Consider the following 72089-nt stretch of genomic DNA (forward strand, 5'->3'; position numbering starts at 1 on the left):
TAGCACTAAAATTTTTAAAGGAGATGCAAAAACATGAACCAAACGAGAATGCCACAAATAAAAAAGCTGAAGAAGAAGAAGACAAACAAAACGAAGATAAATCCACACTACAAGGTGCAACTATTGACTCCTTGAATTGATTCAAGACATAGAGTCCACCTTGTCTACGACCTATCTCAATAACCTTTTGAGATATGGGTCGCGTACAAAACATTCAAATGGAGTGAAATACATATTATATCCAAAATCACAAATTTTCCCAAATAAATAATATTCGTAGCAAGACCAGGTATGTAGTAAACATAAGATAAAGACACATATGGTGTGACAGTGGTATCAATACCAGATAATAGAACTGACTCACAGTTAGCGGTTGTAACATATGATTAATTAATATATTTAATAATTTTCTTATAAATAAGATAATCTCATACATTTTTTTAATATTTTATGTTATCAATAATAAATTTCATATTATTTTGTAAAATAAAAAGTATTTTAATTTTGGTGGGGAAAAATATTAAATATCCATCTACTTTGAATATAGGACAGTAGCATCTTTATATGACCGCAAAAATTAGGTGTCATTTTTTAAGATCCATACTATGAGAACCTAGAAAATCACATTAAAAGAGTGACTATGTTTAAAATAATGAGATCCTATTATTATTATTATTATTATTATTATTATAATAAACCGCTTATATATAAATAAAAATTTCATAAAAGGATTTCATTATTTAGAAAACACTATCTCTCTAAAACTCTGTCCTCTAAATTCTCTCTGACTTCTCTCTAAAATATCTTACCATTCTCTCATCCTTTTTTAAATTAGAGACCGCCAGAGTGATCACTGCGGCGAGATCTCCAAATCTGTCTGATCAGAACCTTGAATTGAGTAAGTTATAATTCTGCTATTTTCTCGTTCTTTTCTTGAAAACCCTACATGTGTTGTAATCTGTATCGCATGTGAGGTTTGCATATCTTGTAAAAATTCTTTGTCGATAAGTGGCTCTAATGATGTTCTCTAATCATGTTTATGATAATTTTTAGGTTGATTTGTGAGCATCGACAATAGAAAATGGATTTTAGGTTTTTGGCAGTAGATTGTGCGAGTTAATCAAGTAAGAGAAGCTGATAATTGAATTTAATTAGAGGATACAATGAATGTAATTGTGTGTAATTAAAATTGATTATTTGAAGTGTGATGGAATGTGAATTGTTTGATGTTTGGTATAAGTGAAATTGTGATTGCATTGTGTGAATTGAGGTTGAATTGGAAAATGAACACTTGAATCATGGCTCTAATTGGTATCATCTCACTTTGCTTGAAAACCATTTTGAAAACTAGACAACACTGCCATGGAGGTGCCAATTTGGGTCATGAAATCAAGTGAAACATCTCCCAACGAAAAACCAGAATTTGTGTTGTTTTCTGGTGTAAGGCTGAGCCTCAGAATTCAAGGCTGAGCCTTGAAAAATGCGAGAGGATCAGCGTTGAGCGCCAGCCGAGCGGTGCCCTAGCGTTGGGACCCCTGCAGGTTTGGAACGAAATTTTAATGCTGAGGCTGAGCGTTGGAATCTTAGGTTGAGCATTGGCTGCCAGATTTCATGTGTTTGCTGTTTTGATGTGTTTCATTGCATTAATTGATCTGAAATGGATTATTTTGACTGTCTTGGTATACTTTGAGTGAGATTGGGTGAATATGGACCTATTGTATGTGAATTATGGAGGAATTTCATGGAGAAATTCTAAGTGTGGATGAGGTAGGGTATGCAAAGACATAAGGACTCAGTTTTAGTTGGTATCCTAACGCTCCAATAACCATTAAGGCTCATATAGAGTATAATGAGTTATGTCGTGAGGAGTAGCAGGAGGGCTTAGCCACTGGACTCGATCAAGTCTTTGGCGCGAAGGAGACTTACCTGGTGTGATGATTGGGTGATAACCCCTTGAGGCCAAACTCTGCAGAGTTTGGGAATCATACACCGGTGCAAGGCACCAAGAGGTCCGATATTAATTACATATATCCAGATAATTGAGTCTAGAGTTGAACGACGTGTGAGTATTAGAATGTTCCTGTGTGAATGTGTGATAATTGATTGTTATTATGCTCTTACTCTAATGTAACCTTCTTTAAATCATTATTAGCTTACCCTACGTGTTTTATGTTTGTCTACCCTTTGTTTTATTCTTTGCAATGATCACTTAAATGTGTGAGCAGAGGAGACTACAGGTGGAGAGTTTTCGCGTGGTGTTGATAGTAGGACTGAGCAGTAGTATCCAGAGGTCCTGTAGATAGGTGTGTTTTGTAGTAAGTGGTTAGAATTTACCTTTCCTTTCTTCTAGAGGTTTTGTACATATAGTATTGTCATTACTCAGTTTTGGATGACTGTATAAGATTATACTTAACTTCCATGCTATCTACTTTGGGTTATCACTATATAATGCTTTATTTAGTAGTTTAAAAGCTATTAAATGAGATGTTACATTTTGGTATCAAAGCAGTAGTTCCTTTAGGGTTTGTGAGTGTGAGCTTGCTTAGTCTCCGTTGTGTGTTTTAAGTAGATGTTCCAACTGTTATGATAGTACTCGTGGATTGAACTGATGGTTTCTTTCTCGGTGTGAACAGAGCTATGGCACCAAGGCCTCCACCTCCTCCACCAACTGCGGATAATCCCAATCTTGTTAGTGCTTTGGAAGCTATGGTTGTAGCTATGCAACAACAGAATGCAAACATGGTGAATCAACATAATCTAGCTATGCAACAAATGGAATCTGCAAGATTGGCAGCTGAAACCACTCAACAAAGGCATCTAGAAGCCTTATAACAACTTGGAGAATCTCGATTCCCAACTGGTTCTTCACGAGTCCCTCCTCCTAGATCTCAAAAGTGGAGTTTAGAAGATTTTCTCCAGCATCACCCTCCCATATTCAGTGGCAAAGTTAGTCCAGATGAGGCGGATCAATTGCTAAAAGACTTGGAGAGAATTTTTTATGCAAATAGGTGCCCTGCAGAAAATAGACTGGCCTATACGGAGTATCTTTTGGCTGGAGAGGCAGTGCATTGGTGGCCCAATATGAAGATGATGTTAGAAGACAATAGAGAGGACATCACATAGGATTTATCCAAGAAGAAGTTTTGTGCATAATTTTCCCTGACAATGTGAGATATGCAAAGGAGGTAGAATTCTTGCAACTCTTGCAAGGAAACATGTCAGTGTCAAAGTATGCGAAGAAGTTTAAACATTTAGCCCGGTTTCACACTTTGCGCATGGATGAAGAATGGCAGTGCATAAAATTTGAGAATGGATTGAGGGGAGATCTTAAGCTTATGATAACTCCTCTCTCCATTAAGGAATTTCCGGCACTAGTAGAGAAAGCCCGAGTTATAGAGAAGTTGAAGGTTGAAGTTGAGTCTCAACAGTCATCTCCACAAGGAGTAGGAGGGCCATCTAGGCTCAAGGTCAGAAGCGAAGAAAGGAAGAAGCCATACTTTAGGCCACCACATCAGGGGCTTAGGAGATTCTCAACACAGCCACCACCTCAACCGTTCAAATCACATTATTTTTAATGTGGGGGACCACATCTGAGAAGTGTTTGCCCACAACTTGCTAGAGGGAGGACGTGCCACGGTTTCGACAAAGAGGGACACTTTGTCAGGGATTGTCCATCATCCAGAGGCCCAGTCTCAAGGCCTACAGTCCAGTCACAGACTCCTCAGAGGCGAGGGAATGAGAGACCCCAGGCTGCGGGTAGAGTATATTCTTTGACCGGACAAAGCCACAAGTTCAGGTAATCTTATTGTTGGCTCATGTGTGATTGCTGGTATGATTCTGTGTGTTCTATACAATTCTGGAGCAACACATTCATTTGTGTCAAAATCTAGAGTTCAAGAGTTGGGTTTGTCAGTTAAGGAGCTACAGTATGATCTGACTGCATTCACTCCAGCATCGGATTTAGTCAAGACATCTACCTTATATGCTAGATGCTCCATTGTGATTGAGGGACGTCGGTTCAAGGTAAACCTGGTGTGTTTACCCTTGAAAGACTTGGATGTAATCTTAGGAATGGATTAGTTATCTACCAACCACATTCTTATAAATTGCAATGAGAGAAAGTTGTTGTTTCTTAATCCTGAGGATGAGAAGTTGTTGTCTTCACAGCAAATTACCAGAGAAGCTAAAGAAGGGTCTCAATGTTTTCTTATTCTGACTCAGCTATCAATTGAGGAAAGAGATGTGTATGCCAAGATCCCGATTGTAGAGGAGTTTGTTGATGTTTTTCCCGAGGATGTACCGGGATTGCCTCCGAAGAGGGAAGTAGAGTTTTCTATTGATTTGGTGCCTGGAGCAGGACCAGTATCAATATCTCCCTATCGTATGGCTCCAGCAGAGTTAGCATAATTAAAGAAGCAGATAGAGGAATTGTTAAAAAAGCAGTTCATCAAACCGAGTGTATCATCTTGAGGAGCACCAGTGCTGCTAGTGAAGAAGAAGGACAGCAGTTCCCGACTATGTGTGGACTATAGGCAACTAAACAAATTAACCATCAAGAATAAATATCCATTGCCAATGATAGATAACTTAATGGATCAGTTGCACGGGGCTGTTGTTTTCTCTAAAATAGATTTGAGATCGGGTTATCATCAAATTCTGGTCAAGTTTGATGATGTGCAGAAGATGACCTTCAGATCTAGATACGGGCATTATGAATATGTAGTTATGCCTTTTGGTGTAACGAACGCCCTTGCTCTGTTTATGGATTTCATGAACAGAATTTTCAGGCCTTTTCTTGACAAGTTTGTGGTGGTCTTCATTGATGATATCTTCATCTATTCTAAGACTCAAGAAGATCATATAAAACATTTGAGGACAATTTTGAGTATTTTGAGAGAAAAGAAGTTATATGTCAAACTGTCTAAATGTGAGTTTTGGATGAAAGAGGTTCAATTCTTAGGGCATGTAATATCAATGCTTTGTATTGTTGTGAACCCTTCTAAAGTAGAAGTCGTATTACAGTGGGAATGCCCGAAATCTGTCATGGAGATAAGAAGCTTTGTGGGGTTGGCAGGTTACTACAGGAGATTTATTGAAGGATTCTCTAAAATAGTAGCCTCGTTAACACAACTAACCCGCAAGGATCAACCGTTTGCTTGGACAAACCGTTGTGAGGAGAGTTTTCAAATGATGAAGCAAAAGTTGACAAGCGCCTCAATGCTAATAATTCCAGACACCAATAAATCCTTTGAAGTATTTTGTGATGCTTCTCTTCAAGGATTGGGATGCGTGCTAATGCAAGAGAAGAAAGTAGTGGCCTATGCTTCTAAGCAGTTGAAGGTTCATGAGAAAAATTATCCTACTCATGACTTAGAGTTAGCAGGAGTGGTGTTTGCTTTAAAGACTTGGTGACACTTCCTGTACGGTGCAAAGTTCCAAGTCTTTAGTGACCACAAGAGTTTGAAGTATCTATTCGACCAGAAAGAGTTGAATATGCAGCAACAACGATGGATGGAATTCTTAAAAGACTATGACTTTGAATTGCTTTATCATCCAGGGAAAGCCAATGTGGTGGCTGATGCGTTAAGCATGAAAAGAATGCATACTTCTACTATGATGATAAAGGAGGGTGAGTTGATGGAGAAATTTAGAGACATGCAGTTACATGTGTCATTGGGGAAGGAAGTCGTTAGATGTAGACACTTGACTATAACTAGTGATTTTCTTGAGTTAGTAAAAGAAAAACAGTTGTCAGATTCTAAAATACAGAAAACAGGGAATTTGCTCGGGTCTGAAAAAACTAAAGACTTTGTGATGGGAGTAGATGGGGTACTAAGATTTAAGAACCAAGTTTGCATACCAGAGAACCCAGAGTTGAAGCGTATCATTCTTGAAGAAGGGCACAAGAACCGCCTTAGCATGCACCCCGGCATGAGTAAGATGTACCATGACTTGAAAGAATCCTTTTGGTGGTCAAGAATGAAGCATGATGTAGCTCGGTTCATATCTTCCTGCTTGACTTGTCAGAAAGCGAAGGTGAAACATAAAAAACCAGGGGGAATGTTGCATCAGTTGGAAATACCAGTTTGGAAGTGGGACAACATTGTTATGGATTTTGTCACCCACCTGCCACGATCCGTTCAGAATCACGATGCTATTTGGGTGATAGTAGATCGGCTGACTAAAAGTGCCCACTTTCTAGCAGTTAACTTGAGGATGCCAATGGATAAATTGACATAGTTGTATATAAGAGAAATAGTGAGGTTGCATGGTGTACCTTCGAGTATAATGTCAAATAGAGACTATAGATTTACTTCTAGATTTGGCAGACTTTGCAAAATGTCTTGGGCAGTAGACTAACAATGAGTTCTGCTTACCACTCTCAAACTGATAGGCAATCTGAGAGGACAATACAATCACTAGAGGATCTACTGAGGACTTGCGTGCTAGACCATATGGGAGGATGGGATGAAGTATTGCCTCTAGTAGAATTTACATACAACAATAGCTACCATGCAAGTATCGGTATGGCGCCTTATAAGGCTTTTTATGGTAGGAGATGCAGAACTCCGTTATGCTGGTATCAGGAAGGTGAGGCAGTGTTGTTGGGACCGGAATTATTGAGGCAAACCTCAGAAAAAGTATCCAAAATAAGAGACAGGATGAAAGCCTCCTTGAGTAGACAAAAGTCATATGCGGATCGAAGAAGAAGACCTTTAGTGTTTTCAGCAGGGGACCATGTTTTCTTGAGAGTAACTCCAACCACTGGTGTGGGAAAGGCTATTCGTTCGAGGAAACTCTCTCCTAAATTCATTCGCCCCTATCAAGTACTGAAGAGAATTGGACCAGTGGCGTATGAGATCACCTTACCCCCTCAACTAGCTAATCTTAATTCTGTATTCCATGTTTCTCAACTGAGAAAGTACGTGCCTGATGCATCACATGTGTTGGAAATGAAAGATTTGCCAATCAGAGAAGATCTCACCGTGGATGTGCAACCTATTGCAATATAGGATCATCAGAGGAAACAACTTAAGGGGAGAACCAACAGTTTAGTCAAGGTTGTGTGGAATAGGAGAACAGGTGACTATACCTGGGAATTAGAAGAGGATATGAGACAATCTTATCCACATATGTTCTCTAGTAAGTCAATTTTCGAGGTCAAAATTTTTTTATGTTTGGGAGAATGTGAGAACCTAGAAAATCACATTAAAAGAGTGACTATGTTTAAAATAATGAGATCCTATTATTATTATTATTATTATTATTATTATTTTAATAATAAACTGCTTAAATATAAATAGAAATTTCATAAAAAGATTTCATTATTTAGAAAACACTATCTCTCCAAAACTCCGCCCTCTAAATTCTCTCAGACTTCTCTCTAAAATATCTTACCATTCTCTCATCCTTTTTGAAATCAGAGACCATCAGAGTGATCACTGCGGCGAGATCTCCAAGTTTGTCCGATCAGAACCTTGAATTGAGTAAGTTATAATTCTGGTCTTTTCTCGGTCTGTTCTTGAAAACCCTGCATGTGTTGTAATCTGTATCGCATGTGAGGTTTGCGTATCTTGTAAAAATTCGTTGTCGATTAGTGGCTCTAATGATGCTCTCTGATCATGTTTTTGATAATTTTAGGTTGATTTGTGAGCATCGGCAATAGAAAAGGGGTTTTAGGTTTTTGGCAGTAGATACAAATTTAATTGAGATAGAGACTTACAAAATTTTAAGAATCATATGATTACAATATGAAATTTCATATAATTATACTATGAAATATTATACGTGTTAAAATTTTTTAGAGGTTATGAAAATAAGATATATGATAAATATAATAGATATCTTGATGAAGGCTTATCTTGTTCCTTTTTAAGATTATAGAATATGGTGTGAGTTGATTAAGAAAGCTAAGTGAAATCCCCACTGGACATTAAGATAGCAAGCTATCTAGATGTGAAGGTTCCTTTCACAAAGCTCAAGCGAAGAAGATGATGGATTGATTCAAAACAAAAAGAAAATGGAAAGCACATAAACCATAGAAAACCAAGAACAATTAAAGGAAGAAGAAAACATAAAATGGATAGGAAAGAAATGGTAAAAATGTGAGAAACACGCCACTAAAAGGCTAGGCTAGAAGCCATGGCAACCTTGAAGATGAGTGGATGTGTGCCGCCACTTGCTATGCAAGATAAGGCTTAAAAGTATTCACTCCCAAGGGAGGAAACTCTCACAAATGGTTGAGACACAAGAGTGTTTTTACTTCAAAATGTTCAACCCTTTTACATGTCTAGGAGCACCCCTTATATAGAAGAGTTTAGGGGCCTCTAAGCAAATAAAAGATACCTAAGGATGTCTCTACAAAAACCTAACCCTAGCTTCTAGAAACTAGGTCAAATAAGGTTACAAAAATGAGAGACAAAAGAGCCAAGTATGGTGTGTGCAAGACTAATTTCGTTCTAGCACAAAAGGAGACAAAGAATGTGTCTCATATGTCTCCAAAAAGTGGTCAAAGTGTGCTAAAAACAAAGGAGACCAAAGGTACATAGGTACACTTGCTTCATGCCTTTTACTTTATGCTTTATGCCTTTGTTTTACTCTCTCCTCCACATCATTTATGCTCCCCAATCACCATGCGCCACCTAGCATTGCTTTCTTACTCCTAATTAACCTACAAAGCAAATAAACATAGATTAGCATGTTGGCTTAAGTCAAGTCAACTATAGTCAACAAGTCAAACCTAGTCAAAGGTCAACAAGTCAACTAAAGTTGATTCAACTAAGTCAATTTAGGGAATCAAAAATAACAAACACAAATGAAAGAGATGAAGGATTAGTGAACTTCCTTTCTAAACATGCTTAGTCTTCTTAAGCATGTGCGTCCATCCTTGGTTGGGGTTAATCCTTCATCATCCTCCTCTCCTTGGAGAGAATTTGACCACAAATTCTTTAAGCCTTTGTAGATGGAGCTTGACTTGATTTGGGGGAGGATTTGCGCCTCCCTTTTATGAGCTCTTGTTCCATCCTTTCTAAGGGTATTACCCCTAACCTTGGTTAGGCCATTTTTGTTTTCTAGACTACTCTTTCTCTCTTGCTTGTGCTTTGGGCCTTCCTTTTTTAGCTTGGGAAGAGAAGGAAGGGTGATGCACATCTTGCTTTTGAAGAATTTTTTTGTAGGCAAGTAACACCTTAGTGAAAGCTTGCCCCTTTTGTTTTTCTTCTTTATCTTTTCTTATTATATTTTTATCCTTATTAACTTCTTGAGGTGATAGAGGTAGTAAAGTTGTCTTTTTCCCATTTTTGAAGAAAATGTATTGGTTGGTATGGCCATCATGTAAAGTTTGTTTATCAAATTGCCATGGCCTACCTAGTAAGATATGTGTGACTTCCATGGGAACAACATCACATAGCACCTCATCTTTGTAGCTTCCTATAGAGAAATTAATTAGGACTTGTTTATTGACATCTATTTCTCCCTCTTTACTTATCCAAGCAAGCTTGTAGGGTTTAGCATGAGGAATGGTCTCTAAGCTAAGCTTTTCCACCAACCTTGTGCTAGCTACATTGGTACTACTTCCTCCATCAATAATTAGAGAGCAAACCCATTTGTTAATTTTGCATCTAGATTGAAAAATGTTTTCTCTTTGAGTTGGCTCAAGCTCACTTTGATCTTGACCTATCATGCGCCTTAATAACATAGGGTCTTTCTCAAAAATTTTTGTTTTACTAGAGGAAGAAGATTCTTTTGAAAGAGAATGGGGAGATGAGTGTTCACTTTCAACATCATTACTCTTCTTTAAGATCATGGTCCTCTTGGTTGGGCAATTTAAAGCAATGTGATTATAACCCAAACATTTAAAACATTTAATGGAACTTGATCTTGAAGAAGTGGAATGGTGAATGTGATCACTTGGAGACTTACTTTTACTTGGTGGTTCTTGATGAGAGTTAGAAGGGAACTTATCATGTTTCTTTTTATCATTTCCCTTCCATGAGTGACTAAAGTAGTGGTTGGGTGAGTAACTCTTCTTTGCCCTTCTTTTTCTTTTCAATTGAATTTCAATCCCAAGGACAAGTGTGAAAACATTTTCAAGAGTGGAGTACTCATACAACTCTACTTGGTATTTTATGTCTCTCCTAAGACCACTCACAAATCTTTTTATTTTCTCTTTGTTAGTTTCTTTTATTTCAACCTTACGCATTTGAGATTCTAATTCTTTAAAGTATTCACTCACACTCATAGGACCTTGGTGAAGCCTTTGGAGCTTCATAATAAGTTCCTTCCTATAGGAGGGAGGAACAAATCTAGCGCGCATAAGAGTTTTAATGTCCATCCAAGAAGCCGCGGATGGCCCTTGGTCATAATTCTTACAAACTTTATGCCACCAAGTATTGGCATACTCCAAAAATCCTAAAACTACTAGATCAACTTGTGATTGATCCTTTACATGATTTTCAATGAAAATTTGATCAACTTTAGCTTCCCAATCAAGGAAGATTGTGGGATCACTTCCACCATAGAACTTAGGAATCTTTGGAGTTTGCTTCTCTTGTGATGGGTTGCGCCTAGAATGCCCTCTTTTCCTAGGATCTCTTTCTTTATCCCTAGCTTCAAGCCTTTGAATGTGCTCTTGGATTCTTAGGTCACTTTGCTCCTTGTCCTTTCTCAATTGTTCAAAGGCCTCCTTTCTAGACAACTCCAAATCCCGAAACAATCTCATCAATGTATTATTTTTGTTTGGTGTAGGTGCATTTGATGAACTTGCCATGATTCCTACAACAAAAACACTCAAATCCGAGACAAAATAAATGGATTAGGGGTTAGACAACATCAAAATCGAGACCAAATCCAACCCAAAATGCAACCCAAGTGTTTAGATCACACTCCCAAAGTAACAAGGCAAGGCTAGCACTCAAAATCCACCAAAGGAGTGAAGCAAACACTTTTAAAAACTTGTTCAAAACCTTCAAATGCAAGACAAGTGATTCAGCCACAATACCCCAAGAGTTTCAAGAAAAGAAAACTACTAAGACAAAACAAAAAACACCTAGTGACAAGCAAGAAAAGCACAAAAACAAGGAAAACTAAACTCTAAGGAAAGAAAAATATTGGTGACAAAACTTTGAACAACACTAACACAAGAAAAGCAAATTTTTAAGACTCTATGGAAAGTACTTGACAAGCATCTTCAAGTCTTAAATCATGCATGCACCAAGAAAGATCATAACCAAGTTAAAGCATGGAACTAATTAGCCAATATCACCCAATTCTCAAGTATGAAAACTAGTAGCATAACACCTAGTGAAAAACACACTTTTAGTACACCAAGGAGCAAGGTTGTTCTCGGTTTTTAGGCAAAAATTGGTGCAAATTTTTCTTCTTTCACAACTAGTTTCATAAAATGGTGAGAAAGAGTTTTAGGTGGCTTGGACACTTAGTTCCTCAAGTTTTAGGCCAAAATCAATTTCATGGGGCATACATCAAGCAAGACATAAAGTGAAAGCAAGATTCAAATACTTGGAAAAACAAGAAGAAGAAAACTTCAAGCTAACATATGACATATGACTCAAGCAAAAGTTAGGCACATTTAAAGACTCAAACATGTAGCTATCATGCATTTAAACTTTTGGAAATGAAGGTCAGTGATTAAGCACACAAAGGCATGTTATCCAACAACATTTAGGAGTAAGAAGAGTAACAAAAACAGTAGCCAAAACTGCCCAACATAACCTGAAAAACGTTGATTCGCGGTGATCTCGGCAGCTCTGACCTTTGCTCACTATTTCAATCATAACTCTCTCCACAAAAGTCCAAATGCATTGGTTCTTTTTTTGTTAAAAACTAGACTAACAGAGCTTTCTTTAGACATCAAGAACGTAATTTTTGGACCACTGAGTAGGTGCAGTTTAATCTTTTAAAATCGTGAACAGTTTCTGCCAGCATTGTTTTTATGTGGACCATTCAAAGATAGCTACACAAGACAAGGTTAGAACATGAAAACACCATATTCAAGGACAACCAAAGCTCTAGATACCAAATGATGAAGGCTTATCTTGTTCCTTTTTAAGATTATAGAATATGGTGTGAGTTGATTAAGAAAGCTAAGTGAAATCCCCACTGGACATTAAGATAGCAAGCTATCTAGATGTGAAGGTTCCTTTCACAAAGCTCAAGAGAAGAAGATGATGGATTGATTCAAAACAAAAAGAAAATGGAAAGCACATAAACCATAGAAAACCAAGAACAATTAAAGGAAGAAGAAAACATAAAATGGATAGGAAAGAAATGGTAAAAATGTGAGAAACACGCCACTACAAGGCTAGACTAGAAGCCATGGCAACCTTGAAGATGAGTGGATGTGTGCCGCCACTTGCTATGCAAGATAAGGCTTAAAAGTATTCACTCCCAAGGGAGGAAACTCTCACAAATGGTTGAGACACAAGAGTGTTTTTACTTCAAAATGTTCAACCCTTTTACATGTCTAGGAGCACCCCTTATATAGAAGAGTTTAGGGGCCTCTAAGCAAATAAAAGATACCTAAGGATGTCTCTACAAAAACCTAACCCTAGCTTCTAGAAACTAGGTCAAATAAGGTTACAAAAATGAGAGACAAAAGAGCCAAGTATGGTGTGTGCAAGACTAATTTCGTTCTAGCACAAAAGGAGACAAAGAATGTGTCTCATATGTCTCCAAAAAGTGGTCAAAGTGTGCTAAAAACAAAGGAGACCAAAGGTACATAGGTACACTTGCTTCATGCCTTTTACTTTATGCTTTATGCCTTTGCTTTACTCTCTCCTCCACATCATTTATGCTCCCCAATCATCATGCGCCACCTAGCATTGCTTTCTTACTCCTAATTAACCTACAAAGCAAATAAACATAGATTAGCATGTTGGCTTAAGTCAAGTCAACTATAGTCAACAAGTCAAACCTAGTCAAAGGTCAACAAGTCAACTAAAGTTGATTCAACTAAGTCAACTTAGGGAATCAAAAATAACAAACACAAATGAAAGGGATGAAGGATTAGTGAACTTTCTTTCTAAACATGCTTAGTCTTCTTAAGCATGTGCGTCCATCCTTGGTTGGGGTCAATCCTTCATCATATCTTATATGAAAGAACTTTATTTTATTCAATATACACTCTCTCTTTATATATATATATATATATATATATATATATATATATATATAACATATTGTAATAGAATATAAAAAATAAAATATTTACAATATTTCAATCTTGATTTTCTAATTCTAAAATAATAACTAATTTCTAAAATTGAAAGATATTTTTAAAACTAGAAATATTTCCTAAAACTAATTTAAATAAAAAGATATTAAGTACTGAACAATGAGTCATGTAATAAATCCTAAAAGAGATCAAACAAACCATGTATGAGGTCGCCTTATAGAAGTCTACTATTGAATCCAATGAGTGAATTTGAAACTAGTCTGGACAAAGTTGAAGTTGAATAACCCGATGTTATCTTCAAATCATGTGAAAGTGTTATCAACCTTGATGTCAATATGAGTGCATTGAAAGATTCTTCTTATTTATCATCGAATTAGTTAAATGAAGCTCAAGAATGATGTATTGAATGGACTCGTGAAAGTCTACACCTATCACACTTACTCCCAATTATATAATGTTGTTCCAAAGCTCAAGACCAATGTCATCCAACTAAGCCATGAGAGAGTTAATAACACTAGGTCCCTAAGTATGATCTGCAACAAATTTCTATGAAATAATAATTATGCCTAACTTTTACCATAGAGATTCCAAATGCATAGCACAATCATATATTAGATTGTAATGAACTTATAATATAATTCATGATGGAAAATGATGCAGAAGCATGCCCAAGTTTGTCATTGTAAATGATGTGGATGATGGAAAATGATGCGAAGCATGCTCAACCACACATAATTAATTCAAGCAAAAACTCTAACTTCATCATTTAATAAAAGTTTAGGTTTGAAAAGTCGTCCAACGCACTTACCCTGTCACCCAGTGCACCAACCACGTTCCACTAGAGCTTTCTACCAGAGTGTCGCTCAATGCTAAGTTGTTGTCGTCCAACGCCCTTACCTCTTCAAGTATGGCGCCCAAAGACACACCAAACCGCCCAACGGTAGCAAGCCAGAGATTGTTCTTCCCAAAATTTATTCAATAACATTAAGTGGCAAGGGCAATGTGCCCAATGGTGTTCACTCAGTTTTAAATTTAAGATCTTAAGGCTATCGATTGTTGTTATAAGATATCACTTGTTGTTACAAGATATCACATTCACTCAAATATATGTAAACGTTACATGCACATAACTCACTCCTATAAAATACTCCTTTTCAGTCTAAAGTTTCACCAAAATTACTTCAACCATTAGAAACACCACAACCCACGTTTGAACATGACACATTCATTCTCATCATCACAAGCTCTTTCTCAATTCTGCATAACAACATAAAGACATCATAATTTCATAACTTTCACATAAACTTTTTCTTCAATCACCTCACATTTTACCATATTTCCAATCCTATCGATCGATCCTTCCATACTGACATTAAAACACACTTCAAAACAGAGAAACCAGAGAAACCTCAATTTATTTTCAAAACAAAGACTCAACATTTCAAGAAGAAATTAACAATTCATTCAAATTAATATTAAGAAAAACTTATAAATGATTAACTCCTCTTACCTTAAAGGAAGTGCTTACCAATGCTCTCCTTGGACATCCCTACACTACTCAAGCTTATTCTATATACAACAAAATCCCAATGAAAAAATTAGGTTGTGATTTCATGACCACTAAAGAATGAGGATTCATTTAGAACACAGAAAAAATCACATACAAACTCAGAAAATTTACATGTATTGAAGGTCAGAATAGTTCTTATAAAAAGAACAGATTACACTCATTTATATATAAATTACTAAGAACATGTTGTAGGATTTACGTGTTAAATTATATAAAAAACAGAAAAGGAAAGAGAAAAAAAGACGAAGAACTCACGAAAAAGAATGGATAAGAGATTTTTTTTTTTTCCAAAGTGTTCTAATTTTTGTTTTTTTTAAAGAATCCATTTATTTAATTTTAACTTTTTAATAAAATAAAAATAAAATCATTCATATATTTATAGGGTTCTTTTTATAAAAAAATATTTTTAGTTGTAATTAAATTGTCCTAGAGAAAGATATTTGTAACCTACACAGTAATTAAAGATAATATCCAATTAAATACATATGGGAGATATTGTGGGATATATTGAAATTCAATTGTAGTTATATTATGGGTGGATGGTGATATATTTGCTCATAACCTGTGACCTTTGTGAAGTATTTAGAATATTTTCTATAAGTTATAATGAATATTAACTTTACAAATGTTTGTTAAAAAAAGAAGACAAAGAAAGGAGAAACACAAGAAAGAGAGAAAGAAAAAAAAAATGGGAAGAAATTCCCCTGACAAAAATTTCATTGGACAGTCATACATAACTTAATTATCATTGGTTTTAAATTTTTACCCATTTAACCATAATTTTTTTTAACAGTTTTAATTCCTCGATTTTAACTTTGTGACCATTTTAAACCATTTAAATTAAATAAGTTACTTGACATCAGACCAGAAAAGGGAAAATGTGAAAAACATTATTAGTAAAAGCATATATGCTTCACACATGTATTTATATTTTTATTATATTAAAATTAGTAAAAACACATCTGTTCATTTAAAAAATATTACAATTATAATTTTAAAAATGAATATAATTTTTTTATAATTTGTTGTAGATAATATTTATTTATTTATTTTTATCATAAATAATTATTTTATTTAAAAAAGTTAAATTTAAAGAATATTTAAATTAACAAAAACAATTAAATCTAAAGAGATGACACATTAAAATTAAAATTAGTAAAACATAAAAAGGAAATTAGTAAAACACTCATTTCAATTTAAAAATATATTTATTCAAAAATATAATTGAAAACATATGCACACAATAATATTTCTTTATATAATAATATAAAAAATATAATTTAAAATATATATCTAATTTTACAATTTTATTATTTTTATGTGTAATTAATTAAAAGGTTTAAAAGCAATACATTTATATACATGTATACATATGTATATAATTTTATAAAAATAATATTAAAAAACTATGTAATGATTTTTTTAAATAAATGATGTAGTTATTTAAAAAATAAAGAAAAATTATTCTATTATTTATTTAATTAAATAAACAAGTTACTTTTTATTTATTAAAAAGTGGTGTATCTATTTGTAGAATGGTATTAGAAAAAATGGCAATGAAAATAATTTTTTAAGACTAATTAAATAAATCATAAAATTCTGATAACTAAAAGGATTATTGGTTTAAAAGTAGAAAACACTAGAATGTGAGGAACCTACTTATCCCCATGGATGACAAAAAAGTGCAAGAAGCAGAATTAGAAGGAGCATGACACATTTAGGTACTTGGCAGGAAGAGAGGGAGGTGCAAGTGATTTTGTGACATCATTTGTAAGAGGTGAGTGGTTCGACAAAAATGGGTGTCAGAGCTTGAATTGCCTCTTCAATGTTTTCACCATATTCTGTGTAATCCTTTCTTGGATAACACCTTTGGTTCGGTTTGCAAAAATCTCAGAATGCTTCTGTTCCTCATCGAACAAAGGATAACTGTTGCCGATCAATGGAAATGGACACCACACAGATATGGATTCTCTCTAACCTTCATACTTTAACTTTATCACCATACATTTCTAATACTTTAAAATAAATATATTAACTATTTTAAAAGAAATTATCCGTCTATGGGCTGCATTATTCTCTGCAAAGATATTGTCCTTTTTCAGGTGATTGATTAAATTAAAAAAAAAAATGTATCCTTAATTTGATGATCAAAGAGAATTTTTTCAGATCTTTGGATTTGGATAACGTATTAAGAGTAAAAACAACTATTTTTCCATTTAGATTGATGTTTCAATTAAATAATCTGTCTAAAATCAGTAAGGGATAATTATGAGACATAGTTGAAAACAGAGATAATGATAATAAATCATGGTTAAGGAATAGATAGAGTCTAAGGTGAACATAAGTGTGTTTATAAATCATGAGTGATTTTGGCAGTTGTTTGAATAAATCACTGTAGGGCAAAGGAGGTTATATATAATATACATGTTTCTCTGCAAATGCACCTACTACTGCTTCAACACATAAGCTCTGGTGGTGTTGATAGTTTGTAGTTGTTATGCTGAATAAAAGAGCTGACAATTGATGAGATTAATGCAATTAATTGTAGTACAAGATTTTCTGCGTTGCAGAACACAACATGGTACCCAAGTAAAAAGAAATATCATGCTAGGACTTGTACTAAAGATGTCTACAGTGCAGCAAAGCTACAGTAGGTGACAACCGACGAGACTCATTTGATTGCGATAATTGATAAATCCAAAAATATAGATGTAGTTGTGGATTTTGATTAAAAGTTTTCTAGGGGTTAAAGTAATATAAAAAAATAATATATAAAAGATTTGTGAAATAAAAAATAATATTAATTATTAAATTAATATTTGATTATAAAGTGAGATAAGAGAGAATTTTTTTTTTCTTAAAAAAACAAGAGAATAGATGAAAAATGAAAGAAAGTAAGAGAATAGATGAAAAAAATGAAAGTAAAAGTAAAGAGTTTGATCTAATTTCCTTCTTTCTACAAAAATAATAAAAAAAATCGTATAAGACTAAGAAATGAGTATAGTTTATGAAAAACTATAAAAGAATGAGAAAGAAAATAAAAAGTATCTTAATAAATATTTAGTATAATTATTCTTTTGGTTACTGTTTTTGTCAAAAAATGTAAAATTGGTCCTCTAAAGCTATTAATAAGGAAAAGCTTTGATAGTGTAATTAACATAATCTCAGTATCAATTTTAATGATAAATCCTTGATTTGCTTCAATAAATTTAATGAAAATGACCAAATTGCATAATTTTTTATCAAAATTAAAGTTGTTAACAAGGAAATGTTTTGTTATTGTAATTAACATAATCTGAGTGTCAATTTTAATGATAAATCCTTGATCCGCTTCAATAAATTTAATAAAAATGAACAAATTGCATCAATTTTTCTAGTCACTAAGCAAGTGGGGGCTTTAGGCACTATTCCTTGAGTGAATGGATGATTTCGCTGAACGAATACATCAGAGTCGAGTAGTCATTTTCTATGCTAAATTTTGATGTGTTGTGGCAAAGGTATATTGCTTAGGAAATGATTAGTATGCGAGATTGAATTGAGATTTGATTATATGAGGTTGATGGGGAAAACAACAACACAAACAATATAACAGAGAATATTGCAGATATAATTTCTCCTAACTTGCAAGAATCTATGAGGAGGAACAACTACCAAAGAACAACAATAATAAATCACCATAATCACAAATAAAGACACCAAGATTTTTAATGTGGAAAACCCCTCAAATCAAGAGTAAAAATCATGAGTCGTCCAAAACAAAGAAATGACTTCACTATGATCAACAAAAGTACAAATGAGTCTCAATCAACTGTACAAATTAGTGTTAGCACCCAACCATATAACAAAGGAACAAACTTTTTAAATAGAGAAGAACAAAGAGAATAAAAACCTATAAAATCACTGCTGCAGTGCGAATCCGACCGGTCAGAATGAAGAACAATGTGTTCCGAACCTGTTGTAAAATATTTAGCACGATCCAACGGTGAATGAATCCGCAGTGTCAATTTTACGGTGGCAGCTCAGTGAAAAACGTGAACAGATTTTTCCTCTATCTCTCTCAATGTGCTAGAGTTTTCAGAGGATTATGACTCTACAGAGGTTAAGTTGAGATTTGTTTATGTTAATTCAAGGAGGATTTGTAATGATTTATAATAGTGTATGCATTTGTATATGGATCTAGTTGGAAGGTATCCTAACGCTCTAATGACCATCAAATTCTCAAGTAGTGACAGATTTGGCATATGGTGAGAGGAGTAGGAGGTCCTAGTCTATGGGTTTTATCTTGGCCAAAGACGTTTAACGGACTAACCTTGTGAGTGGTAGGGTGAAACCCATTGGCAATGACTCTACAGAGTAGTATAAGCCACCACAAGTGCACAATTTGTTAAGATCCGATATCAATGCATGTATTCGAATAATTGAGTCTTGTTTGAGTCATTGTATGTGGTATGCTTGTCTTTACCAATGCTTGTATGGTTGATCAAGTATGTGAAATAAATTTCATTTCTATTATATGAAGACTCTTTTGCACATTAGTTTATCCTTCTTCTGTTGTTTGTTTTTCTTTTGCGATGATGATCACCTATTCAGTGGGAGCAAGTATGGTTGCAGTTTCAAAAGCACCTCTAGAGGATTAGGAGTCATCTATTAGATTGGTGGAAGGTTTCAGTGGAAACTTGTGTAAGTGGTTAGTTTATGTATAGAAACTAGAATTGATTTTTAGTTGGTTTATATAAATGTTATATTTTTATAGTCTTATCTTTTATAAGACTGTAATAATATATTTTATACACTGATTTATTTGTTTTGAACACTAAAATGAGACATCTTATTTAACTAGTTTTTAAGTAATAAAAATTGGGATGCTACAAGGTGACTAAATTTTAGTTCATCAGTACTTGGGGCTTATTCTTGGAGGTTTTGGGTGAGTTTTGAACAGAGTCTTTGAGGTTTTTGGGTGATTTTTGAAAAGTATATTGTAGGTTCTCTAAAAGAGGGCTAGCGGAATTGGATTACAAGAACATAATTATTAGTTGGTGTTTTGGTGTTATGTGTGCTGGGTTTGGTTTAAAATATGTAAGGCTAGGTCATAGAAGCCTTGGTTTGAATTGTATAACATTTCTTGAAGGTTTTTTTGGGTAACGGTCAAACTGTAGGTGAGGCTAGGTGAAGGATTTGGTGGTTTATTGGTTAATTTTGGAATTGTTTGGTTCGATTATAACTTGTAATTCTATATGGGTCTTAGCATTCTTGTGAGCCTTAACCGGAATCTCATGAAATACCAGTTGAGATTATTTTTAATTTAATTTTCATTTGTGAAACAAAAATTATTAATAAATTTGTATATATGTATCGAGTTGAGAAATAACTTTACCACTGGTTTTTACCTTAAGTTTAAAAATGTTTAAAGAAAAATAGAAAGTAAAAAAAAAAAATCACCAACGTCAAGAATCGAAATTCTCGTACCAACCGATGAGAAAACAATTAAAATCCACACATTAATTTATATGGTGATTTAGCATTGCATTTGAAGCATAAGAAAATAATCTTAATTTATATACACAATAACGGAGAATGGGTGGAAGCAAAAAGTATGCATGCAAGAATGAATCACTTGACTAGTTTCTCTTTCTTGACACCTTCTTCAAGTTCTCTCAACCCTTCAACCTTTTCTTCTATCTCCTCAATCAACTCCTCCCTCCATAAAGCTTCCCTGGCTTCTGCTTCCATCGTTTCTTGCTGCATATATATAACAACACCCATTAAATATTTATAACCAAAAATGTCATCTTCAGTACTGCATATAATTTATGCAGGAAAAACAGTTTCTCCCATTAAAAATATGTAACATAATGGCAACAAGATATATACCTACAAAAAATTAGATCCCTAATAATCATAATTGATCATTAAAAGGATTACCTTTTCATAGATCCAGTTGCCGGTACCATCTCCTCCATCTCCCCTATATGCTTCAGAGTCATAATATGGATCCTAAAATCGTATCAAACAAACATATATTACATAAAATAAATAAATAAATAAAACATCCATAGAAGTTCCTTGATTTATTACCTTCATTGAACCAAAGAATAAGCCTCCCCAAACGGTGAACATTATGTACCAAGTGTCTACAACAGAAACAAAAAATACCAATTAAGAAACCAAATTGAAATTCCTAGGAGAGAAGAAAAAATAAGTAGAAATTAAAGAACAGAGTTTGGTGGTTGAGACTTACAAACATTCTTTATTGCTTGATCACTGAGATGGGAAACTGATTTACTAGTGATCAAATCTCTCTGTCCTTCCATGTGTTCAACTATAATTGCCATAAGTGGCCAATCGGGTAAGCCATTCACTTTACACAGAGATGCCCTTTTGCTCTTTCCCTCTGACACCTTCTTACAAACACATAACATGCAACATGCTATAAAAATTTTGGTTTCAAATACATAAATTTTGTGCACTCAAGTTCAATCCATATGCTCTAAGGTTAAATATAGTAAACTTGGTTTGAACTTTCAACATGAAGTATACGTACCTGCCACGGTCTGTTGGAAAGGGTAGAGTTTGAATGCTGCAAAAGAGAGAAACACCTTCATTTTTTGGTTCATAACATGTGATGAAAATGGATATTGAAGGAGCATTTTACCAATCTTGAAGAGTGGTTCATTTGAAACCTCCTTGTTTGTAGAGATGAGCCAAGATTATGTGATTTGAAAAGGGTGAAACCCATAACAGCTTCAGCCATTGCTTTGAGCAAAAAGTGCAGAAAAAGTGGTTGCTACTATGTCCTTTCATATTGGGATAGAGTGGATAAGAGCACAAAGAAGAACCACCCTTCAGTTTCAAGCACATAATTCCAACAAATGGGTCTGAGTGCAATTCTACTCAACAATTCATTAAAATGACCCTATTGTCCTCATTCATGAATATCCTTTTCATTCAGCTTTACATTCCAAACATAACATTTAACCTTAACATTGGATTTATCTATGTTCAACTTTCAAACATTTAACTTCCAAAGTCAGTTAGCGTAAATCTCACGTCCACTTTAGCTTCCTTAATTAAAAAAAAAAACAATTTAACTACTTTGAATTAAGCTCTAATCAAAGATGACAACAGGATAGAGCGGGGTGGATAAGGACGGGTTTTATTATCTCACACATATTTTAATAGAAAAAATTTATTTCATCCCCATATATTAAATCTAATATGATATTAAATTTTTGTTTCATCTACCTCCTCAATTAGTAACAGGTATAGATTTGTATCCATACTCGTACTTACTTTCTTGTTGTTTCAATATTAATTAATTAAATTTTATAAAATAATAAAAAATTATGATGAAGGTAAAGGAAACATAACATTATCAAATATTCAATATTAAGAGGAGAGTTATTTCTTCAATATCAACTATTTAGAAAAAATTTATAATTGTATACATTTCAAATTAAAATACCAAATAAAATCTCATGAGAATCAAAACATTTATTAAATTTATAAACATTAATGAAATCTAGTTGATAAAATTTAAAAATATTTTTAAAAAAATATAAAAGGAAAACAAATATTCAAATAAAAACATATTTTAAATGTTTGTTTACTTCAATTTTTTAAATTTTAATGAATCTATTTTTTATACACTAATAAATGTTATACTACATCATTTGACTAAAATCACAGAAAAAATAAAGATTAGACTAATAATAATATAATTTTCACATAGATTTTGTCTCTTTTGAACTTGAATGTATATTGAATGGTGATAAAAAAAATTCAAGACAATTACATTAAATTTTTATATTATAGTAAATAAAATTTATTTATACAATTATAATGACAAAATTACAGTATGATAATGAGTTAGAGAATAAAAAATAATTATATAAAATATATCAAAATAGTATTCTATATGATAAAATAAATAAATAAAAATATTAAAAAATTATCAAATGTGTGTCTTAGAAACAATTTGAGGACTACTGAATGAAACCGCACAAAGAAAAATAAATGTATAATTAAGATACGATAAGATGAAAAATACCTTAGAAATTTAAGAAAACTTTTCAAATATCAACATACTCAATGATTAAGAGACAATGAAAATTGTTTTACCAAAATAAAAAGATTTTTTAAATAAAACAAAAATTAATAATAATAGAGTAAAAAAGATAAATTTGTTATATTACCTTGTAAATGAAAGGGTTATGCTATTGAACACTTAAAAATTTTCATGTGAAAGGAAAATATACAATAAATTAAAATATTAAAAAAAGTAAAAATATTCAAATGTGAGACATAAAAAATATTTAATTAATATACATGATTTAAATATAATTGCATAAAGGTTATGATGAGATGAAAAATATTTTGGAGATGCATCTGAAATTTATGACAAACCAAACAATTAAAGGTTAATTAATTGATTATGAATATTTTAATAATTTAAACGGGGATGAGATATGACGGGGACATGTATTATCGCGAGTGTGTGGATGGGGACGAGGCATATATGTACATCCCCATACCTGTAGCCCCCTTTTTCTGTCTTAAACTGATGGGCCTAACTTTAGTAGGTAAGGGGCCCAAGTCGGCCTATTAGCCTTTAGCTATTTCAGAAAAACTCTATAGTTTTTCCACTACGTGTTTTGTCTCCTCACTTAGCAACATTCATTTACCTTTCACCCTTTCTGAAAACAGAAGCTCTGTTAGGGCTTGAGCCACATCCTTCTCCTAGCTAGTTGTGCTCACTTTCTTTCATGTAAGTTGAACCTCAACCTTTCCTTTACTCCTTTCCAGCTTTGTTGCCTTGGTTTTGTCTTGGGCTTGTCTCTAGAAATTTACCCTCGTCTTTATGTTCGTGCTTTACAGCTCTTTAGTTCGTCTTGGAGTTGTGGTGCTCATCTATTAGGTGCCTGTTTCGTTTTCTAGTATTTGTCCAGGTAAGGGAAGTTAGGGTTTCATGTTTTAAGTTATTTTGCCTGTTTATGGTCTGTTTTATGTTCTTGGTCCTTGAATAATGTTGTTGATCGTGTGCAAATATATTGTTTGTGCTTCTGGTTGGATGTATGGTGTTGCATGTGCGAGCAGGTGAGAAACCTACTAATCTTGCCTAAGCGAGTGGCCCTCGCCTAAGCGAGAGTAGCAGGAACTCACCCCTGGTTTCAACTTGAATTGTTGCTCAAGCGACGAGTTTTCATTTTGAGCGATGAGTAATCTCGCTTAAGCGAGAAGGGCTCGCTTGACCGAGTGAATCTCTTTCGTTTGAGCGAAGACCTCTAGCTTGGACGAGATTCGTGCAGAAAACACGTACTGCCTGAAATTGTTCCATGATTGTTTATTTACCTTTCAAGCTCTAAGTATGTGATCATGCATGTTTGGTATGCTTTTATGGGACGTTTACTATATTTGGTGTGAAACGATAAATGGATTGGTTGGCTGGTTGGTATTTGGCATGAGAACGAAATGTTTTGAGTTATCATGTGGAATGGGTGTGAGAACATGGATATGGAATGGAATGAACGTAATTCCATGAGTCTCTTGGTGAGATCTCATGGTGGTGTTGTAGTATATATAATTAGATATGGTAACTCCTAGTGATCGTAGTGATGATGGAAATGTTGTAGCTTAGTCTAGCATGGGTTGGTTTTCACTCTTGGGAGCATCTTTTTGTGGGCACTTTTGCCTTATTGTTTTAATTGCTATATGAGCAAATCTTTACTAAATTGTTGCCCTTTTTATATTATGTTATTGGCATTGTTTTGTGCCTTAACTTTTTCCTTCCAGTATAATTATGGATGACTGTATTCAATGGATTCTTATATACTGTTGCCATGTGCTCTAAAATATTATAAGGGTTAAATATGTTTTTGGTCCCTCAAGTTTCAGTGAAATTTGGAATTAGTCCCTCATCGAAACTTTATACCAATTTAGTCATTCATCTTTAAAAATGCGTGAATTTAATTATTTTAACCACGCATTTCTAAAGATGAAGGACTAAATTGGTATAAAATTTCGAAGAGGGACTAATTCCAAAATTCACTAAAACTTGAAGGACCAAATACATATTTAACCCATATTATAATTATGCGACATTTTATTTAGTAGAAGTATTCTATTTAAATGGGATGTCACAATACCCATACCTAATTAAAAAATTTGGAATTCCTCGTACCTATACCCAATCAATTAATGTGGGGATTTTTTGTTAAAACAAAAACAAATTCAAACCATACACATATGGAAGAGTTTATTTGCAATCTCTAGCTCTAATTTAACATTTCATTGCCAACTTTTAACGGTATCTCAATTTTTATTTTCGGTATTTAAAGAATATAATCCAAAATTTTAAACATTCTTGTTTAGCTTAATTAAATTTTAAATTATTTATAAATTTAAATGATTTTAATTGAGTGTTCATTAATTTTTTTTATTAAATACTTAATATTTTTTTATTTTTTTATTAAATCTTTGTCAATATCATTTTGTTTAGTTATCTTTACTTATTTAAAGATAAAAAAATGAGATTGTTTGTTAAATATAAAATAATATTGTTGTTAATCTTAAATAATTTTTATTATAAAATGTTTTATATAATAAAAAACTATTATTATCACATATATTAATAGTGGTGGTGATAACGAATAGTCCTTTAGTCTTTCTAGAGATGATGATGATATATAAGTTATCAAAAAGTATGAAGATTTTAATATTCAATATATTTTTAACAAAAATAATAAAATTTAGTTTTCGTAACATTATTATTTACTAGTATAAATAATAGAGTGTTATCGCATGTATGTATACATTTTTAAATATTCTCTCATTATAATTTTGTTAATTTGATTCATAAACAATAAAATTATATATTATAAACGTTTAAAAATAATGAAAGTATTAGAAAAGAAATCAAATTTTTTGAGTTACAAAATTATGAGCAAATAAAATAGAAAATGTAGGTTAAAAGTTTTAAATTAGTAAAAATTAACTAAATTATAAAAAAATATGTGAGTGATAAAAATATTGTAAATAAAATATAAAACAATTTTAATAAAAATTTTAAACCAAATTTAATTACAGAAAATAAAATAATATTATCAAATAAATGTATCTTTTTCATATGTCAAAAGTATAGATATTAGTCATAAAATTTCATATATCTTAACTTGGAAATAAATAAACAAAATAATAGAAGAAAAATAACTATTTGTCACGCATGAAAGATTAAGCAACACGGTCTTAATTAAAAAATTAAAAATTTTAAGATACTTAATAAATTAGAATAATTTAATAAAATTCAATTAAAAATATTTAAATTTATAAAATATTTGAAACTTAATTAAAGCTCTTCTTAATCTGATTCTTAATATTAATAATATACACGAGTTAGGATCGAGTGTTGATGACATACGATACGAAATGTCAACATACGATAAGAGGTATGAGATGACGTAAACCAAACAACCAAAGAGCTGTACGCTTTCAACGATAATTAAAATATTAACATTAGATTAGCTTCCTCACTCATGGTTTATTTTTTTATTAAGAAGTCATCAAAACATGTATGATTTGATTTGATTTGATTTTAAATTAATATATAATCTAAACTAAAATAATTAATGTTTCTCTCAATCAGTTTTTGTTATTTTGATAGCGCAAAATTGGTAATTCTTTCGGAATAATTTTATTCAGTGAAAAACTGTCTAATAAAAAGTCTTGCTATAACATTTTTAATGTATAATTGTTATTATATTTATATACCACAAATACAATAGAATTAAATTATGAAAAAATAAATCAAAATAATTGATCGGAGAAAAAAATAGATAAAAGAAATTATTGTGATAAGTTTTCAACTTTTCATAATTGATTGTTTGTTTGAAAATACAATAAATTTTGCTCAGCACAATCACTTACGCAGTGTTTTTTTATGGGGTGTACTGTGCGAAGGAATTTGGGAACACAGATTTTTTTGATTCAAAGCGAAATAAGAAAATGGATTTGAGAGATAGATGGTTCAATTCATCCCTGCAAAAGTGGGGTGATACTTGTATTATATACGACAAATACAAAAATACCCTTCTCTTTTCCTGTTTCCCGTGCAAAGTTTCTGTCATATTGTAGTAGGGAAGAACATGAGGTGTTCGGGTGTGGTGGGGGAGGTAGAGGATGAAGGTGGTGGGCTGTGGTGGTGGACTTAGGTGAAGGAGGTGGTGGCGTGTTATGGGGATGAAGTCCTATAGTGCAATGCATAAGATATGTGCACCAGTTAACTAACCGGTGCGACGCAAGTGTGTGTATGACATCGGTTATGTAACTGGTGTCTTGGCATAAAGGAGTTTGACACTGGTTACGACGCCAGTGTCGTGTAGTGTTGTGTGTGTGTGTATTTTTTTTTAACTTTTTTTAACTTTTTTTTAACTTTATTTGTAAAACTTTTGTTTAAAATTTAATTGTATAATTTTTTTTTTACATTCATAAAGATTTATTTTTTTTATTTTAAAATTTCATATAATTTTAATATTTTTTAATTTGTATTAATTAATTATAATTATTTTTATAACATCAAATTACAAAATCATTCTCTTTTTTCATAAAGGATATTTTGGTAACTTCGTAATTCTATCTATTTTTACAATTTATTTTATCTATCACATCAATCAAATCTTTCACTAATTTTCATAAAACTTATCTCCTATGATGCATAGATACAATATGTGTATCGGATACGACATGTATCCGATACGTCGATACGTTTATTTCTAAAATAATAGGATACGATACGTGATAAATACGTGATATATGAATAATGAAAAGTGTACAATAATTCTTACAAACATAATAAATATATGATTGTTAATGTGTGAATCCAAATTTTCTAATTAGAGATTACTTATTTTGGTAGTCAAAATCTTGTAGCTAATGTTAGTGACCAATTTAAAGTCAATTCATCAAACTATTTTAATTATCAATTTAGAGACTGATTATAATTTTTTGGAACTATTTTAGTTGTTAATTTGGTTACTTTATAGTGACTAATTATTTTTTGTCACTAAAATTTGTCATTATTCAAAGGTTTTATTGTAGTGTACTACTATTTTATAAATTAGATATTTCATTGATAAACATCGTTAAAGTATCCTAAAGTATCGGACATAATACATGTCAGATACAGATACGTGATCCAATTTGAAGTATCGGTGTATCATAGCTTATCTCCAAATTCACTCACTTTACCCTCTAAATCCACTCAAAAAAACGCACAAATTCATCCATCCAAATCAACAAAAATTCATCTTCATATTCTTTCCCATATCCACACTCCCAAACGAACACACCCTTAGGGATAGAAACAGATTGAGTGCAAATAGCGTCTACCAGCAACAAAAAAGTTTATTCATTACCTGTTGGTTTATTTATCGGATATTCGTTTAAAAATTATTACAAATATTTTAAAACCCACGGTTATATGTGGACACCCACAAATATTGAAAAAAAAAATTAATTTTAAATTACAATATAAATAAAATAACAAAAATATATAAAATAAAATATAAATTAAATTTTAATTTTAATTAAACTTAATCTAATAAAATATAATTTTAATTCTAATGAAATTTAACCTTATAAAACTAATACTAAATTTTAATTTTAAGTTTTTATGGATACGAATAGTATGATACCCATATTCGACTCATTTATAAACGAATATTAAAATACTTACTACTTGTGAATAATCAATACCTGTGGACACCAGCTATTCATCGCGAATTTTATCGGCAAATACCCGTGAACGTGTATTTTTATCATTTCTATGTATAACCCAACTAAATTTACTGTTTTTTGTTATCAAAATAAATAATTAATATGACTTTGTGACAGAAGTTTAGTTCATTATTAATGTCAATTTTCAAGCATAAAATTAATATTATAGTTAAAGCTTAAACTTTTGTATGTGGATATACCTGCATTTGTACTTAATGTGTTAGGTGTAACAATTTATTTGAAGTAATTTGGACCAAGTGTTTGGTTACCATCCTACATCCTACACTTGTATATTTTTAAATATTTCATATAATACTAGGACATGTATAAGTGAATTAATGTCATACCTGTTATCTAATTGAAATGAAATAATAATATACAAAATTTATATATATAAAAATAAATATAAGTTTTTTATAGTGAAAATTGATATTTAAATATAAAAATCGTAAAATTTTATGATTTTTCATATTATTTACCATTTAAATTCCATTCGTAACATAATAAGATTGATATGATCAATCAAACAAAATTATAAAAATCGTGTAAATTATTGTTTTTTTCTTCACTGAAATCACTTTTTTAAATTATTATATTATGTTGAAATAAAATTTAAACCAAATTAAAATTTAATACAATTAAAAATGAATACAATTAAAAGTCATCAATATTCATCTTTTTTTTAATGAATTTCACTTAAAATAAAATACAATTAAAGTTAATTAATAAAAAATAATTGAAAAAAAAATTGAAAAAAAAATTCAAATCTAATTAAAAATCTTAAGTGAATTTCAATCAATTAAAATAAAACATTATTCTCTGATACATCCTTAAAATCTATTATGATTAGGATGATAAGAAGTTCATCAATTTTGTAAATTTAAATTTGATGAAGTATTAATTTATTTTATTGTGATGATTTATCATTTTTGTTATAACAAGTAAAGTCTACTATATTGCAAATTTATGATTTAAAATTTTATAAACCCCTACTATCTTAATCATAACCTCAATTTGGCTTTAAAACAAGTATGGTTAAATATGTAGTTATTATACTCCACTATTTTTAAAGATGAAATAAGAGTAAAATATCTTATATGTAAAGGAAACTCATGATAGATGTTATCTTCCATGAATCACACCAAATAATATTACATGCGAACTTAAAGAAATTTATTGAATTTTTAGCATATCCAAGCATTCTTATTAATTGCTTTATTTAACACGAATAAGTAATAATTAATATATATTTAATTAATATACATTTAGGTATTAATGTTAAGAATCAATTTTATGATTTTCAAAATTAAAATTATATGTATACATCTTTTGGTATTTTGTGTAAGAAATATAATTAAGTTGTGGGGTTAAATATAATGAAATAATTAATATACAATTTTACGTTTTTCCTTTCTTTTATTTAAACTATTTAGTAAGTTTTGTATTTGTGTTCACTTGCCTATTCTATGATAGAGTGCAAACGTTATGGTTTTACTACTTCCATTTCATTTCTCACAATTCCATCTCCAACTTTTCTAATTTTCAAATTATCTTTATTTTGGCTTAATTTATATTTTGATTGTATATTTGTAAAATTGTCAATATTAGTCTATTTTTTTGAACGCTTTTAGTCTTTTAATTTTAATTATTCATAATTTAGACTCTAATTAGTTTTATATAAGTTTAATCTCTTAATTAAACATTTTCAATTAGAAAAATTATTTCTTAACAATTTTTTTTTACAAACTTAATAATGGTGACGTGACCGGATGTAACTTGAGAATAGAAAAGAAAGATTTGATGTATTAAAATGAAAAAAATTGTCAAAATTTAACAATTTTTTTTGTTCAAAGTATCATGGTCTTTTTAATCAATACAAAAAAATCAAATCTCAATTACTACCGTTTCCAACTGCCTAAGAAATTTGACAAGTACAATGTATTATATTATCATTAAAATAATAACAAAATACGCATCACTAAACTAAAAGTTAAAGAAAGTTATAAATTATTAAAAATCTATTTTTTTTTTTTCTGTAGTAGCCTAAGCCACATTTTGTAAATTAGCAAAATTTATTTTTGAATGACAATGTTTGCCCATTTATTATAAGGTAGAGCAATTCATATTTAAAGAGTATTAATTTAAATTTATATAATTTTTTTTTTCATTTTTAACCCTTTTTCTTATTTACTTTAATACCAATCTTGTGTAAAGATATTACAATAGAAAAAAGTTAAAAAGTTCTCTTGAATTATGTAGAAAAGAAGATCATACATTCGTGATATTTCAATGAGTTCTTTTATTTTTTTATTTTAGCATTAAATAGGAATTAACCCATCTTAATTAAATTTAGGTGAATTTGAATTAAGTATTATACATTGTTTGAAAAAATAGGGAAAAAAGCAAGTGAATAATATTTACTATACAAATATATAAATATTTTTTTCTCTTTATGTATAAGTTCCTAATGGAGAACAAAAAATTAAATAACATTAATAACACAAATAATATTTTTTTACATTTAATAAAGTTAGTATGTAATAGTTTATAAATAAATAATTAATGTGTAATATTTTTTTTCCTAATCAATATAAAGTATCCATTAAAATTTATGCTGCCTTGTTATCAAGTTTAATCTTATATTTTTTGATATAATTTTTTGACAGATGGGGTTTTCTAATTTTGAAGAAGAACCAAATCAAACCAATAATTATGTGTAGAATGAATATTTGAATCTAAGATTTCACGTATTAGTTGGTTGGTATTGTGTATTTTTAAGTTGACAACGTGTGTTTAAGTTGGAAATGTTTGTTTAAAATCTTATAAATTTAGTATTGTTTCTTGTAATTTGGTATGAAATTTAATTTATTGTAATAATAAAGTTAATTAATATAATTTTTAATCTTTTATTAAAAATAAAAAAAAAATTATCATAAAAAATACTTAAATAAAAAGAAAAATAAAATAAAAAAAAGGTCGAAATCAAAGAAAGTTTGAATTAATGCTCTGCGTGGATTGCTCTTTCACTTTGATAAATGCATGAAAATTGACATCAGAAAACGATTTCTTAATAATCCCGTTATAGTGTAACCAAATCTATAACAATTGTTATATAGAAAGATTTTCTGTTCTGTATCACGTTTTTTTTTTTTTATTATTATTATTATTATTATTATTATTATTTGATTTTACTTTTTATAATATAATTATTTATTAAAATTTTTAAAATTAAAAATTATTTTTATTTACCTTTTATAAAATTGTTTATTTATTTTTTTATTTATCAACAATTAATATTTTTATTTATTTTATTTTATTTTTAATAAATATAAATTTATTTTATATATTAATTTAATAATATTACATTATTATTATTATCTGCAATTATATTATTACTTATATTTAAAAAACGTAAAAATATGTAATATGTACACGTGTGACTCTTAACGGTAAAAAGAGATTTGAGGACTAAAATAACAGATAATTAAAATTTTAAAACAAAAATTAAAATTAGAAAATCAGAAATTTTACAAAAATATATTTGAAGGAAAATATGGTCTGTATGAAACAATGTTAGGGGATCTGAGGCATAGATTTGTTGGTTTGTCGTTTTTCCTTCCTTGAAAAGTATTTGTGCGTAAGGATTGAATTGAAGTTGTGGTGGTGGAAAAAGTATGTTCTTGGGCACAAACAATTGCGTGTGGCACCAGGTCAGCACGGGCATGTTCATGCCCCATGCCGTGGAAAGAAGAAAAACAGCGTTCTCATCCAGAATGCTGAAACAACCTTCAAATACAACCTACTCCAGCACATGTTTTCACACTTCAACAACAACTCTCTTCTCTCAACCCATTGACCCCAAAAAACTTATTATAACAAACATTTCATCCTCCAATTCTCACGAACCATTCATCAAAAATTCAGAAACAAAAATGGGTTTGTTGGATCTAGAGAAGCACTTCGCCTTCTACGGCGCCTACCACAGCAACCCCATCAACGTGGCCATCCACATCCTCTTTGTTTGGCCCATCCTTTTCACCGCCCAAATCATCCTCTACTTCACCCCCACCCTTCTCTCCCTAGGGTTCCTTCCCCCAGTGCTGGTTCTCAATTGGGGCTTCTTCGCCACCGTTTTCTACGCCCTCTTCTACATGGCCTTGGATATAAAGGCTGGTTCTTTCACTGCTTTTCTCACTTTCTTCTGCTGGGTCGCTTCTAGTTTTGTCGCCAATACCCTCGGCTATTCGCTCGCCTGGAAGGTACTAAATACTAATTCACGAATACCCTTCAAAGTAAGGCCTTTTCTATTTGGGCCTCACTTGTTGTGTTGTGTATTTGTGTCTCTCTTTTCAACTGGTTTGATTATGTTTATGTCTCTTCTCTGTACGGAATTTCGTTGTTGAATTAAATGCTGTTTCCTTCCCAAGGAGCCTCGATAATTCCGAGATTTATATTCGTCACAGAGAAGAATAGAGTGAAAGGGACTAATCTTTTAGCACATGGATGATTGTTGTTTGATTTTGTGCTGGTAGATATGTCCGCTTTTAATGTTTGACCGAGTTTTGAAAAGAAGATGATTGTGGAAAATAAAAAGAATAATAAAAAATATGTGGGCCGTTGGCGAATTGTTTTTCGTTTGTTTCGGTGTTTGGAGTCTCAGGTTGTGTTTGAATTCTCGTTGTACTTTGCTGATCATCAATGCATGTCGGATGTGGTTTGACTGTGAGAAGGAAGAATTAGACTGACAAACAGATACATACCTAGGTTTTTCTGACAAATGTCAGTTATTATTATGATAGTTTTTGTTGGTAGATTTACTTAGATGTTGTGTTTCTGATATGCCTGTTCTTACATTTTCCCAACTCTTACAACTTGGAGGTCTGCCAGTGAGGAAATTGTGTTCTGAAGCAAACATACATTATTCCTGTATAAGAGTGAAAAAAGCTCGGTTTTGGTTGACTTTTTTTCTCAGTTCTTTTCTTTTTCATTTTCTCATCAGCTAATCCCTAACTATATGAAAAAATGTTGTCTTTATGTAGTAGAATAGATAGAATAAGAGTTGAATTGCTAGTTTGCTACCAACCGACGATGATGGTTTCTTTGGTTTAATTGGGAGACCCTAATGAATTGCTTGTTTGGTTTTCAATTGGGTCGGCTTTGGAAATTGGAAATTGAGTATTGTCTTAATCTTACCTTGCCACTCGCTTTGAAATGAAAGGAAAAGAAGACATCTCAGTTTGTAAAATGAAGTTCTTTCAAACTTGAGTTTGTGAAATTTAGTCTAACCATGCTCTAGATTAAATACATGTTCCTATTTTGCTATGTTTAAGCATCGTTTATTTGTTCATCGTGTGAGTGCATCTTCTATTTCGTGAAAGACAAGAACACAATGCCGTACTCGTACGTTTTCAAATCTGTAACTTGTTTATGATGGCAATACACAGGTTGTTTTGGCTGCTCAGGTATTTTGTTGGACTGGACAGTTTATTGGTCATGGTGTGTTTGAGGTAAGGGATTTATTCCATCACTTATATCCATGATGCAGAGGTTTTACATTCCAATTATGTTTTGACCATTGTTTGTCTCTTTTAGAAACGTGCACCAGCTCTCTTGGACAACCTTACCCAAGCTTTTCTGATGGCTCCTTTTTTCGTGGTGCTTGAGGTAATTGTTTGTTATGCATATTTGTACTTGAGTCTTTTTGACAACTGAAACAAGGTGGATTTGATGTTATTGTGTTTCGCAGGTTCTCCAATCTAGTATTGGATATGAACCATATCCAGGATTCAAGACCAGGGTGAAGACAAGGATAGATTCTGATATCAAACAATGGCAAGATAAGAAACAAAAGAAGCATTCGTAGATTGAACACTTAGTTTACAACTTTGGAGTTATCGACCACCTCATAGAAACAAAAGGAAATTGGTTATATCATACCTACACACTCAAAAAAAAAAAAGTTTATGATGAAAGCATTGTGTCAATTATCTGTCCGGTGTTAGAAGAAGCGTTGCTTAGAGTTTTTGAACATTTTTCTTCTTGTGAATACATTATTCTTCGGTTATTGTTACAAAGTTGTCATCAATAATATACTCATCTCATTTTCACTTGTGCTACATAAATATGATCTTTTTATTATTTAATTTTAGTAAAAAAAATATTACATTGGTTTTGAGGTCACCGGTGTGTCATCTACAATTAATTAGCCTAAGGGTGTGTTCTTTTCTACAAGATTACTGTAGTGAAGGGATGGAGAGCGATGATCTACGAATGTTAGGGGTGTTTGTTTTCGATGAAAGAAAATGAATAAAAAACGACGATTTGAGAGATTGTGATGTATTTTGGATCCCTCTGTTTTTAGTAGATTTGAGAGAGAACTTTGACATTTTACTACTATAACCTTGTACTTCGCTTCCATTTGATGTTTGATGCACTCTACTTCCCTTCCCTCCTGTGTTAGTATGTTTCATGTTCACCGAATGTCCAAACTTTGCATCATTCCACCATTGTTGCTCCTTCATGGAGATAGCACTCACATGTGTGATTATGAAGAAGTAATGGTTGTACTTGTATTCGATTTCAACTTCCTAACTTTTTCTTGATTTACCCGGTTTCATTCGTTATTTATCCGATTTCATTTGCTATGTATCCGATTCTAATGTGGTTTGTTTTTTATTCAAATCCATTAAGGATGTATTTGATTCCAGCATTTTTTCAAATAATAAATATCATTAATATTTTTTTTATGAAGAAAAAAATTCAAAATTAATTACAATTTGTTTAATTATCATTTTTATACCACATTTAACACCAGGAACAATTTTGTAATCTAATTTTTTCATAAATTTTATTTTATTTTTTATTAGTTAGATCAATTAGATCGTACACAAACTTTCACAAAATTTACTCTCAAATTCATTCTACTATCATATCCAAATCCCTTAAAAAATACAACATAAACTTCATTCTCAAATCAATCATCTTCTTCTCTTTCAAATCGTTCCAATAAAAAACACACACCCTTAGAATAAAATGTGATTTCAATATAAATTTCAAGAAAATGGTCTAGAATTTAAGTTTCAAACTCAGTTTACTTTTCTCTGAACTTACATTTTTTTTTTCAGTATATGAAGTCAATTTAAACCGTGAACCATTCGTGAGATTTCATGGTTAGTTAGCGCAATTGAAGGGTGAAATACTATCAATCTATTATATTCCTTTGCTTAACTGTGTTTTTTCCCTTTAATCAATCGGAAGGATAAACCAACAACAATTGGTTCCAAAGTTTATCGTTTCTAGAATTCAAAGATTGTCTTTGAAGCTAAGTCCAATGCCCCAAAACTAGGATAGAAAAATTGTGTTTGTACGTATTGTGACCTCGTTGGTCACATAATAGATAGATAAGCGTGACCAATGGCTATCACCCCTTTTATAAATTAATTGAAGCCTAAGTAGATTTTTTTTTTTCGAGGCAATTTCCTTTTACACCTTAGAATTGCTTCCTACACCTTGCTATCCCTCTATTATAGGGAAGTAATACAAATAATCATTTAAAATTCTTACATTTTCAGAAAATAATACCTGGAATGTAATAAAAAACTTTCAAAATTGCACATTCTAAAAAAAAAATAGAAGATTTTTCCGAAATACATAATTCGACATTAGTTTTTAATTATTTTAAAATATTTTTATTCTACAACGCTCCATGTATTATTAAAAAATGACATTTCTAAAAAGGTTTAAAATCTGGAATGTTGTTTAGAAGTTGAAAAATGTAGGACCAGCATGGAACTTGTTTCTTAAAGAGGGTTTTTTTTTTCTGTATTTCTCTTTTTTTCTTCCTACACCCCATAAAATCCATAAATTCCAAACCACCCTCACTAAAATTATTCTAAAAAAGTAAAAGTTACTCCTGCACCTCTTCCTTCTTATTTTGCATGTTCATGGTCTTCGCTCTCCTTTTCATTATACACTATGATGGTTTTTCTAATGAATTCTGGATTATAAAATCTAGAATGTAATTTCAATTTTAGTAGATCCAATATTATGGTGGGTCACTTTTCATTATGTGTATGATGGCCTCACATTCAGCTATTAGGCTATTGCCCCCTGCACCCCATAATTATTAATTGCACCCCATAATAATAAGAATAGATTCAAACACCCTCCACCACTAGAAGAGGAAGAGAGGAGAACATTGCAAAGGAAGAAGAGAGAAAATGTGAAAAAACTCGTTTCGAAAAGCTCTTTCCAAAAGACAATTGCTTCCTGCACCCATCAAAGGTGTAAATACGTTTTCCTAATTTATCACTAGACTTTACTTTCAGCTCCATCAACTTATAACAATTACATTAAGGATAATTTCATCCGTCACCGGTTAATTACACTTATCTATTAGTCCGTCGTAACTTATGTATAATGTAAGACTTTTATAATAAAACTTTATTTTTACTTTAAACAAATCCTACCATGGTATTTCTTTTTCAAGACATTCTTGTAAAATTTATTCTGATACAAGAGTTTCATTAGAGTCACTCTTCTATAACTTTTTTCATTTATACTTCAATCTTTTAGAACCTAATTTCTTTATATTTATTAAAATCGTTTTTTTTTTTAAGTTCTAAGACCCATGGCCTTGTCTAAGATCTAGAGTTTTAAATTTAAGATCCTCTCTATATCACATGGACATGTCGTAGTGAGATTTTTCTATAAGGACCAAATCTTAAACTTAAGTTTGTGGTTATTCTTATATTGGAACGTCCTAAGGTATTGTTTATAAATAAGAGGGGAAGTTGACTGACTTTTCAGAGATAGTGGGAGGATGTCAAAACTTATTTAGTATCTTGTATATTATTATAGTTCACCTTTATCTCTATTGTCAAAGAGTTGTGCAAGAGAAAACTATATATTAAAAATACTCTTCTTCATTTTTTAAGTTTAATATACTAATTTGTTCCATTATCATTGAGTTCGTCTAAATTTTATTCCATTATTTTTAAAATTCCCAAGTCGAAAATATGCTTTAATAAAAAGAAAAAAAAAGAAAAAAGAAAGAAACCAAAGTAGTTTTCATAACCACTCACGTTCTTCAGTAAAAAGAAAAAACCACATCTCATTATGCGAGTCTGTAAGCTAGTCTACCCTCCCTTTGGGCCGCACAAATTGCGGGTTATGCATGTCAAACTTTTGCGAACTAACTAGCTCAAAATCTATAGGCCTACACTGCACTTTTTTAGTGGATTTGCAAGCCGATTCGTCGTACCAAGCCTACATTGTCATCCCTAAAGTTGGTCCTAGCCTAATCAGAACCAAGTCAAGTTAGGTCGAGCCAAGTTTGCTTGGGTGTAGGTTGAGTTGAGTTGGTTAGAGCTCATTCGAGTTGAGTTGACCTAAGCAAGCTTAGTTGAGCCAAGTTGGCCTAGGTCTAGGTCGAGCTGAGTCAACCCATGCTTAGGTCAAGTCGAGTTAAAGTGGGTTAACATTCATTTGAGTTGGGGTCGACCAATGTTTAATCGGGTTGAGCTAGACTTAGGTGGGTCCTAGTCCAATCAAGACCAGGTCAGGCCTAGTCCAATCAAGACGAGGTTAAGTCAAGTGTAGGTCAAGTTGAGTCTGCCTTGACCTAACTTAAGTTAATTATGCCACAACTCAGGTCGAGTTGAGTGGGTCCGGACTCGGTTAAACTGAGTCGCCTCGAGTCGATCGAGCCGAGTAGATTGGAGTCTAAGTCAAGTTGGGTTAGACGAGATCACATTCAATCAAGTTGAGTTAGGTCTATGTCAAGTCAAGCTCGGTCGAGTTGGGCCTAGATGGGACCAAGAGAAATTGAATTAGGTTTAACCAAGTCGAGTTAAATTAAGACATCAGTTACAACCATGTCAGACTAAGTTTGGTCAATCTCATGTCAAGCTAAAGTCAAGTTTATTCGGACTTATGTAAAACTAAAACAACTTGGAATATAAATTTGAAAATGAGAAGAATTTCAAATTTTTACTTTTTAAGTGTTATTTTAAATTCTATAATTTTACATAATCCAATTACTTTAATAAAATTCTATAATTTCAATTTCTTTCAAAACAAAAATCCATATAATATATTTTTTCATAAAACGTTTTAAAGTTTTTTTTTTTAAAAAGTAACTTCTTAAAATGCCATTTCTAAAAACATGGTAGAGGTGTATGATCATATTTCACCCCTTAGGAAGGTAGAAAATAAATTAAAATTAAAGTTGTTGGCCTCTCAAAATCAAAAGTAAAATATTTATATACATAAATTATTTTTGAAGTGTTGAATTACGGGATTAAATTACGTGTTAACATTGAAATAATGTGTCGAAGCTGGATTTGCCATTTGCCAGCCTCCAAGACTTAATCGCAGATATTCTCCAAGTGTGTCTTTCGAGAGCTACGTACGTGCTTCATTTATCTTCGCTTCTTTACTTCAAGTTAGTGTGTCACAACAAATTCACAATTTCAGCACTAAGTGCACAAAAAAGAAAAAGGAAATTTTAATTTGCCTGGCTTTGCAAGTATCCATTTCCAGTTTTCAACTTTTAATGGCTTGAAAATACACTTGCCATGTCAGTTTCGGAAACTTTAACATAAAAGCCACTTATTATTCTCGTATCTTTTTTTTGGCGTTTTGCCTCCACAACCAACCCTGAAGGCCAAATTAGTAATTTAAATTCAAATAAAGAGAAAATAACTGATTCTCCAAAGCAAGATGATGCCTTTTGTATGATGAACATTAATTTTTTGCACCACCTGACACAGTGACACTAATTCTCTCTTTCCTTCCCATTGCCAAAATAATAATAATAAAAATATTATGAATATGTGAGCCGAGTTGAGAAGAAAAGAACCAATGAACAACAATGTCTTGTCTGATAGTTGGTGTTAAAAACTTGAAAGTTCCCAAGTTAGGTTATTTGTACATAAATTAATGTTTTCCACAAACAGTGAATTTGCAAAGTAAGCACTTGAGAATATCATAATTACATGCATGGTATTTGGGCACTGTGTGTGTTGAGTCAAAACTGAAAACAAAATTAGGGTGATGAAATTATGATTATTAAGAGGTGTGAGCTATAAATAACTAAAGAAAGGTTGCCTTACATTCCACGTTTCTTTCTCTTCAGCACACCAGTATTTAGGGGTTTCTTTTTTCTCTCTGCTTCTTTATCCACCTATTAACAACACCTCTTCCACCCTCACTTACCATTACCACCACATTTCAGTTCCATGATTTTCACCACCATCGTTCCCTTTTCTCTCTAGCTTAATATTCTTCTGAATTCAGCTATTTCAAAACAAAACCATATAAAGAAGAAGAAAAGGGCATTCCATTTCATTCTCTCTCCTGCCATGTTGTTTCTCCAATGAAAATTAAAACTTTGGTGTCTATCTGTTATTGATCAAAATTCTTGGTTAAGGAAGCAAAGTGGGAATGGAAAACGTTTCAGTTCTGTGTAAGGAAGAGGTTCCGATGGATTTGCCTCCAGGGTTTAGGTTTCACCCAACTGATGAAGAGCTTATTACTCATTACCTTTACAGAAAGGTAACTGAGATAAGCTTCTCAGCTAGAGCCATTGGAGAGGTGGACTTGAACAGGTCTGAACCTTGGGATTTGCCATGTAAGTTCAAAGCAAAAACCAATAAGTTCAGTCTTACTTTGGTTTTGGCTTTGGCTCCTAAGTTTTTTAAGTTTATGTGCATGCTTTTTTGTTATAGGGAAGGCCAAAATGGGAGAGAAAGAATGGTACTTTTTCTGTGTGAGAGACAGAAAGTACCCAACCGGTTTGAGGACCAACAGGGCCACTGAAGCAGGATACTGGAAGGCCACAGGGAAAGACAAAGAGATCTTCAGAGGGAAATCTCCTGTGGGAATGAAGAAAACTTTGGTTTTCTACAAAGGAAGGGCACCCAAAGGAGAGAAAACTGATTGGGTCATGCATGAATATAGACTCGAGGGTAAATTCTCTGTCCCCAACCTCCCCAAAACTGCAAAGGTAACTAATTTACAATAATTTTGTCTTCACCATGTTGTTTCAGTCATGAGAATTTTCTGTTGCCGAGTTTAATTCAGTGGCGTGTTGCAGAACGAGTGGGTGATTTGCAGGGTGTTTCAGAAGAGTTCGGGTGGGAAGAAGACTCATATTTCTGGGATAATGATGTTGGACTCATACGGAAACGAATTGGGTTCTTCTGCTTTGCCACCTCTCACTGATTCCTCGCCTTCCATTGGCAACACCAAAGCACTGAGTGCGACTGAACAGGTTTACGTGCCCTGCTTCTCCAATCCAATTGAAGTTCCAAGAGGGATCTTCGATTCCTTGAACAACATCGACATCAACATCATCAACAACAACAACAACAACAACGCCCTTTATGGCGTTTCTTCAAACCATTCGTTTTACTCCACTCAAGGGTTTCATCAACTTCAGGCTCCACCAAATTTGCCATCACCCGGTTCTTCAAACCATTACCTCAGATCCTTCTTTCACAAAGGATCACTCTTGAGGAATGGCTTTGAACCAGACACGGAATGGTCAGTGTCTCACAGGAAACAGGTGTTTCTACTGATGTCAACGCCGAAACCTCTTCAGTTGTGTCAAATCTTGAGGTGGGTAAAAGGCTCTTTGAGAATCAAAACAACCCCATTGGTCCAGCTGCACCAGTGGACCTTGCTACCTTATGGAACTACTGATATCAAATGCAGAAAACAAAGCCAACTTTTTCAGCAGAAAAAGAATATCCGCATTTACTATTTATTCTTTGTGATGTTGTCCTTGTTTTTACGATAGATTTTAACTAAAAGATGCACTCTACTGTACAATAGCGAAACATATGTAAGAAATCTTCTGAACTCTGTTTTGGTGCTTTGATACTCCAGTCTTGTTGTTGTTGTTGTTATGGTTTGTATGATATGAACATGATTACTGTGTATCAGCTTTTATTAAAATTAATACTAGAATGAGACATGGCTTGGTCTCATTTTTTATATATCTGGATTCTACGGCCAAATCTTTAGAGAATGACCTTTATTCTTGTAATATTTGAATTGCATATTTAATTCTTCGTTGTGGGGACTGAATCAAGAACAGTAATCATTAAAAAATGAAAATCTCTGGATTCCCTTTCTTGGAAACACGTGCACGCGCTTCCTTTGACATGGACAAATTAATATTAACAAACTTATCTGCATTTACCTTCTGCAGGTGAAGCTCCTTGTGGAAATCAGGACCCTGAAAGTTTTTTTTTTTTTTTTTTCTCTCTCCTCTTTCTCTTTCTGTTCATGTGGATGATAAACCAGAATGTTTAACTCAGTCAAACATTCATTTTTACCCAATCAATTTCAGGACATTCTCTGATAAAGTCAATTATATATTTGAAAACGTTGTTTCTTGTAGTTTCGAACGATACTACACTTATTCTACTATAAACCAGCTATTATGAGTCCTAACATATTTATCAGTGTACGACCACTTCTAAGTCATCTGCGACAGAAAATGTTCTGGGAGTTATTTCCTATAGTTCTGTTACTCTTGATATTTTTGGGTTCTGTTATATACAATTTCATCCGGTTGAACTAAATTCTAAATTTGTTCTGATTATACATAGGTGTGTGAGAGAGAGAATTAAACAATATTCCAAAAATAAAAAATTTTGTTTTCGTTGGTGTTACTAAATGAAGACATATATATACTGAGAGGATTTGTCTGTATGTGCGATTATCGATTCAACGTTTAGTTAATTCATTCATTCGAAAAAGTTCAATCATTCATTTCCCGTTCCATGATGCTTGAATTGCGTTTTGAAGCTGCAATGCCATGACATGAGAACATCAATGCCCTCTTTTTTTCTTATTTTGTCCAAAAATATAATATACGTGTCTCCTTTTTGTACCATCTGGTGCTTTTATTTATGGCACATGATAAATCCCCCATCTAAAAAAGTAAATCAAATTGAGTCCTACACGGCTTCATCGTTTAACTCTGTGAAATCACTCCCAACATGCCTTTCACAAAGTGTTGCTCAACTCATTTTCACCATTTTCATGGCAAAGAACTACTATGTTCTTTTTGTTGTTTCTTAAGAATCATAGTTTAACTTGAAATAATCTAAATACAAAACCCAATGAAATTCTTTATATTTCAAACATAAATTGTAAAGATCATTACGTATGGGGGTTGAAGGGGGAATATATAACAACGAAGTTATGGTAAATTTTGTGGTTATTAACTTAGTGGTGTGGTCTATTTCATTACATCATGAACAGTTCGTGTTTCGGTAAGAAGTTGTTGATAAGTCTCATTTCATGAATTTCATTAAGCTTTTATATCGCATTCTTCATATTTTTCTTCCCATTCAAATGGTTGGGTTACAGTTTTCATTTTTGGCATCTATGCTTTTGGAATATTTCAAACACTGTACTTAACTTTTACTCATTTCGGTGGAAGTTTATATTGATTGAATAAAGTATTAATCCTTTACATGAATCAACATTTACATCCATAATATAATAAATTTGAAAGTAACTCCAAATCAAACTTATTTACATATACGTTAATATATTTTCTTGATGCTGATTTTGAAAGAAGTATCGGTGCAATAAGCTTTTTGTTATTTTTCTCATCATGATATTAAAGATGTTATTCTTTTTTATTTTATTACTTTGGTTTTATCTTATATTTGTTTTTTTTTTCTTTTACCCAAATGATTAAACAATTTAATCAAACTTTGATCAGTTGATATCATCTAACATATGAAAGAAAAAAAAATAAATGAAATGAGTTTCTCCATAGAAACAATACCGAAATAATTAAACATTTGATTCAAATTTGGATCAATTGATATTGTCACTCATCTTTTCGAGTGGAATTTTGACATTCATAAGAATCATTGTCATCTTGCCATCACGCATCATCTAAAATAGGAAAGAAAAAAGAATTAAATGAAATGTGTTTCTCCATAAAATAGAATAGCTTATATACAGTCTGTATATAAAGATTTAGAAAAACTATGTGGGAGAACTTATATATAAATTAGTTTATACATAAATTAATTTCAAATTTTCTTATTATTTTTTTCACTTCAAAGTGTTTATAGAAAAATTCATCAAATGTATTATAAATAGTTCGTTTCCACATATTTCAAGGATAATAGACATTTTGTTACTCCTCTATGTGAGATTAAAAACTTTATTCTTCTTGATTTAATCACTTTGGTTTAATGTTACATTTGTAAATTATTTCATTTTTTTTATTCAAAATTTGAGCAATTGATAAATGAGCATCTCATCTTATCAAGTGAATTGTTGACTACTAATAAGAATAATTTTCAATTTAATCCATCAATAATATAATCTAAAATTAAAAAATAATGAATTTATGTACAAGTGTATACATATTTATTTTTTTCTTTTATTTCTCTCTCCTCAAAGTGTATATAGAAAAAATTGTCAAGATATTAATAACTCTTTTACAACACATCAAATAGATAAAATATTCACAACCATTTGTATTTCACATCATTTCAAAAGAAGAAAGTTACAATACAATATTAAGAAGAACCTGAACGAATGATAGAACTCCTCAACACATCACTCTTTGATTATCTCAATGATAGATGAGAGAGAACATATAAACTTTAAAGGAGAGTTTATTCTAAGTCACGAAAGGATCCAAGTATAATCCTTATATCAACATAAAAAATCCATATTTAATTGAAAAATTACTCTACACAATTCTTAATAAAACTTGTAAAAGTCTTTCGCTTATTATTTTTTGACAATCTCGAAAAACTCTTTCCTTTGCAACTCTATAGTTGCATAATAAAATATAAAAAATAAATATAATAATGATTATTTGTGAAAGATTATGACTATAAATTATAAATTATCATCTAGATTAGTGAGTGAGTGCTGGTAGCCATCATATGTCCTTTCTTTTTCTCCATAAAGAAATTGAAAGACACAGTTTAGAAAGTATTGTGCTCTAACCAATTATAGTACACAAGATCACAACTTTCAACCAATAATTCCAAAAGTTGTGCAAAACCAACGAGGGTATTAAGCACTTAAGAATCTTTGACAACTTTCTGTAAATAACTATTCCCACTGAACTAGTGACAAATTCTCTGAAATTTGAGGGATTTTCTTCAATATAAGACTTGGGGACCTATTATACAAACCGAGAAAAGAGTATATTCTTCAAAAATGTATGAACATGACGAAGCATGTAATGGAGAAATTACATTTAAATTTTCTTGAATGATACTCGTACCTTGTTTATTGTGAAAATAAATATTTAATCATTACATAGGTTAATATATACAAAATAATACTTACTATAAATAATAATTATAAAAGCATTGGGTGTACTAGAACAAACCAAAAGCATTCATGAACATTATGAAGGAATTATAAATGCTCGTGAAAGCCATAAATGAGAACCATGTATGTAAAGGTGACTAAAACACAAGTAAAAGGTATCTTAACTTTGACATTATCACCAAAATTACCATATACTTTCATTAACTTGAGTGTCAGAGTACTTATAGGTATCTCATCCCCCTACTCTTTCAAGAGACATGCTAAAGACACTTCATATATACAAGTAGAGGACACCTCGAACATATTAGCCGGAGTGATCAAGATCTTCTATGACAATTCGACTCCATACACCAACATATAGAATGTTTAATGATAAACTTATTTTTTATGTTATTTTACTACTTACTGAGTTAATGTTATATAGTTTCAAAGTTAATGTTATGTAGTTTCACATATTCTAGTATTCTAGATGGATTGATTGAGAAGTAAATTATACAATATGCAATATGAAACAAACTTTTTAGTCTCATACAATTTATAAGTTACTTTGTTATCTTTTTGTAAAGATCTTTGTATTGTTTTTCTTTTTGTAAACTTATATGTATAATTATATGAATTAGTTTTTTGTTTATTATTGTGTAGTTGATTTAACAACATCTATGTATCATAAATATTTTGTTATATAAATTTTATTATTACTATGTTATTATTTACGTTATGTACTAGTACAAATCCTCTTTAGGATATTACAAAATTTATACTAGGTCAAGTTAATTTAGGTCAAGCCTTTTCTATATTAAAAAGTTTGCGCGTATTATGCTTTTTAATTTACGGTATCAATGAAATTTAAAACTAAAATTTCATACAAACCACCAAAAAATTTAACCGTTTTTTTTTCATTTGGCCGTTTTTTAAATTTAACTATTTTTTAATTATACAATTTTCTATAAAATAAATAAAACTATTTACAATAAAATTATAAAAAAGTATTTATATTTATAATAAAATTATAAAAAATATTTTTTATTATCATAAAAAAATACACACATACACATGGCAAACATATTTTCACTAGTATAAAGATAATTAGGGTTCTAGCATTTCATTTTTATATTGTTCATTTTTTCGGTATTTAATTTATAAAAGGATATAATGTTATTTTATATATAGATAATTAGGGTTTTAGTATTTAGTTTTTTTTGCCTAAATGTTTTGTTTGACACTACAAAATCAAATAGTTACGATAGTCCAATTGATCAAGGACCTAATATAATAACAATTTTTAATAAGAATTCAATTGAAAATACTTGAATTTATGAGTGTTAAAGTAAAGTGCAACAACCTTAGTTTTTGGTTAAGTGCTTTTCAAAATAAAGTATGGAACATGAAATACTTTGTTTGAAAGATGATATGCTTTATAAACAACATATCATGTAAAACTCAATCATTTTCTTTAAAAAAAGATGCATCATTTTGTAGTCTTCGTTTTGTGTGATAAGCAAAGTCTTTATCAAACAATAAACACACAATTCTAAGTTTAATGGTATACTTAACAAAAATATTCTTCAAGTTTATTTGGTGTTATAAGGAATGTTTTCGTCCTCAGATTATTAAGAGGATCTACTAAAGAACATCTCAACATAAAGATCTCTTAGGATGCGAGTTAAAGTTACTTTGCATCAATAGCTATCTTAAGAGACTAGCTTATGTCAACTCTTTATCATGTACAATTTCTACTTTCACTTCAGTTCAAGTAAAGAGTTAACTGACCTAGGATTAATAATTATTAATTTTATATCATTAAAAAATATCTTTCAAGAATTTTATATATATATATATATATATATATTAACTACACAATTAAACCCTCTTTTCATGTGTGTCTTTGTGGACTTGAAGAGTAGACTCAAGCCAAAAGAGAAAGAGAAATTGTTTTGATGTTGATATATGAAGAGGTGATATTGAAGATGTATCAAATATTAATTGTTTTGATGTTGATATATGAAGAGGTGATATTGAAAATGTATCGAATGTTATAGCTTTCATTGCACATGTTTGGGAGTCTTTCACCCAAAGTATTTACAAGTTTTCAATCTAGCACACTACTTTTTTAAAATTAATCAATAAAAAATTGTTTTAAAAAGTAAAAAACATGTGAAAAAGATATTATGGTTGTGCTTATATATTAAGGTTAATCATTTTTTACATGTTTTAGAACATGATCATTGATTATTTATTTAATTAAACGATTAAAACAAAGAGTAGATTAATGTCTTTTTAACTAGTATCAGAAATGAAGCAATTAAATTCTTGAGTAATCAATTAAATTCGTTTTCTGAAATACATGAAAAGTAAAAATAATATATTATTTCATGTAATAATCAATTAAATATAGAAAATGTTTTAACTAATTTTCAAACTTTACTCAAAATAATCAATTACCAACTTAGGATAATAGATTAGTTATGTTTGAATCAGTTTCTAATTAGTGTTTCCATAACTCTAAACAAAACCTTCAATTCACTCTTTTATGCATCCAATACTATTTAAAAAGATAAATCTAAGATCATTTGAGTTGGAACTCTCTTGTCAATTGATTTTGTTGTGATAAACTTTTGTTACATTATTTCTTTTACTAAGTTGCTAGAGTGTTTCCATTTGATGTCCTTTTGTGTGTTCAATAGTTGATTGGGTTAGTATTTTCTTGCATAGTTCCAAGGAAACAATACCCTCTTGATTATGTAAAAGTTGATCTTGTATTAACTTATTTTATTATATATATGTTTTGGTTGTACAAAGATAAAAAAATAGTAGATTCTAACTTTTCTAAGCTTGAATAACCAAGACTAGATGAAAGATCGTTTGTAATATAAATCGATATAAATTTTCTGTGTATTTTTTTTTCTTTGTCCTTGTTATCTTGTTGTTTACCACTTTTTTTATTAATAATATTGAAACATTTTCAAAAAAACTAAATCTTTTCAAAAAGCTTTCAAAACTAATTTATCGTCTCTTAATTTAACTTAACATCACATTCTTTTCTAACATATTTGACATACTTTCACAATAAAAAAACTTAAAATTTAATTAATTCACTTTTTATTTTTTATACTGAAATTTATAAGCAATGACAACATAAAATAACAATTAAGACATTCACATTATTATAAATCAAATAACAAAATATCAACTAAAAAGTATAAAAAATATAGATATTCAGCAAAACAATTTTTTTTAATAAAAATTGACAATAGAAGTACATTAAACCTACTATTTTATTCCCTTCCATTTTCCTCTCTCCACTGTTCCAAAGAAGGCACTACCTTTTCCATATTTCTATATAAAAAAAGTGATACCTATATACAATGATAAAAAGTTATAGAATTTAATGATAAAATTTAAAGTGAATTTTAAATTTCATTAAATACTATAACTTTATATATATATAGTCAAATACATTTATTTTTTCTTAATTTTAGTGAAAATTGAAATTACTCTATGTTCAAAATTTTAATTTAATTTAGTCTTCTAATTGTAGATATGCGTGGACTTAATTATTTTAATCAAATTTTGTTAAATTTATTTGACGTCTCAAACACGTTTCATGAGAATATTTGAGTTAACATTAAAGCGAAAATGTATCAAACAATGTAAACAACTCAAATACTATTCTGAAATGCGTTTGAAACATCAAATAAACTTAACAAAATTTTTTTTTTAAATTCTGTAAGAAATACTTACAAATTTTATAATTTTATAAAAAATAATTAACTACAAAAATATTAACTACCAATTAAAATTGATCATAATAAAAGTAGTAAAAAAAATCTTTTCTCATCAAATTTTATAACAAATGTAAATTTTAAAAATTTTAATAGTAAAAATAATTTCAATTTTTACTGAGACAAAAATCATATTTATATATATATATATATATATATATATATATATATATATATATATATATATATATGTATGTATATAAAAGCAAAGGGTACTAAGGTAATTGTAAGAAAATTGTGAGTTGTTTCCGGGTCCCACAATGGTCAGGTTGTAACGGTAGAGAGGGATGAGTGTCCCACAGTGACAGAAAGAGATGAGAGTAAGGAAAAGTTAGGCGAGATTTAAGAGTTGACACCTACGAATGAAAGGACCCACGCGCTTATGCTTTTAGCGTCATTCACTCTCCAACACAACCCACGTCACTTTTTGTCGCGCCGCCGATGCCACATGTCGCCAGCTCTCTCATTTTGTCTTCTCATCTTTCATGTCCTTCTCCACTGGGCCCTGCCTCCTTCAACCCCATCCACCACACTATTTCTTATATTTTTTTTCTTTTTTTTTTATTCTAGTTAAACAATCTACTTGTAAAAAGTATTATTTACTTTACCATATCAATTTTAAGAAAATACAATATGTTTTCTTAAAAATATTCTTAAGATGAAATTTTTATAAGAATCCATATTTTATTAATTTTTAATTTGCACTTAATTTTTTTATAATTTTAAAAATTAATTTAATTGGAAAAATATTTTATTTTATTCTAAGAATCAACTTTTAATGAAAATTTTTGTAATTCGATGTATAATAGTTTAAATAAAAGAAAGAAAATTATTTTAAGATTCCTTTTATGATTTATAATTTACGTACGTTAAATTAGTACAGATTGATCTATTAGACGACATTGATATGATTATTTCTATATTATATGTGTGATTCTTTAAATGCATACTAGCGTCAAATTTATCCATTATATTAAAAAAAGTGTAAGTGAAAAAAAATTAAGATAAAATAAAATAATAATCTACAATTTGAAAATAACTCAAATTTTAAAGCACTTTTAAATAAATTTGCTAAAGGACTGTTGGAATACATATTATAAAACTGAAAATTAAAACAATAAATCATAAATAAATAAATAAAGACTTCAACTTGAAAAAGATTAAAAGGAACGAGGAAGTGCAAGAAAGATAAGTGTATTCTGAAAACAGATGAAGAGAAAGAGAAATTATAAAGAATAAATCATTATTTTGAATAAAGCATAAAATAAATTGGTGAGAAACTCATGAGTATTGTTTCTTATAAAATTTGACTTTTTGTGGACTTTAATTACAAAATTTCAAATAAGAGAATTTATATATACATAAGCATCTTTTGCGGAGCCACCCATCGAACTTAAGATTTCAATCGATCGAGGTTAAACCTCTGGTGCAAATATAAAAATTAATTACGCAATATAGGTTACACGGTCAAAACAAAATTGTAATCTATACAAAAATGTGATGACATTTTTTAAATTATTAAGGTTTAGATAAAACTCCGGTCTATATTCAGACACTCAGCAGTTTTACCATGAACCGTAGTCTATATATCCTAAAATGGATTAATTTTAACATTTTTTTACTTGTCCAGATAACATAGTTGTTGTCTTCCATTGCTGTGAACACCTTCATTTACTTCTATGGTGCGAAATATAAGGTTTTTGTTCTTGTTATGACTTTAGAATCAGCCACAAAAAGTTGCATTCAGGTTCATCTCTCCTGTTTTCTTTCTTGTCTAAATATACCTATCTCGTCTGAGTATCTCGCGTGCGTTTGCAGCTTCGTTGCTCGCCATTAGAGGTTCATCTTCTCTTTCATTGTTAGTGACCATCGCACATGTGCCTTGCTCCTCGTCTTCTCTCACTATCCAACCCACAATTCTCAATGCGAGCCTTGCTCTTCCCATTGTCCAACTCTTGTTTTCGAATTATGTTCCTAGATTCTCCCTTGTCACCTATGACTTTAAAATTTGTATGAATGATAATATGTTTTTATTATTTGCATAATTTATTTTTTAATATGTTATTTATATATTTTTATTTAAAATTGATTTGTTGTATATGCTTAAATTTAGTTTGTTTGAAATTATTATTTACATTTGTAGTATATTATTGAATATATTTTCATTTAAACATGATTTATCATGATTTATCGTATGCTCAAATTTAGATTGTTTGAAATTGTTTCATCGAGTGAGTTTTAGTTTCTTATTTGAGATTCAATACGAAAATTATATATTACATTCTATTTTTTGAAAAACAAATTGCATATTTCTTTAAATGTATATTTCTTTAAATTAATGTAAGAGGAGACGTACTAATAATTTATACGTATTGAATCTAGAATTGTTTGGATTAGATAATTTAAGAAAATTAATCATTTTTTAATAATTTATTAGTATATATATATATATATTTTTTTTTTTTCTAATATGTGTATCTTAAATTTTGTGAATTTTTGCTAACTGTATTTTGTATTGATCTTCAAATGCATATTTGAATGTAGTTGATAACCTCTTTCATTTTGTGTAACTAGAAGACCAATCATAAATGTTGGAAAAAAATTTTGTGAAAATTAAGTAATGTTATTTAAAATTGATATGTATGAATGAATTAAAAAAGTGAATCTTCTTGAATGAGATAGGGTCACACCTTCAATACAAAAGTGGGATGCTCATTCATTTAAAGAATGGTGAAATTATTTATACAATTTCAATACATATATGTATGGTCCGAGATTGAATTAATTCATCATGCATCACTAATGAGTATAAGAGAGGAGTAGAACAATTTATAATATTTGCACAACATAATTAAGGTAGAAGCGGCGATGAAGTCAAGTTTAGATGTCCTTATGTCAACAGTTTGAATAGGGGAAGGTTGTATGCAACCAAAACTAAGGAATACCTTCTTTGTGATGGTTTCCTTTAAAGCTACACAGCTTGTACATGACATAGCGAATTAATAAACTTCCCATGTCTCCTAAACAAAAGATGTTGTCGATTCCACCATGGAAAAGCGATTGGAGGAAGACTGGTTAGAGGATATGAGTCACGATGTTGGTGTAGAAGCTTTTGTTCAAATGCATGTGTACAAGACAATATCTACTAATGTGGAGACTCCATTGTATGTCAATTCAACTAAGTTCACACGGGTGTCAACGATGTTAAGGCTGATGAATTTGAAGGTAATGGGTCGACCAATAAAAGTTTCAAATAATTGCTCATTTTGTTGAAGGAAATGCTTCCATATGGAAATACACTACCTACTCGTAATTATGAGGCCAAGAAAAATTTTTGTCTGATGGGAATAAAGTATAAGATGATACATGAATGTCCTAATGCTCGCATATTATACAAGAAAGAATTTGAAGGTTGAAAACATGTCCAAAGTGTGGGTTATCATACTATAAACAGAAAAACAATAGTGAAGATAATAGTCAAGAGATAGAAAAGGATGGACCCTTATGAAAGTTGTTTGGTATCTTTTAATCATACCATACTTAAGTGTTTGCTTGTAAACCCAAAAGATGTTAAAAACCTTAGATGACATGCAGATGAGAGAAGATGTTACAGGCTTTTTCATCATCTAATTGATTCAACGCAATGGATAAATATCGATCATGAATTTCCTCCGTTTGGTCAAGAATGTAGGAATCTTCTGCTTAATTTAGCTATAGATAGAATGAATCTGTTTGGTAATTGAAGTACCAACCGTAGTTGTTTGCCAATTATATTATTTATTTACAACTTATCTTTTAGATTGTTCATGAGGAAAAAGTACATGATATTGTCTATAATAATATTTAGTCCAAAATAATATGAAAATGACGTAAATGTTTATCTAAGTTTAATGTTGTTAATTTCCTATTTAACTTACCAATAAAAATAATACACTTACTATAGAAATAACTTACCTACCACACTATCCATCAATAAAAGATTGTCATAAATACTCTCTCCTTGATGTCAACTTTACTCATGGATAAACCCATCAAATATACAATAAACATTACAAATTTTATGTTCCCTTTAATTGTTTCACATTTATCGATGTGCAAAAATGAATTATTGATGACTGCATTTATTAGTAATATAAAATTTTGTCTACGAAATATTTTATTCATCGATGAATTTTATCAATAAAATACATGTAATTCTATTAATCATATAATAATTAAGTAAACATTACAAATTCATGTTTTCTCTTTCTACACTACAAAAAAACATAATTTTAGTTGGGTTTTTTTACTTGGGGGTATAATAACCTCAAGTAAAAAACGGTATACTTGAGGTTTTAAAAACCCTCGGTAAGTACTAGAGTTTTTTAAAAAAATCTCTGTTAAGTATCTGGGGTTTTTCAAGAAACTCCCATAAAGTTTAAATCCTAATTTAATGTTTAATAGACAAACCTCTTTCTTTCTTTCTTTCTTTCATGTGGCTACCATGTTAACCTAGAAGAAATCAAAACAGAATCATACATTTGTCTCCGCCGTTCTCTTCTCCACCATTCTTCTCCACCGTTCTCTTCTCCATTGTTCGTCTCCACCATTCTCTTCTCCATCGTTCGTCTCCACCAATCTCTTCTCCACCGTACTTCTTGTCTTAATGTTTGAAGTTTAAGGTAACGAAGATCGATCTCCCTCCTTCCAATATCGTCTCCCTATTTCGTCTCCCGACATTTTACCAATCTCCTTATTTCGATTTCGATTTCATCTCCATATTTCGTCAATTTCGTTTTCGTTTCGATTTTGTTTCCCTTCGTCATTAATTGCGATTTTGTTTCCCTAACTCACTGCTTATTTTGCCATAGTGCCATAGCCACTGCAGTGTGATGCAACATCCACCACAACCACGACAATCATCGTAATTGTGATTGCTACTTCTGTTCAAGTGCTTCATATCAAATTTTGCTCTTTGGTTGGGTACTTCCTGCTCTTTTTCTTCCCCTGTTTCTTCTTAATTCTCTTGCACAACCAATTGTATAGGAAAATTATATTGAGGAAGGAATAAGCAAGATAAAAGTCACACGTAATTCAAACATTGAAAATTTGCGAGTATGAGGAAAAAAAAGGTAACTAATATAGGATTGCAAAAGGAGGGAATCTAAGGATGTTTGTTTCAGTTTTGACATTCTTCAACCGTTTTGGGAACCTTAAAATGTGGCCTTACCATATGTGAATGAAGAAACAAAAAAAAAGAATGTAAATATTTGTGTAAAGACACAAGATACAGGCACAATGGGTTGTCAGATTTTGTTATCGTTGCAAAAGAAAGGAGTAAGATTGAAAGGAAGATGAGAGTGGATGATGTTGCTGGGTTTGCGTGAGTGGAGGACATATTTGGATGAAAAAGAAAAGAAAAGAAAAAGAAAATGGGTTGGCGAAGGAAGAAGAAAGAAGGAAGAAAGAACCGAGTGGGTATGAGAGAGTGAGTGAACAAAGTTAAGGTGAGTTTGAAGAAATATGTAGTGATCTTATTGGATGGTTACAGGTATTTTTCACATTTCAACAATGGAAACTATTCCAAAGATTGAATTTTATAGGAAAAAGAGTGTGGCCACAAGATTAGTAGAGGAGAGGTATGGATACAACACATAAACATGCTAATGAAGCCTTTGTGAGTGATGAAGCGAGGGAAATCAATGTAAGTTCAATTCTAATAAAGTCTATAATTGTCAACCATACTTTGTGTTATTTTAATTAGTTTCTTATTATGTTCTTTGTAGGAAAAAAATTCAAGTATATGAATCAACATCATCATCATTTGTATCAAAAGAAATATCAAGTACTGATTCCTTAGCTTTTGCTTTCGGAAGCTTACATTGTGGACGTGTTAGGGGTTTGGGTTTGGGTCCTTTCCCATCTAAAGTGTTTGGCTCCAAGGGTCATTCATATAATGGAACATCTTCAAGTTATCCTTCTAATGCTCAGTTACAAAATCAGGTTAATTTTTTAGTTTTGATCATGATGCATTACTTTTATCAAATTTGACGTTTGAATATATTTAAAGTAATATGTTATGTAAACCAAGATTGTCAAAAGAGCTCCATTTTTTTCTTCAAAAGTAGAAAATAAGAGTTACTTTCTCTATTTTGATTATTTTAATTAATTTTGTGTTTTAAAATAGGTTTCTACATTAACAGCCCAACTCAATGAAATGAAGGCAATGGTTAATTTTTTGATACAAAATTATCAAGGAGAGTTGCCTCGTGATTTTACTATGCATCATGCACCAACGGTAATATTTAAATCTTGATTAAATTAATATATGTTTGATATTATTATTTGAAAGTTATTAATTATCATTATTTTTTATATGTTAGGTATCTGATCAAGGAAGTGTTCCTAACGAAGAAACAAATTATCAACATCCAACACCGCATTAGACGATATTTTTTGTTTACTTTTGGAATTTGTCAACAAATATGCTTCTAGGAAACTTTTGGTTAATTTTGCTAATGGGGAACAACTCTAATTTCCTTTAATATTTGGTTTATTATAGGTAGATACTTTCAAATGCTACATCTCCAACACTTATTATATTAAGAGCATTATGACTGCTAGTCCACTACTAGTACCATTTGAATGAATATTTGCATTGGTACCGTTTGAATGAATATTTGTATTGATTGCTCAATTTGAAGTGGCCTTGGAGTTTTTGCTTTTTAGTTAATGAGATGTGTTATGAAAATGATTGTTTTTTGTTTTGGTTGTATTGTCAAATGTAATCATCCTTTAAAATAATAATGAAAATCAAAATGTTAAGCAATAAATAGAAAATTCCATAGAATAAAGTTCTTTTCGTACTCAAAGAATTAACTAAACAAATCAATTATCGGGAAAGTACAACTTTAGCATTATAGCAATGCCATAACAATATAAGCACTAACTTTTTTGTATTAATAGGGATTTTTGAGGAATTAATGGGTGTCTTTGGAAACTCATACATTAACGGGGGTTTTCAAAACTCCATGCAGTAACGAGGGGTTTTTGGAACCCCTAGCATTAACGGGGGTTTTCAAAACCCCAGGCATTAATGGGGGTTTTCCAAAACCTCATACATTAACAGGAGTTTTCAGAATCCCATGTATTAACAGAGGTTATCAGAACCCCCATTAATACCCAGGATTTTCGGAACCCCGGTAAGTTGCACTATTTCCAAGGATTGCTAAAAACTTCCGGTAATCCATTTGTCACGTTTGCTTTTCCAAGAGAATTTCAAATCCCTGGTAAAACCATTAGTGGGGTTAAAACCCCAGAAACGCCAAATATAATTCCAGCTAAAAATAATTATTTTTGAAGTGTTAATATTACATCTACCGATGGAATCAATGATTAATGTATTGTTTACTATATAAACATATTACCGATAACCATACTCGATGATAATATAAAATTGTATCTCTACTTTTTATTTATTAATGATAATTCATATTTTCAATAAATGTATAATTTCATATTTTCTTGTTGTGATTTGTTGATGGTGCTTCAACATTCAAGCCAATAAGTAATAAAATGAGTGTAATTTAAATAATGTGAAAACGCATAAATTGAAGAAAGTCTTCTTATGATAAGTCATTATTTTATAGATTTTGGTAATCTTATCTCTTTAGATAAAACAATCTTATTAAGTCTTATACTTATAACATATAGTATCATAAAAGTATAATTAAATTGTTAAGTCTTAACTTTTAAAGATTGCAACTAATTAATAATAATCTATTTATAAATGATATTATGGATATTAGAGCGGTTTAAGCAAGTAAAGTCATTGCTTTATATTTTTATAAACATGCTAAAAGAATAATATTAATATATCTTTATTAAATTAATTGTCACGTTATTTTGATAATAAAATTTAATTAAAAAATAATGAGTGACTATTAAAATATTAATGAACTAACATCTTTTTTTCAATAAATTATATTTTTATTTAGGAAAAAGAGATTTCTCGGCTATAGTTCTATTTTCTTACTAATAATTTTTATTTTTATTTTTTTTCTTTTCTCTCATTTTATTATAGTTTTTCCTCCTTGTGTCCTATATTAATATTATTTTAGTAGTTCAGTTTGTGACACATTAATAAATATTCATTAATTTATTTTCATCTCTTATGTGTCTTGTGCATGTGTCTCAATGTCTTTATTTCAAGCGGCAAAAGGAATTGGTTGACATTTCTCTCCTTTTAGCATGACACTATTTCATATCATATTAAAGGTTAAAAGTCAAAAACTAAAACTTGTTGCACGGTTATTCACTTAATTTACTTGTTTGAGTCTTAAGTCGACCCTGATTAAATGTTCTTTATCACATTATAATTGTGTTTTCTATTAAAAAAGTGTTATTTTAGTAATCTTAAATCTAATATTGTGATTTTTTTATTGTATAAATAAGTTTTATATATATTATTAAGCTTCTACCCCAAATGCTTATCAACTACGTGATTGATCTTCAAAATAATTTTTTTAATTATTTTATTAATGATTAATCTAAAAATAAATTGTGCAAGTTTATGAAAAAAATTAAATTTAATCACTTACTAAAGTAGAGAAAGTGACTTGAGACTTCAATATACTATGAGTCTACAGGCGAGTTATTTTCTTGACAGTTAGAATTAGGTTTTACTGTTTTAACTCATTCTTTTTTATATACTTATCTTTAGTAGTATTTTAATATTATAATTCTTTTATTTCATATAAAAATATATAGATAAGTATATGAGATTGGCAAAAAAGAAAAACAATAGACAAATATGTTCAAGAATAAATAAATAGAGATAGAGAATAATGGAGAAATGTGTTGTTAAAAATTATTGCAGTTGTTAAAACTCTTGGTAAAAATAACTTAGCCTTCCTTAGCAACAATGAAAAGAGCCATCAAGAAGTTAATGCAATTTTTCTAAGTCTAATTGAAACGATTGCAGAATTTGATCCAATTAAGCAAGAACATATTCTTTGAATCAAAGAGAATGAAATTTAGAACTATTACCTTGGGCATAATATACAAAATGAGTTGATAGGGACTCTTTAGCTCAAGTGGTTGTGGTTGAATTTGTTGTGGAGCCAGTGGTGGTTAATCATTATAATATTTGTGTTGTCAATGAATCTTCTTTTATTAAGAATATTGATGGTAGTGTGCCAGTGGAATTTGATTCTTTGGCTAATATGCTTTCTTTGGAGGATATTACTCCTGTTGTCAATAGTTTGCAGGATTTACAACAATTAGATTCAACTCATAATAGCTTAGTGACAATTCATACTCCTTTGACGTTTAAAAAGGCTCATTTTGTTGAGAAATTGAAAATAACTTCTAAATGGACTAATATGCTTGATGAGAGGGAAAATTATAATATTAAAGAGTATGATGGACCGATTCAAATTACAATAAAACCTGGTAGGGATAGGTTAAAGAAAGTTAATACTAAATCCTCCCATGCAAAAACTTCTTGAAGTTAATGTCTTTTTTGGAATGTGAGAGGATTGACTAATGATAAATGTTTTAATATATTGAGAATTTTGTCTTTTTTTTTCTAGTATTTGGAGTTCAAAGTATGAAATGATTTTCATGAAGGAAATCATGGTTTTTTTTCATAATAGGTTTTTTCCTATTATGTGTACGCTGTAATTTTATCATGGGTTTGGTGTGGTCCCTCCATGGTTTTCTTTCCTTTTCTTTAATAAATTTTTCATTTGTGGTACTGATCCCTAGCATGAGCTTATTGGGAAAATCAAAACAAAAATTATAAAAAAAATTAGGGATGCAAAATCATACTTGATTGTACTGCAGATATAAGTCATCAAGAGCATGTGTCTTTTATACTACGATGTGTGGATATTTCATCAACTCCAATACAAGTTAATAAGTATTTTTTTAGATTTTTTACAAGTAGATGGTACAAGTGGACAATGTCTTTTTGATGTAAAAGAATTAAAAAATGTTGGACTTGATATTAGTGACCTTAGAGGATAAGGATATGATAATGAATCTAATATGAAAGGAAAACATCAAGGTGTGCAAAAAAAAGTTCTTGACCTAAACCTTAGATCATTTTATATTTCGTGTGGTTGTTATAGTTTAAAGTTAGTACTTTGTGACATGACTAACTCTTATTTTAAAGTAGATTTGAACAATATAAAATATTTGAAGATATTTTTTATTTTTTATTTAGTGTTAAAAAATTAAAGTGATTGTATATTTTTTAAAGAAAAAAGCTTAAATCTTGAAAAATCTTTAAAAGATAATAATTTGTTGGATCTTGATGAATTGAATTTATTTTCAGAATTAAATATGTTGGAGGAAATTATAAGTTTTGAAAATTATAAACCAATTGACATCTTTAACTATATAAAAAGAGTAAATTCTTATTCAAATGCATATTAACAATATTAACAATCTCAATATCAATTATTTATGTCATAAAGAGTTTTTCAAAACTAAAAATAATAAAAATTTATTTAAGATTAACAATGTCTTAACAAAAATTAAATGAATTAATCTTTTTATAAAAACAAATGTTAAATAAAATTAATTATGACAATTTAATAGATAATTTTGCAACACAAAAACTTAAAAAATAAATTTTAAATAAGATTATATTACATTTTAACATATATTATTTTATTAATAAATAAAAATATCTCATTCTCAAATTTATTTTAGATCTCCTAAAGTTTTGGGCGTCTTCCATGTCTATCACCTAGTTAAATACAAAAATTTAGGTTATATAGGATATAAATATCTAAATAGTTTAATTTATAATATATGAAAATTATATTAGGAATACATACGTGATGAATAAAATCTCTTTCATTGTGATGATTGTTCAAAAACTTCCAAAACAAATATGACAAATCCTTGATGCTACAACTTTAGATGTCCACATTTGTGAATTGTCCGTAATCCTCCAAAATCAATACCAACCATTGTGATTTTTCTTCCACTACTACCACACTAAATCACTACACTACCACCACAATTCGATCCATCGCCATCAATAAGATTATGGACTCAAAAGTTCTGATTTGCCACAGTAACCCAACCCTAATATGCCCCATTTCTTTTGTGATTTCATTTCATCCGATTGATTAATCAAGTTTAAATTAGTAATAAAAGTTAAAAAGGAGTGTGAAAGATAGGTCGTGGATTTAACGTTCTTGCTAATATCAAATCAACTGTATTTTTCCAAATTATTAGTAAGAGGGATTGATCTCATGACTTTTCTCATTCTTTCTTTTCTTCTCGCTACTAGATCATCTTATCACTCCTCCATACATGAATTTAATTGATTACCATAATTTAGTTTATGTGAGTTTTGAATTTAACCTTTTTTTCTTCTTTTGCATTTGAATGTTAAATGTATAATGCAAATAAGCTTAACAATGTTCAGAAGTGCTTGCTTTCTTGAAGCGGAAATTATTCGAATGAGCTATGATTGAGATGTGCCTCCCTACTTGTCTTTTTTTCAACTTTTAGCAAACAAGGAAGATATACTCTTCGTTGATCTTGACGTTTTTTTTTATGACTGTCCATTTTCTCAAATTTGCATTTATTTATTTATTATTTTTCTTATAGTATTTATATAAATTAACCATCTCGAAAGTAATAACTAATATAATAGGAATCTTAAATATGCACAACATCAATATCTTTTTCAATATAATTTATTTTATATCCAAAGTAATATTATTAAAATTTGAATTCTGAACCACTTCACTAAGAACATAAATGCTACGATAATCTTAGTGACATGTGATTTTCGAAAGTCTATATATTGACTTTTAGAAATTGGCTTTCGGTGATATATTTTGACTTTCGGAAGTCAATTTCCAGTGATATATTTTGATTTCTGAAAATCGACATCCGAAAATAATTTTGGAGGTATGTTGTCCGTGGATTTCCTTAAATGGTCAAGGGTGTTTTGAGAATTTAAAGAAATTTTGGAAGTGCAGAATAAATGTTTGGAGGTGTAGGAAGAAAGACCCCCTTTTTTTTTCTTAACTCGTGGCCCTTTTATATGTTGAACCTAATAAAAATAATTATGAATCCCTAAAATTTCTAACTGCACACCCATAGTTTTAAAAATAATCATTTTACTATTTGTAAAAGTGACTTCCGGATTATATGTTCTGCATATCTTTCCGAACAAATTTTTCAGAACCTATGAAATGCATTCTAAATGATGCTTTCTGTAACATATATGATATTTTTTTACTCTTAATACGGGGGTGCAGTTTATAATATAGGGAGTACAGGAAGAGAAAATAGATTTTTTTTAGCTTACTTCGTATGTTTTTCTCTCCTTTAATTAGGCTTTATAGCCCATATATCAAAAAATAAAGTTCCCTTACCAAAAAGTATCCAAAACGGACAATTTCTACGTGCACTATCATTATCTTTTTATGCATCTTTATGTGAGAAATATAAAAAAAATATTTCTTCATATTACATAATTAAAAAAGAAAAACTAATATTTTTCAGTATTTGGATTATACAATTTGATTTTCTTTTCAGTCTTGAAATTGACAAATTCAAAATTTAATTTTTTTTTTACATTCAAATTTGTTAATCCCAAAGCCTAGTTCATAATAAAGCACAACATTAATTGTTTTTGTGATTGTAGGTATTATCATTATTACCATTTTTTTAATAATGAATTATATATGTATTTATATAAAGATGACATTAGGGGTGCTTAAATATAAAACATAATTAGTTGTATAAATACAACTCTTTTAACAACTATCATTATTACCACAGTTATTATCTTTATCACATTCGTAATAGAATATTAAATATACTTAAATTTTGTACTATCTATACTTGTTTTATTTTTATTTCTATTTCATAATAATTTCCAAAAAATAGTCAGATTCTTTAACTTAATAATTACTCGTGTAGTTATAAAACCACTTCAATGGAATTATGTTTATATTGTAACTAGTGGAGATTATTTTTATTATTTTAAAATAAATTTGTCTTTTCTCACTATCGAGAGTAGTTTGACACTAAAATAAGGTTATTTAAAAGGGAAGTCATTAGAAAGAATAGATATTACGAATTCTCTTGTAATCATATTGTAGGACTAGTTTGTTTATATTTTTTCTTTAAATAAGTGCTTATTAGATAAAATAAATAAGATATTGCCTTTATTTTATATCTTTGTCTATTCTGCTTATTTGAAATATAAACAATTTTCTGTTTATTTTACCAAACAATTTTTATTTTCTTCTAAAAATAAATCATCATTTACAAATCATTCCATATGGAATATATTCCATAATACATACAGATTTTGTTTGTATATAATTTACATACATATTATTTCGTATATAATATATATATATATATATATATATATATATATATATATATATATATATATATATATATATATATATCTTGATCAATTACATACGAATTTTTTCATAAGTAAGTTACATAGGGAATATTCTGTATGTAATTCATCGAGAATTACATACAGAATAATTTATAGGTAAATTACATGTAGATTTTAATACCTACAACAAATTTTGTATGTAAAATTATATATGAAATAGTTTTTGTATGTAAATTTTTTGACGCCTGATTTACATACGGATTTGTTTTCGTATATAATCCGTAGATAATATCTAATTACATACGAATTTTGTTTATTACATAGTCGATAAAAAAAAAATTTGTAGTGTTTGTCAAAAAAAAATATCAAGTTTAAACAAAATAATTATTATCTTATAACTCCTATCTCTCTATAAAACTATATATAAAATATTAAAAAAAAATATTAAGGGTTTCTATGTCACTAAAGAAAATGAAGTAAAAGAGAAAAAAAATTCCAAAAGCACCGATTCAATTTTTTTTAAGTACTTCATGGTAAGTTTGCTAACTTCATTATACAAATTACATAGAGTAATAAAAGTGAGAAATATATTATTTTAAAATCCTGAATATAAATTCTTCCAAAATGAATCTTAAGAAATCAATACATGACAAAAAAAATGGTATACAAAATTAACTTATTTAAATTTTATGGATTTGTTTAATTCTAAAAATAATCATTTATTATTGTTAACTTTTATTTAATAAACACATACGATAATTATTAAAAAAACAAATATTTGTCAAATTATTTTAATTATCGATAACATTCAAATAAATTATTTTTTTTAAGATTATAACTTTTCAATATATTAAAATAAATAAAATATGTGAATATTTATTATATTAAAATAATATATTAAATATGTTTTCTTTACTTAAACTATACAAAATTAAAATTGAAATTGAAAGTAGTTCATCTCTAAAAATTTTGATTTTAAAATTTAAAAAATGAATAAATATATTTTTCTTAATTCATGTTAAATTTTTTGTTTTATGATAAAGTATTTCTTAAACCGACTAATGTTTATATTACTTAATATGTTTTAACTCAGGACTTTAAGTCTAACATACTCTTTCATATCTATATTCATTTCAAAAATTGGATTAAAAATTAGTAGAAGATTTGTTAGAAACTCGATAATAAGTAAGTTGAGGATTGTTCCCAATATATATATATATATATATATAAATATTTGATATTTAATGTGAGACTTTCAACATATTTAAATTTTAAAAATTAAAATATTTTAAAATTTTAATTTTATTTTTTAAATTTATAAATAATTTTAAAAATAAATAGATATAATTTTTATATCGCATATTAAATTTTATGTGAATAAAAAATTATCTTCTAAACTGACATTAAAAAGGTTAAAACAAATACATTTTAACTCAAATATTAACAACATAAATTAAAGTAACTTTATTTATCCAATCAATTTAAAAAATTAAAATATATCAAAATTTAAATAATAATTTTTAATTTCGATACATATTAAATTCTATAATAATTAATAAATCTTTAATGACGTCATGCCTCCGTTTAAGCGTCTCTCTCCCTCTCGATCCAAGTCATCTCGAATGCATTTATTGAAAGTGTGTCTCTCTTTCTGAGCTGGTAACAAAATTGCAGACACACCTCTTTAATTTTCCCTGCCACGTCACAGTACAGAATTGGTAACATGGTTGAAATTTTAGGTTCTGTTTTTACGTGGGTCATGGGGACCCACCCTCTGTTGTGTAGGGTATGCCTTCGTTTTTGGAGTCATGCACTTAATTTTCAGACCTCTTTCATAGGCTCATGACACTCGCTTCCACAGCACCGTGCCGTATTTCTAGCTTCTTTTTTTCTTAATTCAATCTAAATCAGTATATATATTCATTTTTTTTTTCGTAAGGGCTCGTGTAAGAACATCCTATAATTTCGTATGCTCAATCAAAACTTTTTTTTTTTTTAATTCTTCATTAGTGCTCTTAACAAAGTGTTTAACATTTAAGAAAAAAGAAAAAAACAAGCACTTTTTTGTCACACAAGTGTCACCTTCTCCTTCCATTGTTAATGTTACTATTGTAGAAATATTGATACATTATTTGAACAGGTCTGATTCATGTGGGAATTTTTTGTTCAATGGAGGAAAGTTTTGATACATTCCTTCGGTTTGTGGGAGGCCCATGTACTGCTCGACAGTTTTTGTGTACTATATACCAAACTGTGGTCATGGTAACCAAAATATATTTTAAAAATAAAATAAAATAAATACATTATTTGGTTTCATAGTACTTATAGTTGTAATATTTTGTTGAAATTATTTAATGTGATTTTTTAATTGTCATGTTATATAATTTAGTTATGTGGGACAATGACATGTTGTTATTTTATAAATAATATGATAATATGATAATACTGAACAATGAGAAATTGGTGTCTTGTTGAATAATTAACCAAGTTTTGTACTATCACATATAACTTATATTACGATTTTGTTATTCTGGTTACGATGTTTAGCTGTGGATCTTTTGATAAAATTTGTTGAATGAGTCAAAATAATATATTTAATATTTATATATTTAATCATTATCACTAATAGATATAATTTAGAAATGAAATTTTCTTTATATTTATCCTTATATTATTAGAATAATAATAGTTTTGAAATTGTATTTAATATGAAATCCATTTTAAGTAAATTTTTCTAATTTCAAATCTTTCACTTATTAGATATTCACATATTTGAAAATGTTTTCTTGAAATAAGTTCCAAAGAATTAATATGAAACTTTTTATTTGTAATTCTTCTAATCTTAAGAAAGGATTCCTCTAATTCAACAATTGGATATTGTGAAAATATTTGGAGATGTAAATCAAAATAATTTATCAAAATCTAACCGAGAATTGAGAAAGTAATTACTAAAAGAAAGGTTTACGATAATCAAGTAATCACAATTAAAAAATAGTTATGAAAAAACATATAGTACATAGTTTTTTCTTTTATATTCATAAAAAACATACCAAAAAAATCATTAAATGAAAAAAATACTAAATTTTAAACTAATATTTCACTATCAAGAGATAAACGAGTGTTAATTTTTTTTTCTTAAAAAATAGAAGACAACTGATGAGAAATGAGAGTAGAAAAAATAGTTATGGAAAACATATAGTACATAATTGTTTTTTCTATATTTATAAAAAAATAAACAAAAAAACTCATGAGATAAAAAAAGTACTAAATATTAAACTAATATTTCATTATCAAGAGATAAAAAAGTATTAATTTTTTTTTTAAAAAATAGAAGATAACTGATGAGAAATGAGAGTAGAAAAAATGAATTTGTAACTAACTTTCTATTAGTATTTTTTTCAAAAACAAAAAAAAAATACAAACGTGGAAGTGAAAGATGCAGTGAAAAATCTAAAAAATAATAATAGAGAACAAAGAAAATATCTCAATAAATTTTATATTTTTTATTATATTTAATTTTATATTTTATTATTTATTTATATTAAATATGTTTTATAAAGAAAATAAAAATTTATCTACTTAAAATATAACAATATATTATATTTTAAAAAAATAAAAAAATTTGGGGAGCAATGGTCCCCTACAACACTTATCATTGGTACCAAGTACCTGTTAAATTATGGTCGAACAAACAATTTTTAAGAGCATTAAACCCTATAAAACCCCTAATATATAATAAATTATCATCGATATGATATATTTAGAACAATTACCGATAATGATGAATAACTAGAAATAATGTATATAGTAAATGGAATAGTAATATTGTCTGCGAGAATATTATTCTCTTTCTATAAGATATGCCAAAATATTGAGAGTTAAAAAGAAAAAAACATAGAAAAACATGTATCTAATTTTTTTTTTTAAGAACTGATTAATGAAATATCAATTAAGAACCTTTCGACAAGTTATTAAATATTTAAGTTGATCCATAAAAATCATTAATCGAATAATCTAATTCAACAGAAATTCAATATGTGCAATACATATATATAATTAATAATATGTATAAAATTATATAAAATACAATGGTACCAATTTAACTAAATGAATTAAATTGACGCTTTTAATAAATATAAGAATTTCAATAAATAAATAAAATTAAATAATACATTAAATAATTGCAGTGAACACTGCGGCTCAAAATAATATTAAACCGATTTATGTTCATGGAAGCTAGCGTTTGCAATTCAAATTTCTGAAAGATTTCAAAATCTACTGTATGAGTAAATTATTTTATTCAGCAGTAATTATTTTGTTTAAATTTGTGGAATCATTTTTATTGAAAACATGGTCATTATTACTATTTTATCAAAAATTTAGTAAAATTACTGGACGTTGTGTGCCAAAACGGAAAGTCTCTAAACTGCTTTGGAAGTATGTGCTTTTTACCGGTTACGATATAATATATAGGACAATGATACTTTAACCTATTTTTTTTGACCCACTTTTAACCCACCACTTCAATCACTATTAGATCATCACATCACATCACTAAAAAGAATAAAAACGATGATCTAATGGTGATTAAAGCAATGGGTTAAAAGTGGGTCAAAAAAAGTGAGTTAAAATATCATTTTCCTAATATATAAAGGCTACGGAAATTTCTGATCACACACATCCCATCAACAATTAACGAAGACGTGACATATGTAAGGACATTTTGGAATCAACATTTCTAGAAAATCAAAATGTAAAGGAAAATTCCAATTAATTTTTATAAAAATTAAAAGTAGTTCTTATAAAAAATTAAAATTAATCTAATAAAAATAAAAATTTATTTTTATATAGATTAATGTAAAAAAATCTTCAAATAGCTTTTTAAAATTAATTTATATAAATTAACTTTATTCTGTAGAAAGGTTAATATTTCCTTTTATGAATTCTTACACAGAAATTCAAGGAAACATAGTACTTTGTAACTGTCCAGTGACTTAGTGTGACCAAATTAAGATGAACCAAGATCCAACTCACTACACATACAAATCAGTAACATGAGTATCAACGAATATGTTTTAAAATTTTCATAAATGGATGTCGTTGTTTAGAAAAAAATTATCTTTCTAAAAACATTTTTTTATGAATTATTTTTCTTTCTCTATAAAGTTTATCACCACTAGAGTAAAGTATAATAGGTTATATGGTGAAAAAAAGAAGAAGGTCCTACACACCAGACTTGATCAAGTCCTAGACACAAATGAGACTTATCTTGTGAGTGATTGAATGATAATTTTTCGAAGTCAAACTTTGTAAAGTTTGAGAACCACCACAAATGCACACCACTAATGAGTTTGATGTCAAGTTCATGTATCTGAATAATTGATTTTAGTGTCAATTGTTTATGTGTGTATAGATGTACTTGTGTGTTATCTTGTGGCCCAAGGATTGTAACCTGATTTTGATTTATATGAATGCTCCTTATTAACATTAACTTATCCCATTGTGTGTTTGAGTGCTTGTGTTTGGTTATCTCTTTTGCAATAATCACTTAATTGTGTGAGCAGAGGAGGATGCAAGTGAGGATACATCTCTGATGGATAGCAGTGACACAACAAAGTAGGGTCTGTTAGTTGTGAGACAGTCATGTCTACTTAGTTTTGAAAACCCTTAGAATCATTTGCTTAGCTTTGTATACGTTTATATTATTATGGTTATTAATGGAAAACTATATTAATATTCACTACTAAAAATTCTCATATTAAATGGAAATTTTCTTGCAAATTTGTTAAAAAAATTTGCAGTAAAAGACTTTTTCCTGCTATTTTTTCTAAGAATCTTAATTGGTAGGTAATTCCTTCATGGCTAATTATTTCCTACAAAATTATAAAATTCGTAAGTATTTTCTACAAAATTTGTTGTGAAAAGTGTTTTACACAAAATATTTTGCAAAAAAAATTGGTAGCAATTTCCTACAATCTTTTTTCATAACAAAAATTATAAGTATTTCTTACAAAAAAATTTCAAAACAAAATTGGCAAGAAATATGAGTTTTTTTAGTAGTGATTTTATATTCGTCTTCCACTATCTATTTTTTTTCTCAAATATTGAATGTTTAGTTTAGTATTTTATACTATTAAATAGGATGTTACATCATATTAAATAAAAAAGACAAAATTAAACATTATATAAGAAAAACTCATAAATTCAATGTTTTAGGATTTTAAGTTAAAAGTAATATCCACTACAAGAATTCTACTTATTTCCGGCGAAATATTACCGAAGGATCCATTTCCCCTGCAAATAGTTATTATCGACGGGTTTATCGACGAATATCGTCGTCGAATTTACGGACGGACATATCCGTCGGTGATCCGTAAATAAATGGTATGAGAAAACTATTCTGTCGGTAAAAGTGTTAAACCCTTATCGACCAATTGTGCCGTCGATAAATCCTTCGGTAAGGGCCTCGACAAAATGACTTAAACATTCCAGATTTCATTTTCCCCACTTCATTTTACCCGCATCACTCACTCTGAACCCTCATCCATCGAACACCTTTCACTGTCATCAATTGCCATCGCGACGACGGTCTGGCACTACGACGACGGTCTGGCACCGCTACGAGGGTTTGCTACCAGAGATTTGAGAGGAAGGACGGTGTCCCCGCGCAACCGCTATTGAGGGTGTCCCGTTCGACGAGACCGTCACGGTGTCGCCGCTGCCATTGTTCTGTTGTCGCGACATTGGCAGAGAAAATTCTGGTGAGTAAGGTTTGATTCTCTTCTTTTCGTCATCTCATCCCTCTATTATTAATTTCGTGTTTTTGCTTGTGTGATGAACATTGAGGCTGCGAGGGATGATCGTTGTTTCATAGTGCCACAGTTTTTGGGATAGCTCTGGGCGCGATAAAGGCTGCTAAATTGATGATTGCACCATCGACGGAGGTTAGTGGAACTGATAATGTTAACTGTGGAGGAAGTGTTGGCAACTATATGTTTAGTTTATCCTGTGTTGTTATGATGCATCTGCTTTTCTGTCAATTTGTCCTTGAGCATTTGCAATTATATATAACACCTGTGATTATTTGATGTTGTCATGAATTAGTGTTGTGCTTTCATTTGTTTAGTTGCGATTTGGCCAATGATGTGATTAAATGCTATTGTGCTTTCCTTTGTTTGGGTCTGAATGGGAATTTGCACAATTCCAATTGCACGATTCTAGTTTATAAAATGGGCTTGGTTTGTTCAAGAGTGGTTCTTAAGGCAAATTGGGATTTAACTCGGGACATTGAACCAATAATTTGTATGGCAACATTTATAGCTTGTGAAATTTGTTATTGAGTCTTGGGCTTAGTTTTTGTTTCCTTTTCTTTGTTATTTATCCAGTAGTGCAAAGGCCTAAGTTTGGGGGTGTGATAACTCCCAGTTTTGTAGTAATTTTAAAGGCCAAGATTGTATTTGTGTAAGCTTTATAGAGTGCATTTGAGCATGCTACTTGCATTCCTTATCATGGTGCAGTGAAATCTATTTAAGTGAGGTTCTAATTCAGTTTCAATCTATTATTTCTTAAGCCTCATTGCATTCCTAATTCTCTTGCCAAATCCTTTAACACGGTTGCTTTAGCCTCTTATTACTTTGAGTGATTGTTATGTTAATTCTAATTAACTCCAGTGTTTGATTTTTGTACCTTAGTTTCTAAAACTAATTATAATTAACTCCAGCATTTGAATTATATTTCTTCTTCCTACCTTTCACGTTTAGGCTTTGGTTAATAGCAACCTATTCCTACACTAAGACTAATACTCATTCTAGTGGCTTCTTATATAAGCCCTAATGCAGAAATTAATATAGTGACAAGCTAATTAAGTAGTTATGAACTTTTGTTCTATTGAAGTTTGTATATGTTGTTTGTATTTCATTTCAATTTCTGCCTTTGCCTTTGATTCATGTTGTAATGGAAATTTGAAAACTTTATCATTTTATCTTGATTATGATAGGGGAGGAAAGGGTAAGGGTCAGGGAGGTTGTGGACCTAAATTGACAAGAGTTGCGAAGGATTCCCCTAAAAGGGTTGTATTTTTGTGAGGTATTTCTTTCCATTTGCCCTTAATTTTTACATTTCCTATATTCATGCATTATAATTTTTAGCAGAGCATGCATGGCTGATTTTTGAGTTATAAATGTGATGAGTTGATGATCTTTACATGTAAAAAGACATAAAATTAAATACAAAGAAACTTAGTGCCTTAGTCACGTTGTATTTCGGGTTAAGGATGATGTTCTACTATTGGTTCATGCCAAATTACTGGATTTGGACATTTCACGGTGAAGAAGTGCCCTCTGTTTATTCGGGTGAACATGACACACATTTACCTAGTTCAAGCATGGTGGATCATACCTCTGAGATGAATCAAATTATGTATATGCAAGAGATGTTGAGTAATGCTCTTGGCCAACATGATTCATTTGAAGAAGCAGACAAGAGTCATTTAGAAGAGTCTCCAAATGACTTCACTCAGAGATTTTACAATTTATTAGCAGATGCCAATGAACTTGTATTTGAAGGGGTTACAAAGTCTAAATTGTCAGTATGCATCAGACTTTTGTCCCTCAAATCCAACTGGAACATTCCCAACCAAGCATTGGACAACATTGCAAAACTCATTTTAGATCTAACACCACCAAATAATTCTTTGCCCAAGAATTACTATGAAGCAAAGAGATTAGTTTCAAAGTTGGGATTGGAGTCTAAAAAGATTGATTGTTGTATGAACGGCTGTATGCTTTTCTATGACAATGATAATGGAAAAATGATGCATCTTTGCTCCAAATGCAAATTTTGTGGACACCCTCGATATCGTACACTCCATGGAGGCCAGAGGCAAAAAAAAAACAATTCCATTGAAGTCCATATTCTACTTGCCTATAATTCCAAGACTACAAAGAATGTTTGTTTCAATGCAAACAACACAACATATGACATGGCATGATGAGAACAAAATAGAAGGCATGCTACGTCATCCATCCGATAGACAAGCTTGGAAGCACTTTGATCGAAAGCATCCTTCCTTCGCCAGTGATCCCCGTAACGTTCGACTTGGTCTCTGTTCAGATGGATTTAATCCGTACATCTAGGCATCGTCATCACCCTATTCTTATTGACCTGTGATTGTTACTCCTTACAATCTTGCACCTGAGATGTGTATGACTAAGCCTTATATGTTTTTGATGTGTATAATACCAGGTCCATCTAATCCAAAGGCATCGATAGATGTTTATCTAGAGCCTTTGATTGATGATTTGAATAAGATGTGGAGTGGTATTTGGGCGTATGATGTTTCAAGGAAGCAAAATTTCCTAATGAGGGCAGCTTTGATGTGGACTATTAATGACTTCCCTGCATATGGGATGTTATCCGGTTGGAGCACACATGGTAGATTAGCTTGTCCTAGGGATGTCAAAAATCGTACTCGCGGGTATCCGCGGATAAAACCCGCAACGGGTAGGAAATGAATATTAAAAATGGATACCCACTACTCGTGGGTATGGGTATTTTTGATACCCGCATGTTAACGGGACGGGTACGGGTATCATAGTATCCGTACCCGTGGATACCCGTACTCGCTAAACTTTAATTCAGAAAAATACCCCCCCCCCCCCCACACACACACACATATATATATATATATATATATTAGTAAAAAACATTATGAGTCTTCATTCAATAATGGTGGTCAGATTCTTACCCCACAAATGAGTAAATTACTTCCATATACTATGGAGACATTGATGTGTCTCTAAGACTGGTTATGGACAACATGAAACTTTATACAATATTGCAAGAGGTGGACATTGACGAAGTTAGTAATTTCTTTAATATTTTATTCAAAAATAAACTATAATATAAATTGGTAGTGATTTTTTATTTGTTTGTTTTCAATAATCAATCGGAGAAAGGGGACTTGTTGATCCAAACACTAATTATGGTTAAATATTTATTTTTTAAAATATTTTTGTAAATACCCGCGGGTACCCGTGGATACCCGCGGATATGAAAAAAATAGACGGGTAC

General features: G+C 30.2%; 3 protein-coding genes and 1 pseudogene across 4 annotated transcripts; 3 read left to right on the top strand and 1 right to left on the bottom strand.

The window, feature by feature from the left end:
• The first annotated feature begins 3215 nt into the window (after positions 1–3215).
• Positions 3216–4407, top strand: LOC114163409 (uncharacterized). The gene is made up of 4 exons (XM_028047728.1): positions 3216–3553; positions 3620–3796; positions 3891–4023; positions 4168–4407. Exons 1-4 carry the CDS (start codon positions 3216–3218, stop codon positions 4405–4407), a joined length of 888 nt encoding a protein of 295 aa, XP_027903529.1.
• Positions 4408–20235: 15828 nt separating this feature from the next.
• Positions 20236–21599, bottom strand: PNSB4 (NDH dependent flow 6). The gene is made up of 6 exons (XM_028048982.2): positions 21415–21599; positions 21304–21339; positions 21001–21160; positions 20838–20893; positions 20685–20756; positions 20236–20501 (listed from the first exon to the last, which is right to left on the bottom strand). The coding sequence occupies exons 1-6, from the start codon at positions 21511–21513 to the stop codon at positions 20373–20375; spliced, it is 552 nt and encodes a 183-aa protein (XP_027904783.1). The 5' UTR covers positions 21514–21599; the 3' UTR covers positions 20236–20372.
• A 10567-nt stretch (positions 21600–32166) lies between these two features.
• Positions 32167–34651, top strand: LOC114164132 (ER membrane protein, putative (DUF962)). Its single transcript, XM_028048668.2, has 4 exons — positions 32167–32788; positions 33974–34036; positions 34122–34193; positions 34276–34651. The coding sequence occupies exons 1-4, from the start codon at positions 32204–32206 to the stop codon at positions 34390–34392; spliced, it is 837 nt and encodes a 278-aa protein (XP_027904469.1). The 5' UTR covers positions 32167–32203; the 3' UTR covers positions 34393–34651.
• Positions 34652–39649: 4998 nt separating this feature from the next.
• On the top strand, positions 39650–41530 carry LOC114195986 (NAC domain-containing protein 100-like; annotated as a pseudogene). The gene is made up of 3 exons (XR_014984716.1): positions 39650–40161; positions 40259–40536; positions 40627–41530. The product of XR_014984716.1 is annotated as an NAC domain-containing protein 100-like (transcript).
• The last annotated feature ends 30559 nt before the right edge of the window (positions 41531–72089 follow it).

The sequence above is a fragment of the Vigna unguiculata genome, chromosome 9 (assembly GCF_037176805.1).
Source record: "Vigna unguiculata cultivar grain cowpea cultivar isolate G323 ecotype 2 chromosome 9, ASM3717680v1, whole genome shotgun sequence".
In the NCBI taxonomy this organism is placed as follows: Eukaryota; Viridiplantae; Streptophyta; class Magnoliopsida; order Fabales; family Fabaceae; genus Vigna; species Vigna unguiculata.

What these genes read in the sequence shown, in the direction of transcription:
- LOC114164132 (XM_028048668.2), top strand. Translation starts at nt 32,204, where the DNA reads ATGTTCTTGGGCACAAACAATTGCGTGTGGCACCAGGTCAGCACGGGC. An exon ending in GCTATTCGCTCGCCTGGAAG is followed by an intron (nt 32,789 to 33,973) that starts GTACTAAATACT and finishes GGCAATACACAG; the next exon opens with GTTGTTTTGGCTGCTCAGGT. An exon ending in CTTTTTTCGTGGTGCTTGAG is followed by an intron (nt 34,194 to 34,275) that starts GTAATTGTTTGT and finishes TGTGTTTCGCAG; the next exon opens with GTTCTCCAATCTAGTATTGG.
- LOC114163409 (XM_028047728.1), top strand. Translation starts at nt 3,216, where the DNA reads ATGTCAGTGTCAAAGTATGCGAAGAAGTTTAAACATTTAGCCCGGTTT. An exon ending in ACACAGCCACCACCTCAACC is followed by an intron (nt 3,554 to 3,619) that starts GTTCAAATCACA and finishes ACAACTTGCTAG; the next exon opens with AGGGAGGACGTGCCACGGTT. An exon ending in TTGAGGGACGTCGGTTCAAG is followed by an intron (nt 4,024 to 4,167) that starts GTAAACCTGGTG and finishes TTGTCTTCACAG; the next exon opens with CAAATTACCAGAGAAGCTAA.
- PNSB4 (XM_028048982.2), bottom strand. Translation starts at nt 21,513, where the DNA reads ATGGCTGAAGCTGTTATGGGTTTCACCCTTTTCAAATCACATAATCTT. An exon ending in TTTCCAACAGACCGTGGCAG is followed by an intron (nt 21,161 to 21,303) that starts GTACGTATACTT and finishes GTTTGTAAGAAG; the next exon opens with GTGTCAGAGGGAAAGAGCAA. An exon ending in TCAAGCAATAAAGAATGTTT is followed by an intron (nt 20,894 to 21,000) that starts GTAAGTCTCAAC and finishes TTTCTGTTGTAG; the next exon opens with ACACTTGGTACATAATGTTC.